Below are 60,948 nucleotides of genomic sequence, written 5' to 3' on the forward strand. Positions count from 1 at the left end.
ACATGACTGAGCAGCTAACACCCATGCAGTGTCGTTTTGAATTTTCAATGAGATAAGGTGAAGAAAGTGTGTAGCCAAGTGTCTGGCACAAAGCTAAGATTCATTGAGGAATTCATTTGTATCTTTCATAAAAAGAGTAAAAAGTTTTAAAGACAAAATTTCTTTTGAAAGAAACCCCCTTAACAAAAGCACTGGGGGTAGCGGTCAGACCCAGGACATGGTTCAGAACAACCATTACTCAAGTCTTCCCAGTATCTCACTAAGCTCTAAATGGTAATCAGTTGTGAGAAAAACACAGTGTCTCAATCCAAGTTAAGAAATGCCACCAGCTCCACACAATACCTACCAGGACGGGAACTGGAGTTCTAAACCAAAGATTCATGCTTCTCTTCACTTCCCTTTTCCTTTCTGCTGGTCTAGGCAGAGGGCATCCCTCCACGTGTAAATTCACTCCTCAATTCTGGCCATTTCCCCAGGCCCAGTCCCTGGGACTGAGGTTCTAATTGGCTCAACTCTAGTCAGGTGTCCAGCCATGGTCCAATCAAATCTGACCAAGGGGGCGGAGTCCAGTACAAACATGGTGGCTTTGGGTACCTGGTTTGGGGAAGAAGGATGGAGGGAACCTTGTAGGCTAAATGGACCACCCACCCCCAAATTGTCTGCAGCTGTCCTCTCTGCTCAAGCTTTTCTTCTTACTCAAGTTCTTCCTCCTCCATGATGTAGACTACTCAAGGCCACCCAGCCATGATAGGGGGAAACCTGCTGTGGTCAGTCATGGCCACCGTTCCCGGGAGTTCATTGTTGGCTGTGGGCTGAACTGCGCCTCACTTTGTCACTTAAACTCTCCTGGGTTTCCCTGGCACGTGCCACAGTTGGTAACAAATTGCCAGGCTGCTGGGCTAGAGTCTGACTGGGGTGGTCTCTTCGGGATTCCATGGTTTTTGCTAAAGAGAGGGGTCAGTTCTTCCAGGTAAATGGGTTCTCTGGCAAAACGTGGCCTTTGGCAGCACTTTAGTCGGAAAACACAAAGGTTGGTCTAAGAAAAGCATGATCTGCCACACACGCACACACACACATTCTTACCCCTCTCTCTGCAAAAATAAAGAAACAAAAGACTAATGTATAATTTTTTTTTAATTCTCCTCACTGCAGCCCCCACTCTCTGCCCCACCCCTCTGTCTGTGGACCGCTTCTGCAGGCTACAGGGGACTATTGGAACAAAGCTGGGGCCTGGCACCCCCACTACGCTGCCAGGCCCAGAGAACAAGTCACAATCACAAATTATCACAACAATTAGCAGCTACGCTTGGGAGATGGGTAAAGTGAGGCGGCCCAGCTCTGCATTGTCAGCTGGTCTATTTGGCGGTGACCTTGTTCTGGAGGCGATGATATTCCTTCAGCCTGTAAACCAGATTCAAAACAAAGAAAAATGTAAATTAACAATAACAACATGCACTCAGTTCAATTAATTCAGGCAGAGCTGGGGTGGCGGGGGGCAGATGTTTGTTAAGACGTGTGTGAAGTTGTCTTTTTATTCTCCCTCTCTCCTCTCCTGCCCTGGCCCCTCCTGCCCTCCAATCAGGATAATGTAATTAATTTATCTTAGGGGGAAAACATTGCTTGTCATTGTTGCAGACAAAGCATTTAACTGCGATGGGAGAAGTGAAGAGGCCATTATGAAAACCCAGTGTGTTTGGAGCCATTTAAAAGGGTTAGAGTCATAAAACACAGGGTGAAGGAGGCGGGGAGGTGGAGGTGACGGCCCGCCTGGATTCGATGTCTCTCCCAGTCTTGGCTCCAGGGACAGGAGGCTGGCTGTGGGAGAGAGTGGGTCTGTGCTGAGGGCACGTTATCCGGGAGAGGAGAGAGACTCATGCCTTCTTTTTGATCCCGTGCCCAGGAAAAGGAAGCTGGTGATTAAGAACCCAAAGCCTGATAGACCAGTTGCCAGGCACCGTGCCCTTCCTGGGCACCAGGGTCTGGGCAGAGTGCTCGATTTCCATGGCCTGGGCTCGAACTTCCACCATACCTGTGAGGCAGGTATGGTTAACACCCCTGCTAGTGATTTCCAGAGGTTCGGAAGGGGTCTGAACCCAAACTGCAGAGCCAGGACTTGAACCAAGGTCTGAGTGGCCTCATTTGGTGTGTATCACGCACCCTGGGCCATGGAGATCCGTGTCTCCAGTTAGACCTGCAGCTCCTGCATGGGGATGAGAAGGCAGGAGCTGGTGACCTTCTGTGGCTCCCTTTTACCTCTTGGCTACCTCCCTTGCTAAGCTGCTCAGGAAAGGGGCTCCTGGTGGGGCCCCTGTGGTTGGAGAGGGTGGGAGTGAGTGTCAGAGGCAACTCAGAAACCTGGAACTCAAGTGCCTGGGACTCTGTTGCCCTTGGCTGTCAACAAGTGTGCCTTCCGGTCCTGCAGAGGCTGGGTCCAGAGCAGGCACTGAGGATGCTGTGGTTGAGGGGCAGGAAGGTGGGGCTTTTTAGGGCACAGCAGTGGTCAGAACACGGAGGTCCCTTCAGAGGCGGCTCCCAACACCTGGAGGGTCTGAGGGCCCATCGGGGGCCAGGGCTTCTCACCTGAGGGAATTGATGTTGATGAAACCAGTGGCATCAACCGGCTCATAGTCTCCCTGCACGTTCATGCTGCAAAAGAGTGGGAGCTCGTCAGCATCCTGGGGGCCGTGGCGCTGGCATCCAGGGGACCCCAGGCTCACAGACACCCAGGTATTTCCCGTGTGGATCCAACCCTCCCTGCACTCTGGCTCTTCACTGTTTTCCTTCTGGTTTGGGGAGCCCTACCCTGTGCCGGGGCTGGAGAGCAGGGAGCCACAACTCTGCCATGCAGATGGGCAGGTTGGGTCCTGGCCCTGCCAGTGCCAGCCGGGCGAACTCCTGCCACCACCAGAGCGCTGCACCTGTAACCTCAGGACACGCACCGGAGCTACTTCTGCCCCCAGGGTGTCCGGGAAGAGCCGACGATGTCCAGCGGTTTGAAGGCCTGGGAGGCCGAAGTTACACACCAAACAGCCTTAGATGTACATGACGGTGTCCTGCAAGCTGTAGGGAGGCCCCAGCCTTCAAGATTTGTCCACGAAGGCTTTTTCACCTTGTCTGCCCAGCGAGTGAGACCGAGTCTAACCCATCTTCAAACCTGGGCACCCACCCCATGCCAGCTGGTCGTGAAAAAGGCACCGTCAACTCCTGTTGCCCTCAACAGAACAAATTTTTTTTTCTTCCCATATACAGTTTCCATCTTACAGATTCAACAGTCTTCCTCTTTTGATTGTACTCACTTAGCTGCCCTTCGGGACCCTTCCTAACCACAGTCATTCAGATCCGGTCACCTGGTTGGGTATCCTGGCTCCACCCCCAGCACAGACCTTAAGGCAAATATTTTTGCTCTTTGAGCTCCAGTCCTTCATTTGTGAAATGGGACCCTCATCGTTATCATTTGTCGTCGTTGTTTAGTCACTAAGTCGTGTCCGACTCTTTTCCGACCCCGTTGTAGCCCACCAGGCTCCTCGATCCATGGGATTTCCCAGGCAAGAATACTGGGGTGGGTTGCCATTTCTCCTCCAGGGGATCTTCCCAACCCAGGGATCGAACCCCACAAATCCAGCATTGCAGGCAGATTCCTTCCTGCTGAGGCAGCAGGGAAGCCCCTCTAGCATTGTCACTGGCTCCACATAAAATGATGTAACTGGCATCCGGTAAGCACTCAGTGCCACTAACATCATTCATTCACCTGTTCGTTTACTCAGGTATTTATTAAGCACCTACTGCCCGCCTGGACCGGGCCAGATGCTGAGGAAACAAGGACCAGGCAGGAGCAGCTCCCACGTGGAGGGGCGATGGGTGCAGACATAAGCAATCAATCACCCACCTGCCCTCGATAATTTACTGACTGTGATCTACTCTTTGAGGACAAGTTCAGGGTGTTGTGGCCTCAGATCTGACTCCACCAGGCCACCCTCCGAATCCCCCCGGGGGAAGGAGTCCCTCCCGTTTCTCACGGGGCCCCTGTTGCATCCTGCCCTGAATTAGCCCCTTGTCTTCATGTCTGCAGAACTCTAGCCTCAGGATAAAGCGGTCTCAAGGTTCTCACTGACAACGAGGTGGCCTGCCCCCTCAGGACCCTTCTCCAGAGAGGTAAGATGTGGGGTGGAGGAGCTAAGGGGATCTGCTGTTCTTTTCCCAGACCCCGAGGCTGTGCCTTTGACTGGCTCTTTGTGGACTGTGGGCTTGTACTGTGGGCTTGTAGACCGTCAGGGGAGGTTAAAAAAAAAAAATCATTATAAACTGGAGTCTCTGCGCCCGGCTGCCCTGTGGCTTGTTGGGACGCGAGATCTGGGCCTCCCCCACTATGCCCTCGCCCTGACCTTCACAGGACCTTGAAGCTGGCACATGGAACTCCCACGCTCCCTCCTTTTCACCTCCACCGGCTCCTCCAGGGCTCAGGTGGCCAAAGTCACCAGGAACCGATTAGTAGGCTCCTGGTAAGCAGAGAAGATGGCAGGCTTCTAGGGGGCTGCTGCTTGGGACCCTTCCCCGGCAGGGGAAAGGCTGGACGAAACTAAAGCATCGGCCTCCTCGCATGGCTTTTACAGATGTTGCTGGGGTGATAAAGCTTAACATGAGTCCTCCCTGAGTCGCCCACCCCCTGCCCCCACCAACCATTGAGCAGACTTCGGACACCTGGCCTCACTCCTGCTCTCCAAGTCCCCTTGTCCCCTTTGGAAGGGTCCCTGCATTCAGCCCAGGGAGGGCCGGATCCTGTTCCCCTCCTCCCTGGCCGGCCGGCCATCTCTCCTGAGTCAAAACAAACTCTCCCACCCTTTTCCCTTCAGACCACCCCAGCAGCCCCTGCCAAAGAGAAGCCCACCTCTGGGACAAACCTGTCCCACCAGACTGCCTAAGAGTCCCAGAGGTGTTTCTCGGGAACTGAAAAACCTCTCTTAAAAAACTGTAGTTTGGGTGGTGTGGTGGTGGGGGGGTGCGCTGTGGAAAAGGAGTTTACAATGATTTTTTTTTTTACCTCCCCTGACGGTCTACAGAAAACCTCTGTGCTTTTATTTTTGTTCATTCGAGTGGCTCTGACCTGCTCTGTAATTACGTTACTTTCTACCTACTGTGCCGCGGCATTTCCAGTTCTGCTGCCTCTAGGGGCTTCCTCGCCGGTCCCTGTGACGCTGCCACTCAAGGGCTTTCAAGTCAGCGATGTAGAAATCAGAAAGAAAAGGGAAATGGTCGGAGACGCAGTGAGAATAAATGCTCCTGCTTTTCTCTCTTTTTTTCCCCTTTCCCTTTTTACTTTATTCATTTAATCTCCCCGAGTGAGACTGTAAGGCTTAATGAAGGGTTGGACAGATTATTAGAGGCTGTAGATTTGGAGGGGGAGGGAAGAAAGAGCCAGAGAGAGAAAGAGAGAAGATAATTTGACATTTACCCCGACTGATCTAAACTGATTCGGTTATATTTATGGCTTATAAAGTGTTTAGAAAGATTGAAGGTGGGGGAGAGAAATGCAACATGGCAAAGAGAACAGAGAGAGAAAAATAATATTGACTGCCAAACAAAACTCGTACTTTAATTCCTGACTGCCTTCCGGGAGGGGAGAGCTGGCTTCAGCTGGGGCCACGCAGGGCCTGGGACTTGCGTCAGGTGGGGTTGCCTCTCCCCACCTCTTGTTTGACCAGGTGACCTCCAAAGGGGCCACTTGGCTCTGTGGTCAAGGCCAGTCTCTCATTCAAGATGCAAACACAGATACAGCTAATAGGCACCTGCTAAAGAATCTGCCTGCAATGTGGGAGACCCAGGTTCAATCCCCAGGTCAGGAAGATCCCCTGGAGAAGAGAATGGCAACCCACTCCAGTGTTCTGGCCTGGAGAACTCCATGGACAGAGGAGCCTATTTGGGGTCACAAAAGAGTCAGACTCAGCGACTAACCCTTTCATACTTTCACCTTTGACCCAGTGTGCCAGGGCTCCCCAGCGTCTCCCGCAGCCATTCAGCTTCCTCACCCTGACCCACCGGGGAGGCAGCTCTTCAAGGTTCCCTCCTGGCTCCCTCCCACCCAGCTCTGTCGCTGCCCTTGGCGGTTTCCTCTTGACCTTACCACCCAATGTCTTCAGCCTATGTTTCTCCTTAACTTTAGCCCTGTGTGTCCAGCCGCCAACTATAGCTCTCCTGGTCCGAATCTCAAAGAAAACTAACCCTCAAGATGTCCAAGTCCAAATGCATGATTTTTTCCCGTTCTCTCAACTCAGTCCTTGCCATCAAAGTCTACCCAGCGGCTCATGCTGGAAAGCCCGGGGTGGTTCTGAACTTTTCCATCTCTCTCCCCATCCAAGCCCTTTTAATTCCACCTCCTAAATATCTGCCAAATCCATCTGCTGATCTCTATTCCCACATACAGCAGACTGGTCCAAGCCTCCAGCATGTCCCACTGGGAGGCCTGGTGTCCACCCTTGCCAGCTCCCACCTCACTTAAATCCAGAGCAGCCAGAGAGGACCAAACCCACAGGTCTGATGTGTCTGTCCTTTACAATCTGGCTCCAGGGCCCTCCCACCCTGGAGTTCTTATTGTGCCAGGGATGTCTGGATTCTTCCACGACTTGGACTCTGCACAGGACAGTCTCTCTGGAAATGTTCCTGCCCTGCCTCTCCCCCTGGTACACTCCTTTCTTTCAGAGACCAGCTCAGAGATGACTTTCGCGGGGACGTGTCTCCAAACCCTTGTTATTATACTCAGCCTAAGTATCCTATATCTCTGAGTGGTCCAGCACCACCTTCCCTAATCCTACACTCGGGTGATCCTCTGAATGGGGCTTTCTCCCCATCTAGCCTGTAAGTTCCATGAGGACAGAGGTGGTGTGGATACTCTTTGGGACTGTCTCCTCCACGCCTTGCACATACTTGGGAGCATCCTTGCTAAGAAAGCCAGTGAGAGGAGATGCTGGACCTGAGGGTCTGTGCCCAGCTGGGGACAGGGGTGGGGCACACCTACCTCACGAGCTCCTCATTGTAAAGGGACAGTGGGGACTCCCGGCCGAGGATGTACACCTGGCCCTTGAAGACGGACACCTGCACTTTCCCTTCCACACGCTCCTGGGACTTGGCAATGCAGTGGCGGACAAATTCACACTCGGGGCTGTGCCAGAAACCTGTGGGGAGGAAGAAACAAGAGTGCTGGTGAGGCCCGCTGAGTTGTCTGCCCCAGGCCAGGATGTGGAGGGAACTGGGATCCACATGGGGCACCCTCCCACCTCGCCCTGTCATGGCAGACGTGAGCCTAGGAGGGAGGCAGTCCCGTGTCTATGTTGCTCAATGTGGAATCCTGGCTCAATGTGTACTTGTAAATGACCACACTGAGGAGCAAGCCCACCTGCCCAGTCCTGTGACCTTGTAGGGTTCTCCCCCAACCCCCACTACAATGCAGTCACCTCTCAAGGGTCAGGAGAAGGGGACCGACCTACTGCTTCATGCCACAGATACTTAGGGAGCTCCAGAGGTCAGGTGCTGGGGAGACAGTGGTGAAGGGACCCCCATCTTTTGCCCACAGGGGCTCAGTCTTACCAGGGCAGCAGACTGATAAATTAGGCAGAAGACCTCAAGTAGGACTCAGATGTATGTCACCGAGTGGCGGGGTTGCCCAGCTGGGTGGTGGGTTTGGGGTCAGCAAGACTAGGTGTGTGGGGCCTTCACCTCCCTGTGCCTCTCCATCTGCTAAGTGGGACTGACCCTACCTTCCTGCACCCCCAGGACCAGCAGGCTTATTGTGCGTGGAGGCCGTGGACTCGGGACTGCTGTGAACACTGGATCAAGAGCCAGGCAGAGCCCCACGCCTCAGGATGAGCAGACCCCTTTGAAAAAAGTGCCCTATCTTTAACCAGGGATCTAACCCATGCCCCCTGCTTTGGAAGCTTGGAGTCTCAACCACTGGACCACTAGGGAAGTTCCTGGACTAGCTCCTTGAATCCTCCCAAAGAGTCTTGGGACAAAAATTTCTCTTAGCCTCGCTCTTTTCCGTGCGAGGAAGTTAAGCTCAGGGAATTTGAGACTTTTCCCCGATCACACAGGCTGTAGTGGTGGGGGCTGGACCTGACCTCAGTGGGCCCAAGTTCTAACAACTCTGCTTTGTATGACTGTCTTGCAGCTTTGCCATCTGCATCTAAAACACCCCCGAGGTGCCTGAGAAATGCATTGCACCCCACCCCTCCTGCCCCGAATCCCTCAGGCCAGGGAGGGCTGTGTGTTCAGCCCGTCTTCCCAGGGTCTGGACAGTGGCTCCTCTCAGTCTCTGCAGAGGGCAGGGGGGCCGTGATCAGGGTTGGGGGAGGGACAGGGAGAGGGGTAGGATTTCTCTGAAACGGAGCTGGAAAGGTGAGCCCACCTGGGCAGCTGCGGGGCCAGATGGTGTGTGATCTCCTGCCCTGATAAAGGGTCAGGTCAGCCCCACGTCTGTGGCTATTGTTGGAGACTCAGGCCTCCAGGGCACCTGCTGAGGCTCTCCGTGGGAATGGGGAGCAGGCCCTCCCTGCGATGGGTCCAGGGGCTCGCAGACATGGGGGAGGGCTGGGCAGGGAGAGAAGGGGTTGGGTCCTCACTCTCCGAAGCTCACCTCCAGCTCCACCTTGACAGGCCACGTGGTCTCTGTGCCTTAGTTTCCCCGTTTGCACTCTCTAGGGGCTGTGTGGATTCAGCGAGCACTTCTGCTTTTGCGATCTGAATGTGGCCTCTGCCGGTCCTCACTATATCCAGGGCGACAGACACCCCGAGAAGGAGAGAACCTTTCCAAATGCACACAGCGAGATCCGGAGTGTTCCTGCCTCTAGCCCAGACTCCCCTGGGAGGGGACACTGAGGGACACACATCCCTCCCCACCCCATGCCCCAGTGGCTCGGCCATCTTTCTAAGTCAGGGTAATTAGCCCACTAGGTTCACAGGTTGGAAGAGAGGTGGCGATGTAGCCAGAGAAGGGGGCAGAGAACCCAGTAGGAGCTCCTGGGCTTTTATCTCAGTTTCTCCCACTGCCTCCACGGGGGCCTTGCACTCAGGTTTCTCTTCCCAGAAGAACCAACCCTGGGATTGGGGGACAGTGAGCCCTGAGCACTGCCCTGGGGAGAGCCTGAGTGTCCCAGGCTGGGGGTGCATGGTGGGTGGGGCTGAGCCAAACTCTGTATTAATTAGGATGACCACCCTCTGTGTATTATACCCATTTTACTGTTGAAGAAACTGAGGTGAGGGGAGAGGTGAGCTACACCCTCTAAATGAGAGGGGCCCTGAAGCTGGGGTCCTGCCAGGATGGCCCTGCGGGGTGATGCCCGCGTCTGGTCCTGGAGGGAGGTGTCTGTGCAAAGCTCATACAGCCACATTAGGGAACTTGAGAATGGCGTGAGAGGAGGGAGAGACCGTGGTCACAGAAGCCAGGGCAGCTGGGAGTGGGCCCGAGACAGAAGGGCTTTCTTGGGCCTCAGGCTTCCTGGGCCCCAAGACCACAGGGGCTCTGAGGAAGCCAAGGAATGATGGATCTGCAGGGTGGAGCTAGACAGAACAAGAAGGGATCTGGCCCAGTGCCCTTTATCTTACAGGAGGGGAAACCGAGGCTTAGGGAGGAGACAGACCTACTCAAGATCTACCCAAACCTACCCAGCCAGAGGCAAAGCCCTGTTCTCCTGTGTTCACACTCAGAGACCAGGTCGGGCACTCTCCTAGAGGCTTTGCAAATATCTAGGCATTGCATATGTGCTAAGTTACTTCAGTCGTGTCTGACTCTTTGCAACGCTATGGACTGTAGTCCACCAGGCTCCTCTGTCCATGCGATTCTCCAGGCAAGAATACTGGAGTGGGTTGCCATTTCCTTCTCCAGGGAATCTTCCCGACCCAGGGATCAAACCTGTGTCTCTGGCGTCTCTGGCATGGCAGGCAGGCTCTTTACCATTCATGTTACCTGGGAAGCCCATGTCTGTGTGTTGAGTCCTCATTGTAAGACAGACAGCCTCATCTCCACTCTTCAGAGGAAGAAACCGAGGCACAGGGGGCTTAAGGAACGTGCGGAAGCAAAACCCCACCCTCTAACATTTATGCATCCCTAACGTGAGAAATCCTATCACACAGCCCCTCGGAGCTGTTGAGGGAACAGGCTGCTGCCGGAGGCTGACCTTGACATCTATGGGGGCCTGGACATCAGAGGCACCTGTCTGAACTTAATAACAGCTACCTGGGAGGAGCCTCCACTCTGAGGTTTCATTTCCTTTGAAACCTAATCACTGTAACCTTTGGGGATTTAGGGGGCCCAGTGGGTGACAGCAAGGACTCAACACAGGCAGCCTGGTACAGAGGCACCAACCCCTCAGCTGGGGTCCAACCTGTGCCCCAGACACCCAGGGCCTGTACACGCCAGTGCCCCTTGGTCACCCCTCACAAATGGGCTCAGCCCACCTTCCCATCCCCCAGCAGCTACTGAAGAGCCCGAAAACTTGGCCTCTGAAGCCGGCTTGTCCTGGGCTCCAAGCCACGGCTCAGCAGCTCTGAAACCTTGGACAAGCATTTTCATCTCACCTCTGTGCAGCTAAGATTAGGTAATACCCGGCTCAGGGCTGGGCAGCAAGAGGCGGCAGCCGATCTAGTGTGGGGAGCCTGGCAGCCTGGTCCCCGCTCAGCCCCCAAGGACGCCCCGGGAGCAGCCTTGGCCAGGTGCTGTCCCCCATCACAGCCTGCCATGGCTTAATGACTCTCCCACTTTGTAACCAAAAGCCACCTTTCAGCATGGAGGCCCCACTGAGCACGAGAGTCTGCAGGAGACAGTGGTATTTAAACACCTGTCTGTACGGGGGAAGAGGGGGCCCTGGGGTTTCAGAGCTTTATGGGAACAATGGGAGTGAAAAATAATGCCAGCCAATAACCCCCACGTCGCCCTGAAACCCCGAGATGAGTTACAGCTATTCCAAGGTTTCAGAGGAAGCTAAACCTCCAAGTGGGGGACCACCGAAAGAGGTGAGACTTACATACCAGGCAGTTACTATGAATATTAACTTTCCTGGGGTCCCTCTGACATCCAGGCCCCCAGAGAATGGCAGGCCGTCCTCCCAACAGCTGAGAGGGGCTGTTACGACGTGACTTCTCAAATTAGGGAGATGTGACTGTTATAGAATAGGGTCAGCCCTTTCTAGAAAGGGCCAGACAGTAAATATTTTAGGCTCTATGGGCCATGTAGCTTCTCTAGCTACTAATCAGCTATGCCAGAGCAGCTCCAAAGCAGCTGCAGACAACAACATGGACACAAGCGAGTGAGGAGGTGCCAGAAACACTATCTGTTGTTGTTTAGTTGCAAAGTCATGTCTGACTCTTTTGTGATCCCATAGATCGTAGCCTGCCAGGCTCCTCTGTCCATGGGATTTTCAAGGTAAGTATACTGGAATGGGTGGGCCATTTCCTTCTCCAAAAAACTATTTATGGATGCCGAAATTTGAATTTCCTTTGATTTTCATATTACATGAAATAGCTATTATTTAAAAAAAAAATTTCCCCAACCATTGAAAAACGTAAAAACTGGTCTTAGCTCATGGGCTGAACCAAAACAGGCAACAGGTTGGATCTGCTCACTCCCGTTACAATGTCTGGGTTGAATCTGGAGTCAGGAGGCCTGGTCAGATGGCAGGTGAGGCATGGACACTCAGTCTCCTCGCCTGTGAAATGGGTACGTGTGGCCCTGGTGGCTTCCCAGTGGGGATCTGGCCCACGTGGTACTCAGGCCCTATTCTTGGGGAGGCTTTCTCTTGCTTGAGGCAGTTCATGGAGTGGCTCTGGGTTCTGCCTGGAGACAGGCTGACCTGAGGTCCAGCCCAGTTGGCTACTTCCAGTTGGGTAATTTTCTATAAGCTCCATTTTCCCAGAGCCTTGGTTTCTGGCCGCAGCTCTCTTAGGAACTTGGGGGAAGGGGGCCCCCTGGGATGGCTCATGTCTCCGTATGGTGCCAGGCACCTAGCACATGCTGGATGAAACTTGGCAGGATGCTGCCCTGGCCCCCTCTGCAGTCCCACGGGTTGCAGGTAGCAGAGCAGCGGGATGCCCCGGGGAACTGGCGCGCTTCCCTCAACACCTTGCGAACAAGACAGGTCCCACCGCCCTCTCCTCGCTGCTTGTCTCCTGCCCTCTCTCCAGCCCCTTAAGCCTGCATCTTCCAGGCTCTCGTGCAGGTGGCAGTGGGTGAGTTGGGACTGGAGGAGGGTGCCCATGGGTCACGGCGGGGACGGAGCCAGCTGCAGAGTCTACGCACCCGTGTAGACCAGCTCGGCGAATTTCAAGCCCAGGCCTTGCTTGATTTTGCGCACTTCCCGGTCCATGGTGAAGGCCTCGATGTCTAAATGAGCGTGGTAAAGGATCGTCCCCGCTGGGGTTTCGTAGATACCTAGCCATTTTTCCAGGCAGGGGGAAGAGAAGAAAAAAAGAGAGAAACGCATGAAACCCAAACTGTCAGCCAATGACAAAAAAAAAAAAATAATAATAATGACTCGTCTGACAGGAGACAAGCCGGTCGGACCCATTCACTCCCAGCTTGCTGCAAAATGCATCTGCCATTATGTTCACGCTGGGGCCACGACAGTCCACTCTACGGCTTGTGGAGAAAATGTCTAGATGCCCCCCTTCGCAGAGGCCCTCAGACGCTGGAAAATGACAGGGTTTCAGAGCCGCTCCCCCCTCCTCCCCAACTCATGCCCACCGGCCCGCAGCTGAAAACCTGTAATTAAACCGATTCTGCTGGAGCCCAGGGCCCTGTACGTCCCTTCCTGCCTTCCCCTAGGGAGCCAGGGGAGGGGACGGCTGTTCACACATATGCACACGTGTGGACACGTGTGTACACACAGGCCAGTTTTGGCTGGCGGCTCCCCTGCAGCCTCGTCTCTGCAGAGAAATCCTTACCACCTTGGTGAACCTGGGGCTGACCCCACTGTACCGATGGGGAAACTGAGCTTCCCAGGGGGAGGGACATAGCTGAAGTGGAGCTGGGAACGGAATCTGGGCCCCCAGGTCCCTGGGTGGTGCTGTCTGCTGCCCTGTGGACCAGCAGCTGATGAGACCAGACCCGGAAAGTCATGGAAAGACAGTCATGATCAGTGCCCTCCCCATCATCTCTGGCCGAATCCTCCATTCGCTAAACAACCTGCTTGGACCACACCGTCTCCAAGTGACAAGGGGGCGCCTGGCCCTGGGCTGAGTGTGGCCCTGGGAGGGAGATCTGATGAGTGGGCGCCATCCTAGGTTTGGGGACACTGAAGCACCAAGAGGCAGGATTGGCCCCGGCAGTCCTGGCAGTGTAGCCCCATGAGTCAAGTACGGGTGAGCACCTTGGATAAACCTGCCTTGTGTCTGCTGTCCTGATGGAGCAGTCATAACCCTCCCCAACAAATGCCACCCCCAAAAGTCCCTTTCTTCCCACCAAATAATGTTATGCTGTTAAAGGGGCAGATTTTTGGTTTTCCTCAAAATCTACGTGGTTATCTTTCCACAGAAAGGATTCATACACCCAGGTTCATGGCAGCATTATGCACAAGAGCCAAAAGGTGGAAGCAATCAGAATGTCCAACAATAGATGGATGGATAAACAGAAAGAGATATTTCCACAGTGAAATATTCAGCCTTAGGAAGTCCTGATATATGGGAGGACAGGATGTGCAGTGAAATCAACCAGAGACAAATCACCAAGAGACAAATACTGTGTCATCCTGCTTATGGGAGGTTCCTAAAAGAGTCCAGTTCATAGAAACCAAGTAGAATGCTGGGTGCCAGGGGCTGGGGACGGGGAGAGGGGAGTTGGTATTTAATGGGCCTTCACTTTGAGAAGATGAAAGAGTGCTGGAGATGCAAGCTGGTGCTTACACAACAACATGAATGTTGTCCTTAATGCTGCTGAACAGTACACTCAAAACAGTTCAAATGGTAAGCTTTATGTTTTGTATTTCTTGTTGTTCAGTTGCTAAGTCATTTTCAACCCTTTGCGAACCCATGGACTGCAGCACGCCAGACTTCCCTGTCCTCCACCATCTCCTGGAGTTTGCTCAAATTCATGTTCATTGAATCGGTGATGCTATCTAACCATCTCATCCTCTGCTGCCCCCTTCTTTTGCCTTCAGTCTTTCCCAGCATCAGGATTTTTTCCAGCGCTTTGTATTTTACCACAATTTAAAAATGCTTTTTTTAAAAAAAAACCCAAACCAGAAAGGAGTTTAAACTCTGAAGTCCATAGGGGACATGAACAAGTTGTGTCTGATGTAAGTAGCCAGAAATTTTCTCCTCTGAGAACTTCTCTAGTCTTTAATCTTTAAGTCTGGGAATCCACAGAAATGTCAGGGTCCTTAAGGATGGCCTGTATTTTCCTAACTCAGCTGCAAACCCAGCATTCAAACAGCCTTAGGTGGAAGCTCAACATATACAATCAAAGACGAGGTCCAGGTGTGGGGAGCAGAGGCCCCTCTGCAAACCCTGGACTCCACAGTTCAGTTCAGTTCAGTCGCTCAGTCGTGTCCGACTCTCCACGACCCCATGAATCACAGCACACCAGGCCTCCCTGTCCATCACCAACTCCCAGAGTACACTCAAACTCATGTCCACAGAGTCGGTGATGCCATCCAGCCATCTCATTCTCCGTTGTCCCCTTCTCCTCCCGCCCCCAACCTTTCCCAGCATCAGAGTCTTTTCCAGTGAGTCAACTCGTCGCATGAGGTGGCCAAAGTATTGTAGTTTCAGCTTTAGCATCAGTCCCTCCAATGAATATCCAGGATTGATCTCCTTTAGAATGGACTGGTTGGATCTCCTTGCAGTATAAGGGACTCTCAAGAGTCTTCTCCAACACCACAGTTCAAAAGCATCAATTTTTCAGCGATCAGCTTTCTTCACAGTCCAGCTCTCACATCCATACATGACCACGGGAAAAACCATTGCCTTGACTAGATGGACCTTTGTTGGCAAAGTAATGTCTCTGCTTTTTAATATACTATCAAGGTTGGTCATAACTTTCCTTCCAAGGAGCAAGCGTCTTTTAATTTCATGGCTGCAATCAGCGTCTGCAGTGATTTTGGAGCCCCAAAAAATAAAGTCTGACACTGTTTCCACTGTTTTTCCACCTATTTCCCATAAAGTGATGGGACCAGATGCCATGATCTTTGTTTTCTGAATGTTGAGCTTCAAGCCAACCTTTTCACTCTCCTCTTTCACTTTCATCAAGAGGCTTTTGAGTTCCTTTTCACTTTCTGCCATAAGGGTAGTGTCATCTGCATATCTGAGGTTATTGATATTTCTCCCAGCAATTTTGATTCCAGCTTGTGCTTCTTCCAGCCCAGCGTTCCTCATGATGTACTCTGCATATAAGTTAAATAAGCAAGGTGACAATATACAACCTTGACGTACACCTTTTTCTATTTGGAACCAGTCTGTTGTTCCATGTCCAGTTCTAACTATTGCTTCCTGACCTGCATACAGGTTTCTCAAGAGGCAGGTCAGGTGGTCTGGGATTCCCAACTCTTTCAGAATGTTCCACAGTTTATTGTGATCGACACAGTCAAAGGCTTTGGCATAGTCAATGAAGCAGAAATAGATGTTTTTCTGTAACTCTCTTGCTTTCTCCATGATCCAGCGGATGTTGGCAATTTGATCTCTGGTGCCTCTGCCTTTTCTAAAACCTGCTTGAACATCTGGGAGTTCACGGTTTACATACTGCTGAAGCCTGGCTTGGAGAATTTTGAGCATGACTTTACTAGCGTGTGAGATGAGTGCAATTGTGCGGTAGTTTGAGCATTCTTTCACATTGCCTTTCTTTGGGATTGGAATGAAGACCGACCGTTTCCAGTCCTGTGGCCACTGCTGAGTTTCCCAAATCTGCTGGCATATTGAGTGCAGCACTTTCACAGCATCATCTTTCAAGACTTGAAATAGCTCAACTGGAATTCCATCACTTCCACTAGCTTTGTTAGTAGTGATGCTTTCTAAGGCCCACTTGACTTCACATTCCAAGATGTCTGGCTCTAGGTCAGTGATCACGTTACCGTGACTATCTTGGTCGTGAAGATCTTTTTTGTACAGTTCTTCTGTGTATTCCTGCCACCTCTTCTTAATATCTTCTGCTTCTGTTAGGTCCATACTATTTCTGAACTCCACAAGCAGTCCTTAAAAATCCTGATTTGGCCCAACACACCCATTTCACAGATGGGGAGACTGAGACCTGCCTCTGAGTTTTCCATCTCTGCTCTTGGTTGCCTCTTAGGGCGTTTTGCAAAGTGATCCAGTGCTCACCAAGCATGAAGGAGACACCCAAGTGTGAGGTGCTGTGGCCAAGGAAGAGTGTTCCCAAGGCTCCGAGGCGCTCCAGAGCGGAAAAGAGCCTCTCTATGGGGAAGCGAGTCTCTCTTATCTGCAAACCCCCAACATCCTGGGGTTCGGGGACATGCACAGAGAGGCAAGGCATTGCTAGGACACGCCGGTACAGTTTCACTTGTCTGCCTGCAGCTCTTGGGCCACTTCTGCTGCCCTGAATCAGTTGTGGGGGTAAATGCCTCCCCGGTAGGAAAACACCACCAACCCCCAGTTCAGGCACCAGGCCCAAGCCCTCGACTCCCTGAGAAGTGCCTTGGGCCCCCACCACCCCTCATCATTATTCTCATAAACACAGTTCAAACCGGCTCTGTCATCCACGTGCACTAACTGCCTCAGAGACACAACCCCGAAGGAGCTTAGAAGGGCTGCCAACGTGGGAGACAGGTGGGTGGCTGCGAAAATGACAGCGTGAGACTGGGGACTCTGGACACAGAAGACCTGAGGAGGGCAGACAAGGCCTCGGCACCGGCTTTGGGGCTGGCTCCTTCTGCGGACAGCTGTTCAGTCGCTCAGTCGTGTCTGACTCTTGGCAACCCCATGGACTGCAGCACGCCAGGTTTCCCTGTCCTTCACCATCGCCTGGAGTTTGCTCAGACTCATGTCCATTCTCTGGTGGCTCAGAGGTTAAAGCGTCTGCCTCCAATGCGGGAGACCCAGGTTCGATTCCTGAGTTGGGAAGATCCCCTGGAGAAGGAAATGGTAACCCACTCCAGTATTCTTGCCTGGAGAATCCCATGGACGGAGAAGCCTGGTAGGCTACAGTCCACGGGGTCGCATAGAGTCGGACACGACTGAGCGACGGAACGGAACGGAACTAGGGTGCCACAAACAAGTGGCTTCCAGTGACACCAGGCCACTGAGAAAGGCCTGATGTTTACAGCAGTCTGTTTACAATGCTAGAGGTGTGCAGAGCTTTTGGAAACATCTGCCTCCAAACAAAAATGACAGAAATAACCACAAGGTAAAGGGGACAAGCTCGCAATTATTTTAGAAACTTTATCACCAAGAGCCAAGACAATGGCAAAGCCTTGCCTTCTCATTCTGGCAACTCGATATATATTTACTATATACTGGGCTTCCCGGGGGGCTCAGGGGTAAAGAATCTGCCTGACAATGCAGGAGACTTAAGAGACACAGGTTCGATCCCTGGGTGGGGCTGATCCCCTGGAGGAGGAAATGGCAACCCACTCCAGCATCCTTGCCTGGGAAAACCCATGGACAGAGGAGCCTGGTGGGCTACAGTCCGTGGGGTCGCAAAGAGTCAGACACGACTGAGCACCGAGCGCTACATACTAGGAACTCAGTATTTATTGGACTAGAAACGGGCCTTCTAATTCTTCCTAATTATTACTTTTGCCACATTTTGGAAAAACCCAGAAACTTTCAAAGCCCATTCGTACACACACAGTCACAATGGTAGGCCAAGGGCAGGAGCGGTCCTCATCTTTAGCCCGCGGGGAACCTAGCTGCCTCTGTGCTCTCCTGTCCACACCCGGCCAGCTGAGTCCAAGCTGTATTTGCAGGTTGGGAGTGCAGCCCAGAAGTCCCTTGCAACTTACTCCGTTACAGCTGTTCAGCGCAATTCACTTCTGCTGTGTGGCCTTGGGCTGCCTCAGCCCTCTCTGTGGCCCAGGCGACCTGCCTGGGAAAGGAGAAGGTAGCAAGTGCCGACTGCTTTTTGCCTGAGTCCCGCCGAGACCTGCCTGAAGGTGAGTACGCAGACGCCATGGCCCTGGTGCACATGTGGTTTCGTTTCTGGAACACTGTAGCCAGCTCCCTAGCATCACCTCCCCACAGTCCAGAGACGAAACAGGACCAGTCGCTGGCCGGGTGAGAGGACATCCATGCTTTCCATTGAGGAAGAGCTACGACTTGTCCTAGCCCCCACCCCTGCTGTTATTTAGTCATTCAGTCATGTCCGACTCTTTGTGATGCCATGGACTGTAGCCCGCCAGGCTCCTCTGTCCATGGGATTCTCCAGGCAAGAATACTGGAATGGGTTGCCATTTCCTTCTCCAGGGCGGTCTTCCCAGCCTGAGGATTGAACCCGCGTGTCCTGCATTGGCAGGCAAGTTCTTTACCACTGAATCACGTGGGAAGCCCCTGACCCCCACCACCACCCCCAAACTGCCCCATCATAGCTGTCCCCAGGAAAAGAGCAGAGAGTGTCTGGTGGACAGTCACCCATTCCTGAGCCCTCAGGACCAGCCACACGACCGTCAGCCCTCTGAGGGTGCTGCGGGAGGAATCGTAGGCAAGAGAAGCCCAGCCGTGAAACACACCAGCACAATTAATATCCCCGTTCCTTGCCTTAGAAGGTGTTAAAGTTAATTGTGACTGATCAAAAAGCTTGTTTTCAGGTTTCTGCTGTCGTGCGTGTGTGTGTGTGTGTGTGTGTGTGTGTGTGTGTGCATCTCAAAGCTTTCCCTCTCCTCTCCACAGGGGTAGGGGGTACAGATGATTTCTGTGTATTTCTTCTGGGGAAAAAAAAAATGACTTAAAAAACACCCCAGTGACAGAATCCTGATGCTTAAAGACTATGGATTTGGGGCTTTTGACAGTCGGCATACAAACCACTTCACAAAAAGGAGGAGATGACAGCTGAGTCTCGGTGTTGCTGGGGAAGAGACAACAGACATGTTCCGAGTGACACGCACAGCGGATTCAAGTGTCTATTTTCATCTCCCTGTGTTTACAGGAAAAAGACAGAGGTGTCAGCGGTTCTCTGTGGAGCGGCTTCAATCACACCATAATTACTGCCGAAGAGCGGGTGGGGACGAAGGGCGAGGAGCTGGGGGGCGGCCAGGGTGGGGGTAGAGTGGCCCGAGGAGGAAGAGGTGGGAACCCAAACAGCTGTGGCCGCTTAAATGTTTCTCATCTGTTTTCCCGAGGCGGCCAGGTTAGCCCAGAAATTGAGCAATTTGGCAGAATTGAGTGGGATCGGCCAACTCGGCCGGTGGGTGGGGTGGGGGGACAGAGGTGGAGGTTAAGGCACCTGGACCACTGCCTCTGATCCTTTGGGTAAGTGGTGTCCAGAGGAAGGGATTCGGAAAGGCCGGGGGAGGGGAGCTGGGCTGGAGCCCAAGAGCTCCCCGCTTAGGTCCCAGGCCAAGGAGAGAGGCAGTTGCCATGGTGATGGGGAGGCAAGTTCTGGTGGGTTGCTAGCCTTTCTCTATGCTCCAGGTGCCCCGCAGGCCCCACCCTGGGAATCAGGGTGAGCCTCTGATGCTGGCCACTCCGGGCTTCTGGGAATGCGAACACCTTTGCCTCACAGGTCTCCCTCCAATCTGGAATCTTCCATCTGAGCAGAGACTCTGGGAGGTCTGGAGAGGCGGGTTGCAACTCTTAAGTCTTTCTTCACCAGAAAGTGATGGAGTGAGGAGGAAGTGAGAGAGGAGGGAGGAGTGGAGGGGGACGAGGGAGGTGAGGAGGCGAGGGCGCCAGAGGGAGGCGCGGAGGTGAGCCCGCGGGGCAGGGCTGGGGGGAGAGGAGCCAGCCCAGGAGAAGGTGCGGGAAGGGCCAGCGCCAGCTCCTTCTCGGCTCCCCTCCTGCCTGCCTCGCCCCCCTCCTCCTCCCCACTGATTTCATTTACTTCATTTAATTAGCCCCCCTCCAGAGTTAAAAAGATAATGTGATAATGACGACGTGAACAGCCACAAAACAGCGAAAGCTACTCCATCTGCGGCTTCCCCAGCCCCCGGGCCGCTGACCCCATGGCCCCAAGTGCTGCTAACCCGGCCACCCCAGACCTGGTACATTAGCACCGCCAGCTTCCTACCCACCCACCCTCCCAACCCCGGCAAAAAAAAAAAAGCCCTTAACCAATTTCAACTCTAAGCTTTGTAAAATCAATACAAATGACATTTCCCCCTTGTACACCAACGTAGGAACAATAGCACCTTCCTGCTCTGACCTCCATATAATTGACAATTAACAGCTTTCCCCCTGACCGTAGACCTAATAAAAATCTCGTGGGCGAACCCACGACATCTTCATCTATCACCCCTCTTTCTTTCTCGCAGTGACTTATTGGGAGTGGAGAAATGAAAGACAAGACCTCCCCCGAAAATTAAGAAGCAGCTTTCTTTCTCACTCCCCAAGTCAGAAAATAGGCAAAGTAGAACTTGCAGAGAGAGAGAAGGTGAGATCCCCTAGTGTGCCTACCTTTGCCGGTAGGTGGTGCAGAGACGGAAGGCAACTTGCCTGTGGACGCACAGCGAGCAACTCTCAGGCTAAATTCTATGCTTTTAGGGAAAACCCCTCAAAGGTGCGCATGCAGTACTTGGGCAGAGTGAGGGCTCTGCTCCAGGAATCTTTTCCTCAGGTGAATGGTAAGAAGCCAAGGAAGTTGGAACTGAGTGCTAACCTCATGTCTCCAGTCTTCAAAGGTGATGACACCCCCAGTTCTGGAGAACAGGTAGGAAGCCTACTTCCAGGCATGGCACCCACTATAGGTCAACACAGAGGTGTTCGATCTGCCCAACAACCTATTTCATGGATGAAGCCTCTTAGGCTACGTTGCTTTCCGAAGGAGAGAGGCAGGCGGTCAAGTCTGGTACCCGAGCCTGGCCCCTGACACCAGCCCTTCAGTGCGCCTCTGCCAGGTCTCCAGGAGGCCGGCCAGCCTCACACCTAACCCGCCACCCAACTGGCCACTTGGGGCTGCTCCTGCCACTCACACTGGGAGGCTCCCACTCCTTTCTATTCCACCTTCTTCTACCAGTGAAAGTCTGTTCTCCTGCCACCTCTTTCAGGATGTCTTCCCGGGAGAGCCCAGCGCACTTGGGTGCCGTTTCACAGCGCGCTCTCAGGCCAGTGCGTATCTGTCCACTGTGAACGCTGCTGATCTGCACCCACAGTCGGCGACGCCTGCCTCGGACAGAGGAGGGACATGACCATGGTGCCGACTGGACAGTCCCCAGAGGGCAAGGGCTGCCTCGACACCTGCAGCATCCCTATGGGGCTGCTGCATTTAAGAAACTCTTCCACTGGGCCGGGTCCTGCTAATACACTCAGGCGAGAGCCTGGATCTGCCCCACTGCAGAGCTCAAGCTCTCAGCCCTCCACCGCGTGCCTCTCTGGGCCTCAACATTAGTCTTGAACACACCACCAACGTGCCTGTGACTTTGAGCCTTGGCTTCCCCGCCTGTAAAGCGAGGGTGCTGGGCTCTGGCTCGCCAAGGTCCCTCCGGGGTCTGCTTCAGATAATTTGCGTTGTGCTGCCTCCCAAGGGCAAAGTGAGACAAAGGGACATTTAATCAGATGTTGGCCGTAAGTAAGACACAAAGGTAAGAGAGGGCACAAGGGAGCAGCTAATTAGTGATATTGTTCTCCACAAGGTCTTCTCGAGACTTTCAATTAGGTTGTTTTTCACAATAATAGTCTTGTCGAGGAGGGAAAAAAACACACACAGGAGGCAAAGCCACTTTGCTTCCTTCCTCCCCTTTTGAGGTAAATTCAAACAGGTCAGAGCCAGAATGATCCAACTCCTGTCCCAACGCCTGCCACATTGTACCTGGAGAAACTGAGCTACCAAGTCCAAGGTCATCAGCCAGGAGCAGTGAACCTGCACTCCACGTGAGAGCCCTGGCATCCTGCCTCGAGGACCAATGCCCTGACCAGAAATTTGCCATCAGTTCTCTTTGGATTTTAGAGTCTCAGTGAAAACATCCCAAAGGACAAAGGGCCATGACCTTGGCCTGGTTTTATTTGGTTGTGTCATCTTTTTAAATTGACCTTAGCAAAGTGAGCTGAACACCTGCTCACACAAGGGACCTTAATCCCACCACCGGTACTGTCAATGGCTGGTTTGCCCCTCCCTCATGGAAGTCAGAAGCACGCAGCATTGCTTCATCACGGGGGACATGAGATCTCCTCGAACGGAATGGGGGTTGGGTGCAGTCGAGACGACCCGATGAGGGACTGAGAGGGAAGCATGGGCTCTGCACCTGCCTGGGGACCAGCCTCATCTCCTTTCAGGCCCAGACAGAGGTGGATATGGGCCAGGCAGCCACTCAGCACCAAGGCAGAGCCCCACCCCAGCATCATGCAAAAAGTCCAGTCCTAAAGAAAATCAACTCTGAATATACATTGGAAGGACTGATGATGAAGCTGAAACTTCAGTATTTTTGCCACCTGATGTGAAGAATCCACCCATTGGAAAAGACCCTGATGCTGGGAAAGACTGAAGGCAGGAGGAGAAGGCAGTGACAGAGGGTGAGATGGTTGGATGGCATCACCGACTCAACGGACGTGAGTTTGAGCAAGCTCTGGGAAATGGTGAAGGACAGAGAAACCTGGTGTGCTGCCGTCCGTGGGGCTGCAAAGAGTCAGACACGACTGAGCGACTGAACATGTCATGCCCGTGTCATGAGACAGGCCCTCAGGCCCTGGCTGGCTCATAGCACCCACCCCTGGCGAGAGTCCCACCCTGCCAGGCCAGCTGGCCTCCTCAATGTCGCCTTAATGACCACGAAATCGGCCCTATGTGGCCTGCCCCTAAGCCTGGCTGACCCGCCGCCCGGGGCATTGGAGTGCCTGACCTCAGGGCCCTGGGTCCGCCTCCTCTGCGCCTCTCCCTGCTCTTCTCCTGATGCCATCAGAAGGCAGTGGTCAAGGGTCCCTCATCCCCACTTCACAGAAGGGAAACTGTCTGGCAGGGTGAAAGGGCTTGCCCAAAGTCAGCCTGGGAGTAGCACGCTGGAACCTGACAGGGAGTGTCAGGGGCCTCTGGGAGCCAAGCCACGCCCCCAAGAGTGGCGAGCAGACTTACCCCGGGACTTCATCCCGATGAAGCGGTTTTCCACGATGTCGATGCGGCCCACGCCGTGCTTGCCACTGTGGGAAGAACTATCTGGTCACTGGGGGCCACGTGCAGGGTGTCAGAATTCAAGACTCAGAGGACATCTGAGCCGGGTGAACTTGTCCAGCCACCCATTGTACAGGTGGGGCAACTGAGGCCCAAGGAGGGAAAGGATTGCCTGGGACACACAGTGAGTTCAGTGTGCAACTTCCGTTACCGCCATCTGGGCCTGTTGTGGTACCCAGCCCTCTCCACTGCTCAGCTGTCCTTCCAGCCTGGCCTCACACCCAGGTGAGACCTGGGGAGGCTCAACTGTCCCATGCCCAGGGGTAGAAGATGCTCTGGGGTTGTTCCCTTCTAAGACCCAGGGCCACCGGGACTCTCGTACAGAACCAAAGGGCCCTACTCCTATGGGGCTGGTGCCAGGGCTGACTGCAGGACACGGGCCTGTCCTCCTTGGCCCCGAAGGCTGGGGCCGGGGCCACCAGCCACAGTGGTCCAGGCGGGGGCTGGCTGGTGGGTTCCCAGCAGGCACTCACGCGACTTCATTCAGGTACAGGAAAAGCTCCAAGGCTGTGCTGTGGGTGGTGCCATCCCCGACGTTGGTCACCTTCACGGGGACCCCTAGGGCAGGAGGAGAGGGTAGGGGGCCCATGGTTGGAGCTCAGCAGAGCGGTCTGTGGCTGCCACCCCGCCCTCCCCCTCCGCCCGCAACGCCTTAAATGGATGTGACAGATATGGACTCCAAATGACTCCTTGAGAAGCCCAGTGCAGGTTGAGGCCTGCTGGGGAGAGAGAATGGGCGAGAAAGCCCCCCAGAATGGAAGGGAAAATGCAATAAAAACGCTCTCCCCACCCGTCCCATTCTCTCTGCTCCTTTTGCATGTAGGGGCTGTGAAATTGGAACCAGGCCCTGAACTAATTGAATTTCACGCTCCGCCATTGTCTTACGAGGGAGAACCTTCTGTCCCACCAGTTACTGGGGGGCCCGCCTGGCCGAGGTGCGGCTGAACTCACTCACACACACACACACACACACACACACACACACACACACGGCCCCCTGCCATGTCTGTCAGGCAGACCCCCACGCCCTGACCCCGCACCCCAGATCGGGGCGGGAAGATGCCTGTTCCAGCCGGCGAGCTGTTGGAGGAGCCCGTGAATTCCGAGAATCTGGGTCTGGGGCGGCAGAAGGAAGGTGACCGCTCGGGAGGGAAGTCAAGGGGGGTGGCGGGAGGGGGGTGTGGTGGGTGGGTTCGGGGTTGACTTTGAATAGCAAGGGGCACTTTCTCGAGCGGTGTGAAATGAGCAATAAATGTATTAGCGGCCTAACAAGAGAGCTGTAACAGTGACAAAGAAAAGCTGTTCAAAGTTGGCGGCTAATCTCCCACCCATCTGCCCAGCTCATTACCATGGAGCCAGCGATCGGATGCCAATCAGGCCTCAATAGCGGCTTTCGAGTCTTTATTAGCCGGGCGCCGCTTGGAGGGGCTTCGCTCAGGGGCTGTCAGCCTGGCCATTCTTAACCCCCATTTCCAGGGGTTTTATAACTTGGTTGTAAATTGCTATTAAATGTAAGTCTGCCCAATAATGAACCTTAAGCCCCTCTGCCCACCGCCCCCACCCCCCACCCGCCTCTCCCCTCTCCCTTTCTCTCACTCCGGGTCCTATTGTCGTCCTTGCGGAGCCTTGGATGAGGCCTGCCCCCAGAGACGAGCAGACATTGTTGCTGCCGCCGCCGGAGAAAGCCTCTTAGCCTTTAAAATAGTTAATAATTAGATTAAAACTTCAAATAAATTAACTAGAGAGTGAATGGGGAGTCGTCGGGGAGGGTTCCTCCGTCTACTTTTTTTTTTTTTCCTAGACAGTCCCCCAGTCATTAAAATGGATCTTGTTTTTTCTCGGGCTCGGCCCTCGGGGCTGGCCTATCTATTCCTGGAGGGAAAGGGGGCCAGAGCTGGTGTCCAGCATGCAGGACTGTCTGTGGCCTCCCGCTCACCTCCTACCCTCACCGTTCTCCCTGGCTCCAGGCCTGGGTGCATCCCCATCTTCTCAGAGATGATGCTCAGAGGCCCCATATCCTCACGGCCCTGGATCACAGAGGGTGGGCATAAGATGGACTCAGTGCTCTAGTTGTCCTTAAGGGCCTTAGACTTTAAGGGCCTTTTGGTCCCCAGGGGGCATGACACTCAAGTGTCTGAACTGATGGCAGAGGTGGGGCCACAGCAACGAAAACGCCCATTAGCGCAGCCGCTCTTGCGCAAGCCCAGGAAGAGGCTGATGATTAAAGTACCACCATGCTCAGCACCTACAAGCATCATTTCTGTGCCCATTTTACAGGTGAAGGAGCCAAGACCCAAGGTCGCACTAGCAGTGGGGAGCTGGGATCTGTCTCCGAGTCCCTCTCCTTCGGCTCCCTCCCTGCCTATGGCTGGAAGGACCAGCCTCCCTGCCTGGAGTTGGGATGGCTTCACACCCCCTTCTTGGCTCCTCCAGCTCCTGCCCAGCGCCATCGCCTCCAGGAAGCCTCTCCGATTTCTGCAGCCTCCTGGAAAAGTCCCCTCTTTGGACATCCTGAGCCCCCACCCTGAAGCAGGTCCTGCTTCTTCCATTACCCAGCATGTCTTGCCTTCCCCTCTGTCTTCCGAGGCAAGGTTGGGGTGGGGAGGGTGTCCCTGATGCCAGGCTCAAGGCCGGGCACTCGGGCCAGGCCAGCAAACGCTTCATGTTGGTTGCAGAGAAGATGAGGAAATCAGAACACAAGCAAGTGTGGCAGCAGCTTGAACCCAGGGTGGGGAGGTAGGGAGACGCACCAGGCAGCTAACTTAGGGGTAGCTGTGGGGTCAGAGGGGGCCCCCAAGGTTGGCTCTCCTCCTGGGTGACCTCCATGGTGACCACTCCTGCACCAGATACACCCCATCCAGATCTCACTCTGTACCATGAAAACACGAGGCAGCAAGTGCTCTTTTATCCCCAGTTTACAGATGAGGAAACTGAGGCCCAGGAAAGTGGAGTGACTTCCCCAGAATGCTTCCTCCAACCTGGTGTCCACCGACCAGGGGACAGCCGCTGGGGTGCTTTCCTCCCAAACCTGAAGGCTTCCACGGATCATGCCATCTGGGGAGGGGGTAGCTGGGAACATTTGAAGACCCCATCTGAACCCTGGCTTCCGGGAAACACAGGAGGAATGCAGAGGGCTCATGCCCGGGGGCTCCCAGGCAAGGAGGGGCAAGGAGCCAGGGCCCCAGAAGTCCACCCCATGGAGTCCTGACTGGGCAGGCACCTACCTTTCTTGAACTCAATCTCAAGGGTGTCCGGACTGTTGGGGGCTTTGGCCGGGTCCTGGGTCTTTGTGTAGAGGCCTGGAGGCGCTTGGTTCTGACAAAACAGAAAGAGGTTGGAGGACAGTGTGTCTGAGCCGCGCTGTGCCAGGTCAGTCTCCTGCAGCCCTCTCCAGAGCCAGGGTCCTGCTGCCACTTGCCGTCGGCTGGTCAGTCGAGCCAGCAGGCCGGCCTCCCAGCCCCCCTACCTGGAGCCAGCCCCACTTGCCAGGGGCCTGGGAAACAAAGGGCTCGAGAAATCAGACAATTTTTCCCCTCAACTTGATCTCATCTTTTTCTTTGACGCCCCCACAGCTGGAGGTGGAATAGCAGGAGGAGCCAGTCAGGCAGGAAAAGCGTGACTTTGGGGGAGTGAGGCGCTAGGTGGGCTTCCCAGGAGCGGGCGTGGGCACACCCGCGCGCGTGCTCTCTCTCTCCCCAGCACACGGAATTGGGGTTTATTCTGCACTGACCGCAAAGCTAATGACTGCGCCTGACCCCAGCAGGTGCTCCGGCGAGGAGAGCCGTCCCTGGGGTCCCCGAGGTTAATACACACAGGGAGAAAAGGGAAGAGCGAAGCAAAAACCCATTTGAAAACACATCAACCTTTATGTATATTTTTTCTTGGGCGTGTTGGAAATTGGGCCTCTTTCTCGACTCAGTGTGGTGGTGGAGGGGCAGCTGGCTGCCTGGAACTCCCCAGGTCCCTCCCCAACCCCCCACCCCTTCAGGCTGCAGCTTGGACCCTTGCCATGATGAGGCCAGGGGGCTCTTGGGCCTGACTGCTCAAGTCCGTCCCGTGGGCATCCCAGGGCCCAGCTGCTGTCCACCTGCTAACGTCCTGGAAAGTGTAGTCCCTTCAATCCCTGGCTGTCAAAACCCTGCAAGCATTCCCATGTCACTTCGCATCTGCAGTTTCCTTTGCGTTTTCTGCAGCCCTGGTGGGTGAGGTCAAGAACTGTTCCCCCACCTACGGAGGAAGAACTAGAAGCAGACGGGGACTGCTGGTGCTGTGACGTAGGCTGTGTGGGGGTGGCAGAGGCCACATGGCCCAGGGCAGGAAACCCACGAGGCCTTGAACAGTGATGTGATAGGTTTCAGAGCAGTGGAAAACACCCCAAAGCTGGGGGTCACGGTGTCAGGCTGTGGCAAGTTGCTTCACCTCTTTGAGCCTCAGTTTTCTCATCTGTAAAATGGGTGGGGAGGGGGAATGATACCTGCTTTTGACTGCCTTGGGCTTCCCTGGTGGCTCAGACAATAAAGAATCTTCCTGCCGTGTGGGAGAACCAGGTTTGATCCCTCACCTGGGAAGATCCTCTGGAGAAGGGAATGGCTACCCACTCTAGTACTCTTGCCTGGAGAATCCCACAGAGGGAGGAGCCTGGCAGGCTACCAGACACAACTGAGTGACTAACACTTTCTGTTGACTGCCTTACAATTTAAATACATAGACAGCTTCTATATTTCTTACTGGACATGAAAGTCATCCAAGAAGGTGCCAACTAGGGCCTGGTGCTGTCACCTGCCCTGCAGGTGACAGGATGACTGGAACAGCCTCCTGGTGACACCTGCCTCGGAGAAGAGCTGCTTCGGGGGGGCAGAGAGGTGGGGCCTCCGGGACCCCTGAGGTCGCGCCCTGCGGTCACCTTACTTGTTGACTCTATGTTAGGATGACCAACCACCACGGTTTCAGACTCGGAGACCCTCCCCCCACCACACAGTCCTGGGCAAACAAGGACAGCGATCCTTAAAGCTTTACTCCTGGGCTCAGATGGGACTGGGAATAAAGCCCTTGCGCCTTCAAAGCGCCTTCGAGGCCAAGTGCCATCCCTTCCCCTGCTTCCCCTTAGGGGGCGGGAACAGGGGCCCAGAACGGACCTTCAAGACAGACCCAAGGAGGGGCGGGAGGGGCCTCCTTGAGGACCTCCAGCCTGATGGCTTCATGGACCAGGTGGAAAAACCAAGGCCGAAGAAGCCTCCTGTCCCCATCCCGCCACCCCGCCCCACCGGTGTGGGAGTCAGACTCTAGAGCCCCTGTCCGGTGCGCTTTCCCGCCCCCGCCCCCCCGCCACGCTGTTTCCCAGCTGCTTTGTTGAGAGACAGCATGAGGGATATGGTCAGAGGCATGCCCGGCTCCCCCAGGCCTAACCAACCACCACCTTCCCTGGGACCAGGGCTATCCTCGGCCAAAAGGCGAAGTGAGCTAACACTTGGGGCCTTTGGGTGACCAACAGGACTCCACAATTCCTTCCCCACCTGCTGGGGGCTCCTCACTGACCGTCCAGCCCGAGTTGAACTCCGAGCTGCCTGCCAGGGCTGAGACCCAGCCCCTCCATCCGAACTTGCCTGCCTCCCACCTCCACCTGCACCTGGGGCTTGTCACTTTCTCCTGCCGCGCTTAACCGGAGCCACGAACACACAGAGAATGGGACAGGACGAGAGTGCATTCGGGAGAGAGGAGGTGGGAAGACCCGGCGGCCGGCATCCCTGCTCTCTCTGCAGTGGGAAGCAGGACACCCGAATAGCACTGATTAAATAAAATAACTAAATAGAAATAAAGGGACATTTGCTTTGCATCCCGAGGTGGTGGCTCACGCCTGCCTTCTTTTTACTCTGCCTTCCTAAAAGCCCAGTTCAAATGACAAATAGTTTGTTGCTGAGTATCAATACCACCTATTTATCCATCCCAGCGGGAGGGCTCACTTCCAATGTCATCTCGGGGTGGGGGTGGGGGTGTTGGGGGAGGGAAGAGAGTGAAGAAAAAAAAAACGGGAGAGAGAGCTGGTGGGGAGGGAGGGGGGGTGGGGAGAGGGCGAAAGAAAGCATGAAACAGGGCTGAGAAGGAGAAATTGGAAGCAAATGGCCCATGAAGTAAACCATGATGTAGAGGCATGATCGATGCGGCAAATGGTTTATTCATCCATCAGATATGGCGGGCCGGCGGCTGAATGAACTCTTTCACTGTGGGCCGTATGAAGTTAAAGCAAGTAAATTTCTATCTTTCTTCGCGTTAGCTGCCTCATTGCCCTTCAATCAGCCCTCATGGAGGCAGAAAATGGCTCCACCATCTGCCTTCAAACCCTCCCCTCGGCAGGTCTCAGGCTTTTTTTGGAGTGGGGATTGGGGAGGGAGGGGGCCACCGGTTCCCTGAGCTCGGTCTCCCCAGCGCCTCCAGAGGGGGTCAGGGCTGCGCATGGTGCAGAGATCCTCCACTGCGCAGAGTAGCACCCACCTGGGCTCCTGGGACCTACTGGTGGAAAGGGGCTGTCCTGGCCCCCACCTGCAGCCGGGTGGCCTGGGAAAGCGGAGCTGGAGTGGGCCAGCCCCTGGGTCCCTCGGCTTGGCCCCACACTTCTCAGGGGGAGTGTGGTCTCCCCACTCCCCCTGGGGAGGGCAGAGCAGAGCACCCACTCCTGAGAGAACCTCATCTCCTTCCTCCTGCAAAAAATCTTAGCCAGCTGGAGGAGCAAGGGTGGGACCCCTGGACCCACAGCTGAGGCCTTGGACCCTCTGCCAGGACAGGCCAAGGGCTTTCACACCCCAGGAGGCAGGTGTTGCGATGTCCAGCTGTTTGCATAAGCCAGAGGCTCAGAGAGGTTGGGTAGCTTGCCCAAGGTTGCACAGCAATAGAAGCAAAGCCAGGATTCAGACTCAGGTCTCTGGGAACCAGGCACTCACCTTCCCGCTTGACTAGGGAGTAGAATCCTGAAAAATACACTGGCTAGCGCTTCCTTGTCCATGCACTGCCCTCATTAGAAAGGAGGTCTGAGAGGGGAAGGGACCTGCACTCCGGCAGTGGGGTGAGAGCCCCGTCACAGGCTGCTAGAGGAGCCACTGGGCTCCGCTCAGCCTCCCCCAGCCCCCTGGGCGCTGACTGACTGGCTAATTAGGGGTGGCTGGCCTGAGTGTCGTGGGGTCAGCCAAGCATGAACTGGAAAAGCCCGTGACCAGCAGGCAGCGGCCCCGTGGGGCCATCAGCCCCCAGGGGGCGAGGGTGTGGGCTCTGCTGAGTGACACTGCTGGACTGAGGTGGGGAGGGGAGGCGTGCGGGCCATTGGGGAACCAGAGGCTGCCGGGAGGGCGGGTCATTCCTCTGGGCCTCAGTTTCCTCCCCTAGGACACAAGGAGGCTCAGAGCCGAGGAGAATGCGGACCCCAGGCTTGGCTCCAGAAACAGCCCCTGGTATAGGTTCGATTATTGCCAACACAGATCCAGAGGGCCCGGTCCCCACGGGGAGCTCTCCCCAGGACCAGGCTCACTCCACCCTCGCCCAAACCATCCTCTCCAGCTGGCCTTCCTAGATCCTGTGCCCCCCACCCCGGCATCCCCACCCCTGCCCTGGCCCAGCTGCACAAGGGCCCCTGCCCACCCCCCAGCACACTTTCCCCCAACATCAGACAAGCAGCCCACCCCACCCCCAAATCAGCCAGGGAGTGGAGACAGTCCCTGGGGGGACAAAGAGATTTTTTTTTTCTTTCTTCCCAGGATAGATTTCATCCTGCCTCCCTCATCTCCCACAGTGGGCAGGGGGAGACACAAAGGAACCCCTCCACCCCCGCCAAAAAAGAGAAAAACCTTAACTTCAAATAGAGCCCCGAGGTCCAGCGGGAGCCAGCCGGGGAGGCTGGGGACCTGAGACCAAGGCGGGCGGGCTGGCGGGTGCAGAGCCCAGGCCCAGACAAATGGGTCCTGAGGCTCTGATCTGTGCCACCTCCCCCTATGGCAGCAGCCGAGGCGGCCCGAGAGCTGGTGGGCACAGACTGGGCCCTCCCACAAGTGTCTCATCTGCCTAATTGCTTCTTTATTGTCTCACAATCGCACTCTCCGTTCCCTGAAATATTTCCTTCCCCTATTCATCGTGGCAGCAATTAAGAAAAAAAAAGAGCGCCGGGGAGGGGGGAGGATCTGAAAAACGCAGTGAGGAGTGGGCAGGCGACAGGGGCCCTGGTGGGGAGGGTCGGGGAACACAGGCAGGGCTCAGCCCCAGCCCCACGCCCGGCCCCCGTGAAATTTCAAATTAGGCTACAAACACACCAGACCGCGTCGGCACAGAGCAGCCACCACCAAAAGACAGCGGGCTTAGGGGAAAGGGGGATTACCTTGGGGTTCTCCAGGATTCCAGCCTCGTAGCTGCAGGGGAAAAAGAAGGAAGACGGGGGGCAGTCAGTGCGGGAGGAGCAGAGGGACTCACCAACAAGAGGTGGTCTGCCCTCCCTGAGGCCGCCAGGCTCCGTCCACGAGGGCGGGGACCACAGGTCAATGGGTCACCACTCCATCATGACCCAGGCGGGTGGGTGCTCACTGAGGCCTGGCAGAGCAGTGGACAGGCAGATGACGTCTTACCTGATATGCATCAGGTTCTCGTCCATGCTCCACGGGTTCTTGGGGGTGACTGGGACGGGGATTCCATGTTGCTGCAGGTAAGAGGTTAAGACAGCGCAGGTAAGACAGTGTTGGCACGAGGCAGCTTGAAGGACACGAGGGTCAGGCCTGCTTGCCTCGGTTTCCTTTCAAAGTCAAAGACGCCCCCAAACTCTGGCTCCCAGGCCAACAAGACCCTGGACCGCCCTCCCCAGTCTCCTCCCCACATCAGGCTGGCCTGGGGAGTGATGGCCCCATTTCTAAACATGCCCAGGCAGACACTCTAAGACCCAGTGTCCGAGATGCTGTGGAGTACATGCTGACCTTGGAGGTTTCTTCCAGAAGATTCTGAGTCCACACTTCAGGTGCCGAGGGTCTCCCAGCACCGTCCGCGGACTGCCACCTTATGAGCTGGGAGGTGGAATGGACCCAGCTTTCACTGTGGATCTCAACCAAGGCATGTGCACCCACAGGGGTGCTTAACGCTCACCCAAGGGAGCAAGAGGCACCCACGAGAGCCTCTGGTTCAGGACACTTGTTCCCAGGGTGTGGCCAGGCACTTTCTGGGCCCACGTCTCCCCTGCTGCCTATGGTCACCACATACCCAACCCTGCCGCCCTGAAGAGGAGTAACCATCGATCTGATGACGCTTTGCTTCCCAAATGATCCAATTCTTTGTTTAGGGGGAGACCCCACGGACACCCTGGGCCTGAAAGGCTGTGGGTGACACGTTGAGGGTGTTTTGTATTAAAGACATATTTGCTCCCTGAGCGGTCCCTTGCCACCCAGGCTGACACCTGGTTGGATCCAGCACAGTATACCATCCTGCTCGCTTCTCCTGGGTTTACCGGGTACAGAAGACAGCTAAGCCAGCCTAGCCCAGCCCCTATAAATGAGCAATACTTCTGCTCTGCCTCCCAGGGCCCCCTTTTCAGCACCTCTCCCAAGAGGGTCCCACAAATCTCCACCAGCAATACCCCCATCTTTCCGGACAGCTCTCTGCCCTGGCTCAGCTCATACCCACAACTAAGATTCTAGAGGCTTCCTCCAGGGACCTGCTGTTTCCTTCATCACCGCCTTAAAATTTCAAAATAAATTAGGTTAAACCTTCTGGATAGTTTTTCCAGCTTTACCAAGACACTCCGTTTTTAAAGCAACAGCCCACATGCACTCTAAAATCTGCATGCTCTTCAGTGGAGACCACATGGGCAAATGGAACATTTCAGTTCAAGGCTGATCAATGTCAGGGGGCTCCTTGCCCCCCACGGAGGTGCCCAGAGTCAAATCCACGTGTTCGCCCTGTTCTGTCTCCAGGCAGAGATGGCCAGGTGTGGGGACCAGGACCCTGTCTGTGCCATCTGGGCTGAAATCCCCCCGCAGAGGAGACTCCCTGGGCTGGGGGCTGAGAAAGCCAGTGGGCAGGTTCCTTGGAGCCTTTCTTCTGGGGGGTAGTTTGGAAACACTCTTGCCTTTTCTCTCTCCCACTGGGGCTCTGCTGGAGCAAGGAGAGAAGAACAGGATGGCAGCCCTTCCTCAGCAGGGAGATACACACAAATGCCAAACACAGGCCCTCAACCAAAGAGGCTTGTTTCCCTTCCCTTCTCTGTCCTGAGCTCCCCAGCAACACACACACCCACACCCCGGAAATTCTGGATGCAACTGACAACAGAAAACAGAACCATCTTTCGCATGTACAGAAGACTGCTCTACTTTCCAGACCCCGACCTTGCATGTTGGCTTCAACAGAATTATGGTGACAATGATAAGGATGGGGTGGTTCTGAGTGGTTTTCCCATTGGATGATGGATTTGGTGGGGGAGATGGAAAGTGATACAAATGCATGTTTGTCATGAGTCTCCCTACAGCACCTTGCGGCCTGGCGACTTAACGGGTCTTGAAAGCGGGGGTTTTTCAAAGCCCCATTGATTTTAGTTTCAGCTGAAGCAGCTGCGTGGCTCTGAGTTTTGGACAGAGTCTGGCTGCTGCTCAGTTATTCCTGTCACTCCCGGGTGCAGAGACACTGCCATCATTCTAGAACGTGGTCAGATTTTTCAGAGCTCGATTCTGATACCAGCCTCTGAGGGAGGCTCAGTGGTGGCGACCCAGACTCTCTCACCGGGGCAAACTTTCCTGTTTAAAAGGTTATTTGAGACAGAAGCTGAGCCAAGAGCCTTGGGACAAACAATGACTTCAGAAATTCTGGCAAAACCCAGGAGCCGCTTCTGCTTGGGAGCTTCACAGAAACGAAGGACAGTGTTATGGGTCAGCCCTTTCACCAACCACGACTGCTGGCGTGAGAACGGGGATGGGCCGGGGCTCCAGATTCATTATTCTTCAAGATAAAACGTGCTTCAGATTCTGTATCCTCAAGGAGACCAAGGAGGGGAAGAAAGCCTCTAACCCCGTTCCCTTAATAGCTCTGCTATTTGAAAATTTGTTTGGCAACATATGGGCTTGCTCTTGTAAACTCCCCTTTTAATAATAAAACAACAGATGGTCGAGGAGATCTTTCCTCCGAGCTCTCCAGGTCTTAATGGGATGCTGGCGGTAGGGGCAGGGCTGAGTCCCCGCCGCGTCCCCCACCACGCGGCACCTTGGCTGCAGCGAGAGCTCACAGCCAGCCCCGGTGACTGCTATTTAAAAACCCGAGCAATTTTCTGGTGCGTGCACCAGGTTGCTTTCCCCTGTCTGATTGATTGAGGCTGTTTGTCAAGCGCTGCCATCGAGTCGCTAAAAAGAAAGGTACCCTGGGGAGTGGCTAAGGATCTTGATGCAAAACTTCTAATCTGTTTTATTGCAACTTGTACTTCAAAAAGGGCTGTGCTGCAGAAGTCTTTGTCTGCCTCTGGCCCTCGGAGGACCTACCTGTTCCTGCGAAAGCACCGGGGACAATTAGTCAGGTAATTAGGGGCAGAGAACAGCCTCGCTCACAGCCCCCGTCTGAGTGACATACACCGCAGAGATGGCAATCTGAACGGGAAGCGGAGGGAGCCCGGTGTCCTCCCGCTGGGTGGACTGGTGGAGGGGGTGGGGCGGGGTGACCTGAGAGATGCTCAGTCCTGGCGGGGACCACAGTTAGTTCTGTGGGGCCAGCCCAGGGAACAGGTGCTGGGGGAGGGCACCAGGGCTGAGGTTCGGTCCCCAGGCACGGGTATCAGCCCCAGCCTCGAGCCTCTGGAGGGACGTGCCTGGGGGGCGGGCAGCGGACGAGGGCTGGGGTGATGGCGGAGTCTGGCCTTACCTTCGCATACTCCATCAGATCGTTGCGGCCCTGGAAGCGGTTATAGAACTCAGGCATCCTCCAGGGAGCGATGACCTGGACATGAGACAAGGAGCCAGGGCTGCTGATACCTCTAGGACCTGAAGCTACAGAGTCGCCCTCTCTGATAAGGGGCCTGAGGGGCCACCAGTGGCCTGGGTGGGGGGGTCTGTGTAGCCCATGGGAAGGGCGGTGGGCAGGGGACCCCATTAGGCAGGAGAAGGACAAGGCCTGCCACCCCAGAGGGTGGTTTTGGAGAAAGCTTGAGTTCCATGGCAGAATGGCCGCGTATCCCCAGGCAGGTCCCTGTCCTTCTGGATCTCAGTCTCCCTAACTGGGACGTGAGGGTTTGAACCAGACAGGCCTCAAGTTTCTCGATGGCACCCCTGTCTAGAGGTGCAGGGCCCCCTCACCCCTGGTGACTAAAGCCACCTAGCCTGACCCTGCGGGGGCTCAAGCACATCCCCGACCCACCCTCCTGCCACCTTCCCACCCCCCACCCCCAGGGCTGCTCTGGGTGGGGAAAGGAGGGGAATTGGAGCCTGACTAGGGGCACAGAACTTATCCTACCAGCCTGGGGGTTGGGGGGAGGTGTCAGGGACAGGTCCCCCAAGAAAAGCCCCCACTCAGCCTTGGAGTCAGCCAGGCCTCTGCTCAACTGGGGGTGGGGAGGTGTCATCTAGATGGAGAAGATGGTTTGATTTCTAGGCTGGCAGTGCCGGTGGGGCTGCGGTGGCTGTGCGCGCGCCCCCCAGTCCTGAAATGAGCAGCACCTGGGTGGAGCACCCTCTGGCCTCATCCTGGTTCCCAGAGACCAGCTTGGGGCCCCATCAGCAAGCCCCATCCCACCCCTGGGCTTGGCTTCTGCAGACAAAGACCCAGAAACCAGACACCCTGGCCCCCCAAGTTGCTGTGGGAACAGAGAGTGGGGGTCAGGCCAGGGCCCAGGCCCACACGCCTGCAGCATCAACAGGCAGCTACTGTCTGGGGGGCTTCTCTGCCTCCTGGTGTTTGGGGTCAAAGCAGATCACTAGAGCTTATTACTGCTCACCTCCGGGCCACTCTCACCCCTTCAGCAGTTGCTAGCTGGTTGGTTCGGAGAAGGCAATGGCAAGCCACTCCAGTACTCTTGCCTAGAAAATCCCATGGATGGAGGAGCCTGGTAGGCTGCAGTCCGTGGGGTCGCTAGGGGTCGGACACAACTGAGCGACTTTACTTTCACTTTTCCCTTTCACACATTGGAGAAGGAAATGGCAACCCACTCCAGTGTTCTTGCCTGGAGAATCCCAGGGACGGGGGAGCCTGGTGGGCTTCCGTCTATGGGGTCACACAGAGTCGGACACGACTGAAGTGACTTAGTAGCAGCAGCAGCTGGTTGGTTAAAGGGACAGAGAAAGAGGTTCCACTTAAAAGAAAAAAAATGAAAGCTCTTAGGGCCCCTTGCAGACTTGGGAAGGGCACATCTTTTGTAGCTTTAGCCAGAAGTGGCTGCAAAGAAAATCGGGGCCACGCCCACCCACATTGTCCAAAATGGGAGCCAGGGGCCACACGTGGCCATGGAGGCCCGAAATGTGGCCGGTCCCAGCTCTAAGTGGAGAGCACACAGAGGGGCTTAAAGATTTATGATTGAAAGAATGTAAGATATTTCAACATTGATAACACGTTGAAAGATACCACTTTGGATATATAGGGCTCAATAAAACATGTCATTAAAATGATGTCACCGGTTGTTTTCCATCTTGGTTTTTTGACGGGGCCACTAGAAAAATCGAAACAATCACCCTGGGGCTTGCGTTTGCAGCGCGCAGGGTAGTTCTGTTGTGGACTCTGTTCACTAGCTGCCCGGAGGCCTGGGTCTGGTTTTCCCCATCCCAGGAAGGAATCCAAGAACCCGGGGTCAGGGTTCAGGCAGCCGGGGAGGAGGGGGCCTGAGCTGGGGGGCCCCCACTGGGGCGGAGGGTTGTGAGCAGCCCTGAAATCAGCCCAGAATGGTCCTAGTCCGCACATGGGAAGGCAGACCTGGACCCGCAAGGATGCTGCTGGAAGGGCAGCCTCGTCTTTCCATCCAGTGACTGACCCACCCAGGCGCCCGGGCAGCCTCTCCGAGAACGACAAATGGTCAGGGACAGAGTGCTGTCCCCTGCGGCTCGGGCAAGTGAAGGGAGTGCTCCGTGGAAGAAGGGCATCACCCGCCACAAGGCCCCTGTCTGGGGAACCTCCCAGGGAGCCCGGTGCCCTGCTCCCCCCACCCTGGGCCTCAGCCCCCAGCACCCACCCTTTCAGGGGAGAGAAGCAACATCCTACCTTGATCTGGGGGGCCAGCGAGTAGCAGGTGAGCTCAAACCGGATCTGGTCGTTCCCCTGAAACATTCAATGGGGGGTTTCAGGAGCCACAGAATGGGGACCGGTTGGGAGGGTTCAGGGCAGAGGCAGTGCCGGGCAACCCTCGATGATGCCCCCTGGGCACTTCTGTCTCCGCACAGGCTCTCCCCTCCTGAACTGGGTGCTACAAGCCCATCTAAAAGATGAACACTGGGCTTTCTTGGAGCGGGCTTTCTGCCCTGGACTCGAACCCGGGTCTCCCTGAGTGGAGAGCCGAGCTGTGCAGCCGCACGGGTGTGCAGGATGTGTATGCACAAGATGCCCATGTGACGGCGCATACTGAGTTGTGGCGGTCAGGACCTCTGTGTGCACTGGTGTGAGGGTGCATCCGTGGCAGGTGGGGGCTAAGGCCACGGCATGCACAGGCAGGGGTGGGTGTGTGTCTGGGAACGCAACAGGGCACGCACACGGGTCATCGTGTATGCCCACTCTCCAGGGGGGTGGCGCACACACCTGCGGGGCTGGAGGTCTGGCTCCGCTGAGACCTCAGGCAGCCTCCCCGGGGTTGCCCATGCCTCAGCCCCTTCCTGCCTGGCCTCACCGGCCCCAAGATCAGGCTCATTTCTGGCGGTTTCGTGGCATTGTGTTCACTGAACTGGGAGCCCCGTCTCCTCGCCATGGCTGGTTTGGGGAAGGGTGGATGCGGATGACCACCGAGGCCCTTTGCTTCTCTGCATAAACTGGTCCAGAGGTCGGAGGGGCTTGTCCAACGGCATAGAGCCCAGCCCAAGCCGGTGCATGGGAGCCCCACTGCCCCATCCCCCTCGGGTGAGTGATCTACATCCTTGTGGGGAGGAGGAGAGGGCGCAGCCCGCCAGCCCCGGAGACAATGGCTTCTAGCCACCCGCCTGCCCCCCATCAACTCGGCGGCCTGGAGGGAGGCTTAAGCGCTGTGGAAATAACAGAGGGACCTCTCGCCTACTGTGAAAACTGCACGGGCGCAGCCAGGCAGCGGCGGGAATAACATGTTATTTTCCAGAGTCTTGTCAGGCGACGCGGAAATACTGGTTTCAGCCCCTCTCCTTGGATCCAGGAGCTGAGGCTGCTCCTCTCTGATCGCTCCCCAGGCCCATGGGCTGGGCCAGACCAGCCGTCCCCATCGGCCTCCATCTGGTCCAGTGAGGGCCTACTGTGTCCTGGCTTTCCCACGGGAGAGCCACCTGGCACCAGTGGGGGGTTTCTAACCCTGTTTTACAGATGAGGCAATTCAGGTTCGGAGAGGTGGCGCCACTTGTCCAGGGACACACAGCCAGAAGGCACCAATCCCACCCTGACAGCTCACCGTCAGGTCATGGGGCTGAGCTCCAGACACAACTCCACGAATCCTTACATGGCAGCGCCCCGTTATTACCCCCATCTCAGAGAATGAGATGGTTGGATAGCATCACCAACTCAATGGATGTGAGTTTGAGCAAACTCAGGGAGACAGTGAAGGACAGGGAAGCCTGGCGTGCTGCAGTCCATGGGGTCACAAACAGCTGGACACGACTGAGCAAATGAACATCGAATAACAACATGGATGGGGAAACCAAGGCACAGGTGGTAATGCCCCCCAAGGGCCAGTGGGCTGCACAGTTCCTGGAGCAGCGGCGGTGGTACTTGATTAGAGGCAGGCTTGCTTTAGACTCTTAAAACATATGGTCTAGTGTTGCATATCGTGGCGATTATTCCTCCAGGGCTTCAGGTTTCCCCAGCACAATGGTGGTTTGTGCTTCCCTGGACTGGCATGTCGGGCAGGGGTCTGCCCAACAGGATCGCCGTGGGGACACCCATCTGTTCCCAAGCCAGGGGCCCTCGCAGGAGCCAGAGTTGAAAACTCTGTCCCAGACAGGCTCTGAGACCTGTCCAGTCCCCCTCCCTGACTCCAGGACCCCCAGCCCAGGGTGGCACTGGCGGGATCCAGGGGGCCGAGGGGGGAGGTACATCACGTCCTGCACACCCGCCGTGTGTCCGCGTGCAGACACATGTGTGCAAGTGCAGGTGCTGTGCCCTCGGGGACTGCACGGGGCCCTCCCATCTGCCCTGGATGAGCCACACAGATGGCGCCGTCTCCAAAACTGCTGCCCACGGCCCTCCGGCTCCTATTCCCAGGCCCCTCTTTCAAAACCAGGGGAGGGAGGGAGGAAGCTCGGGAAGGGCCACCCCAGCTCCTGTGCAGCCCTCTGGCGGGGAGGGATCAGAGTCCCCGAAGGGCTGTGAAGGGGCAAGCCCCAGCCCTCTCTGCACCAGGTGCCACCTGGGCTGGGCCCGGGCAGGGAAGCCATCTCGGGCCTCCGGGTCTTTGCACCAGCTGTTCCTGCAGCCTGGGGTGCCCTTCCTGCTTGACATCACTGCTGATTCCTGGTCCCTCTGACGTCTCAGGGCCACCATTACCCCTTGCTGGGTTAGTCCCTGATATGAGCTTCCCAGGCAGTGCTAGTGATAAAGAACCCGTCCGCCAATACAAGAGATGTGGGTTCGATCCCTGGGTTGGGAAGATCCCCTGGACGAGAGTATGGCAACCCACTCCAGTATTCTTGCCTGGAGAATTCCACGGACGGAGGAGCCTGGTGGGCTCCGGTCCATGGGGTCACAGAGTCAGACACGACTGAACTGGCTTTGTCCATGTGGATATCCCAGGGCATGGAGGAAACCAGTGCTGGGTAAGGGTTCAGTGGGTGGAGTCAGTGAGCCAGTGGATGAGAGAGGCTGGAATGAGGGCCCCGAGGCCCTGGGTCTCTCCACTGCCCAACTTGCAGAAAGTTCTGGCTCAAGTGTCCCGTGTGGATCTGACTCTGGGTTGCCAGCCTTCTGCAGGCTGGCAGGCATCGCTCACTCTGGATGCTCATCTCATGTGTTCAAGTCACTGATGCCGCCCCCTCCCAGGGGGGTGGGCAAATAGACCACCAGCCCCTGCAGGTGGGTGGCCTCTCTCTCCCTAGCAACCCCGTCTCACGCCTGGCATCCTCTGGAACCCTCCAGGCCTCCCTGCTCCTCCCCATTTTCTCCCCTCCTGTAGGCAGCTGTCTTCAAGGCTGCTGGGGGCTTTCCCAGGTCTTGTAAACAAGGGGAAACCAAGGCATGGGGGTAAGTCATGTTCATCAGTCCCCAGAAGATGGGAGACGTTGGGGTGGAGGGCAGACAGGGAACCCCCGTCCCCTGTGGCCTTCCTGCTGCTGGTCTTGGAGCCCCCCGGTGATGCTCCAAATCTATCTCTCTAATGGACACTGTGAACTGCAGGACCGTCCCCAGATCTCCAGAGGCCGCAAAACTACTGCAGACAGTGTTCTTCTCAGAACCCAAGCCCTGCAGGACCAGAGAGGGAAACAGAGGTTCCCTGCAGGGTCAGCCCAGGAAGGCCTCAAACCTGAGCCTCTGGTGCCCTCTTGTGTACAAATGGAGCAACGCACACACGTGCTGGCAGCTGTTTCCACCTGCAGGCTTACGTGCTTAGTCACGTCTGGCTCTTAGGAACCCCATCGACTGTAGCCCGCTAGGCTCCTCTGTCCATGCGATTTCTCAGGCAATGTTGGAGTGGGTTGCCATGTCTCCCTTCAGTAATGTCTGACTCTTTGTGACCCTATGGACTGTAGCCCGCCAGGCTCTTCTGTCCATGGGGATTCTCCAGGCAAGAACACTTAAGTGGATTGTCATTTCCTCCTCCAGGGGATCTTCCCCACCCAGGGATCAAACCCAGGCCTCCTGCACTGCAGGTGGATTCTTTAACACTAAGACACCAGGGAAGGCCATCAAAGCAGCTTAGGTTCATTATTTTTAAAATAAGGCCAATTTCATTTTAAGAGAGTCTGTGGTATTTCCAACTTTCCTAAGTTCAACGGTGCCATGGTGGCAGGGCCTGGAAGCGTCACGTGTTGGGGACGAGGTTGGTAGATGAACTCTTTACCACTGTGCCACCTGGGAAGCCATTCCCAGCTACCTGTGAGCTAGTCTGGCAGGGGTCTCTCCCTGGATCCTCAGAGCCTCCCCAACCAGGGCCAGACCCACCATACACACATTCACTCCATTGAAAGCCACGCACCCTTGGTCCTGATGGTGCTGTTGGGGGGATCTACTTCAGCAGGAGCCCTTCCATAATCCTCATTTCCTGGCCTGAGCTTGAATACCTCCTGGAACGGGGGGCTCACTGCCCAGCTTGTTTCATCATGTACAGGTGAGAGGCTGAGAGGTTCATTCTGTACCAGTACAGGTCTGGTGATTGTCTGAGCGGGGCACTTCCCTCTCACTGAGAGTTTATGATGTGCCAGGTCTGTGCTGAGCCCTTCACTGAAATTATCCTGGTTACTGCTCCCAGCTACCCCATGAGCCAGTTCTATTTTATTCCCATTTCACAGATGAGGAAACGGAGACTCATGGGATGAAGTCACACAGTGTATGCAGGGAAGCTGGGACCTGGACCCAGCTGTAAATCTGGGAGTCCGGAACCTCTGAGTTCTCCTGTACCCTCTCCTACCATCCAAGCAGAAGGCGGAACACAGCCTGGAACCTCTGAAGGTGGAAGGCGGAACTCAGGTCCCTGTCCAAACAGCCAGGTCCACACTCTGGATTTTCAAAGTCTGCCCCCAACTAGGGTGTTGGTGAAAGCTAGGGCCACACCCAGCAGCCTGCTTCTTCTACAGGAGCCACTGTTTCAGTCCAGAACAATCCCTTACATGCCATGGGGTGGGCAGGGGCAGGGGGTCACTGGCCACCTCCATCCAGCCAGGGGTCTTCCAGAGGAAGCCAACGGCTTTAGTGTGGCCCCGGCCCAGCCCTGCCCTGCCACTTCTCTCAGGCTGCAGCTCCCACTCCATTCAGGAGTCTCCCCTTGTCTCCAGGCCTTTGCCCACTGCCTGGCACACGTCCCAGGACTCCGTCCTCAGGGCCGAGCTCTGCAGGACAGACTTCCCTCGGGCCCCGCCTGCTGTCCCCATGGCCCCCCGGCACAGACGCTAAGCCACCCGTGCCCGCGTCCATTCCCTCCCACGCTGGGACACAGGCCCCTGAGGATGGGACAAGGGGCCTACTGCCAAGACAGTGCCCAGCGCACACTCCCCCCTCACAGACACCCGCACAAGCTTGCTGACTGAGCACCAGGCGAACGAGTGAGCGTCCAGACACACGAGCAGGCACTGCCTAGTGGCGTGGCTGCTCGGCAAGGCCACGCCCAGACGGCGCCTCATCCATCATAATCTGAGCGTGACTCACGCTCACCCTGAGCCAGGGCCTGCCTCGGGTCGGGGGCTGCGGCCAGTCAGGATGTGTGTGCTGGAGCACCCCACCCCTGCTGGCGGGGTGCCCACTGAGAGCTCAAGAGTCTCCAGTGTGTGTGTGTTATTCGCTCAGTCGACCCCATGGACTGTGGCCCGCCAGGCTCCTCTGTCCATGGGATTCTGCAGGCAGGAACACTGGAGTGGGTAGCCATTTCCTTCTCCAGGGGATCTTCCTGACCCCAGGGATCGAACCTGAGCCTCCTGCACTGCAAGCGGACGCTTTACCTCCTGAGCTAGTAGGGAAGCCCCAGAGTCTCCAGTAACACCGCCCAAAGGCCGCCGGCATTGTTAGGAATTTTGTTTCTTGAGTCTGCCACCTGCAGGACAGAGTGCTGAGGGCTTTTCCTGTTTTATACCCCCGGGGGTCACCCTTCTGTCTGCCCTCCCACACACAAGGGCCGGAAGGAGAAGCTGTGTCTCAGATTGAACTGTGTCCTCACAAAAGGTAGAAAGAAAGAAACAAAAAAGTATGGTGAAGCCCTAACCCCCCCAGCCCTTCAGAACGGGACCTTATTTGGGAATAGAGTCTTACGGACGTCATCCAGTTAAGATGAAGTCATTAGGGTGGGTATGACTGGGGTCCTGGGATAAAGGAGAAATTTGGACAGAGAGCCAGCCGTGCATGGTGAAGACAAATGTGAAGGCGCCCGAGGCGACGGCGCGCGGAGACGGAGGCCTGGGGTGATGCACCCACGAGCCAAGGACGCCAGGGGAGAGCCTGGAGCCCTTCCCATCACCTTCAGGCCGCCGACACCTTGGTTTTGGACTTCTGGCCTCCAGAGAGGCTCCGCTCCTGGTGTTTACACCGCACAGTCTGTAGTGCGGTTGCCCTGGAAACGAAGACAGGGCCTCCTCTCCACTTTGCAAGTGAAGAAACTGAGGCTCAAGAAAGGCAAGGGCCTTACTCAAGGTCACACAGCTGGGACTCAAGCCCTCTGGGAACGGGTGGCCTCCTGTCCACTGCGTTGCACAGCAACTCCTGCTGTGACCTTGGCCAGATGGCCACCTCAGAACACATCCCACTGTTCAGTGGAGTGTTGTGTGCTGAGCTCACACTGGAATCCTTCTTTCTTCTGTGTGATTACATCACAGACTGGACACACAGTAGGGTCATTTCTCCCCATCTGCTTTCAGTTTCTCGAGACAGATGGCTTAGTGAATTTTGTCTTTAAAATTCAATCTTGAAGTTTTCAAAACCAGATCTATGCCGTACGTTATTAAGAGGGATTTCCCTGGTGGTCCAGTGGTTAAGAATCCGCCTGGCAATGCAGGGGCCTTGGGTTCCCTCCCTGGTTGGGGAACTGAGATCCCATGTACCACAGACAACCAAGCCCTCGCTCTGCAATGAAGACCCAGCACAGTCAAAAAACAAACGCAATAGAGGCATCTATTCCGTTCCTGCCCCTTCCACTCACTGTGGAGAGTTTTCCTTGAACTTCCCAGTATTTCTTTCTTATGCAAAATGTAGTATATGACATCACACGATCGTGTGCCTTGCCTTTTTTCACTTACTGTATGCATTCTGGGTGATCACGCTCATTCCATGAGTACATTGCATACCATTGTGTTATTTATGCAGCCAATCCCATATTTATGGATATTTGATGTTTTTTCATCTTTCATAACAGTTTCGAAATAAATAATACTAGGCATGAAAAAAGAAAAAGATGAGCCTGAGCCTCAGAGGCAGATTTGCAAAACTGGGGTGACACGGCTTCCACCACACCGGGAACATGGGATACACACACTTGGGGCACAGAGTGGAGCTGTCCCTAACTCGCTACTAGAAATATTCCTCTCAGAGTGGACGGGCCAGTCATTCCACATATTCCTCTTAGTCATGCTGGGTGGGCCAGGCTGTCCACGGCACAGCAGACTGTTCTGGGGGAGAACCAACAACTGCTCAAGGACCGTGCATCAGGCTGGGCTGCCCAAGTGCCCCTGGCAGGCCCCTGCGTCCTCACCCTCCCCAGCCACACACCCTGGCCTCACCTTTCCTGTGGCGCCGTGAGACACATACTTGGCTCCTTCTCGCTGGGCGATCTCCACCTGCTTGCGGGCGATGCAGGGCCTGGCAAGAGAGGTGCCCAGGAGGTAACGGTCCTCGTACAGCGCGCTGGACTGGATGGCCGGCCAGATGAACTCCTCCACAAACTCCTTGCTGATGTCCTCAATGAACACCTATGGAAGAGCAGCCCATGGGAGGGAGCCTTGGCAAGCACCGGGCACTGTCATAAGACAGAGTCTCCAATGGCCTGCGTCTAAGGCAGACGCAGCTAACAGATGCTTAAGGGTGGTCTTGAAAATGCAGTAGAAAACGATTCACTTTTGATAAATCTCGACTCTTGAGTGCATACATGCATGCATGCTATGTCACTTCAGCTGTGTCCAATTTTCTGTGACCCTATAGACTACAGTCCACCAGGCTCCGCTGTCTATGCGATTTTCCAGGCAAGAATCCTAAAGTGGGTTGCCACGCCCTCCTCCAGGGAGTCTTCCTGACCCAGGGATCAAACCTGTGTCTCCTGCATCGCTGGTGGATTTTACCACTGAGCTACCGATGAAGCCCCAACTCTTGAATAAAAAATGTGATATACACACGAAGCATTTCTGCTGCATGCCCAAGTGAATTACTAGCTAAATTAGCCACTCTTCTCATAAACCATCATTCATACTTGAATGAAGGACTGACAGACAAAACAAGGTCAATTCAGACCTGGGTTTTTGGCCACGATTTGCATAAAAATGAAGTGATCCTGTCACTTCAAGGAAAACAGTATTTGTTGCCAGTGATAAAACTCAAGCTTTCCAGTAAAAAAACTAGAATTATGGAAAATTTGTATCTGATTCTATGAACCTGACAGCTTCCTAATACTTCTGATGTGAGTTTTATTGCGCTGCACAGATACTGTGTCTCCTTTGTACTGTGAGCTTATGTGAGCAGGGACCATGATGGCCATGTTCATCTTAAGGCCTGCTCACTGATACTGCTGAGTGGATGGAAGGATGTGTGGATGGACAGGCAGATGGATGAGGGGTGGGCAGGTGAATGGATGGATGAGGAAGAGGTAGACGGATGGGGATGGGGGATGGGGAGGTGACTGGGTGGAAGAGCGGCTAGGAGAAACCAGAAGATGGTTCACACACCAAGGTGAAAGTGAAAGTCGCTCAGTCATGTCCGACTCTTTGCGACCCCAGGCACTATATAGTCCGTGGAATTCTCCAGGCCAGAACACTGGAGTGGGTAGCCTTTCCCTTCTCCAGAGGATCTTTCCAACCCAGGAATTGAACCCAGATCTCCTGCATTACAGGCAGATTCTTTACCAGCTGAGCCATAACGGAAGCCCTCACATCAAAAGCGGAAGGAATTGACCTCATATTCTTGGAAGCAAGAGGACCAAATGGAAGGGGCGTTGGAGGCAAGGAGCTCTGGGACAGGGACCCCCACAGCTGACCCCAACATGTCAGATCCCATTTCCAGCCCCGGGACCCCCACAGCTGACCCCAACATGTCAGATCCCATTTCCAGCCCTGGGACCCCCACAGCTGACCCCAACATGTCAGATCCTATTTCCAGCCCCAAACCCGGCCCACACTTGGTACCTTTTTGGCCCCGAGCTTCAGCGCCTTCTTCCTGGCTTCCTCAAAGTCTTCCTTCTGGCCGATGTTGGCCTGACAAGCAGAAGCAGAGAGGACCCATCAGCCCAGGGGCAGAAAGAAGAGTTGAGAAGAATGTCACTCCTCCCCCGACCCCGCCAACAGCATGGTCTCCCCCTGAGGGTGAGTCCTGGGCAGGTGTCTTTCACACACAACCGTCTTCGGATGAAGGTGGCTTTCTCTGGATGGCTGAGGTCACAGGAGGAAGGAGAAAGGATAAGAACCAGGGTCTGGGGACGCTATGCTCCTTGGAGCTGCCCGAGGCTCTGGAAAGCAGTTTCAAGGAGTTGGACTGGACTGGACAGGCTGCATCTGGCCCTGTGCGCCTGGACTATGGGGTTGCTACATTCGCTGTCACTGCATTAAAGGTCTAAAGCTGCCTCATTTGAACCCATCAATCTTTTCCCGAAATTCCCCCAAAGCCAGTACAAAGGTTGGCTTGTCAGCAGCTGCCCGACTTCCTGCTCACTGCCCCAGCCAAGTGCAGCAACTTGACTGCCCTGGGCACCAGAGCCGGCGGGAAGCAGAGGCCCAGGCTAGGAGCGCCCAGCTGTCCCCTTGCTGGAGCCCGACCTCTGGTTCCGACAGCTCCGTCTAGACACAGGCATGTTTTCTGCTGGCTACACTCTGGCCTCCTGCCCAGACCTTGACCCTGGATTCTGCTCAGCAGATTCCAGAATGTTCCCAGAGTCCAGCTGCAGGTGCTTTTTATGAGGTCACTCAGCTTTAAATCTGCCTGGTGATAGTCTGGGATCTGGACAGACACAGGGATGGATGAAAGCAAATGTTTCCTGCTCACTATAGGGACAAGCCTCCAAGGGACAGCCATACTGACAAATGAGTGATGGGCAGGCACTTGGGCCAGTGAATGAGTGTTCCCTTGACCTTTCTATCAGAGCCTTTGGGGAAAGCTTTCCTTTCTCTCAGAAGACTAGGGGATGATGAGAGCCTTGCCTGCCCTGTGGAGAGGCCAAGAATGATGCCAAGCCGAGATGGATAAGCACCTGGATCCAGCCTTGCCCGAAGCCATCTTACCCTGACCTTCTTGGTTATATGAAAAACTGAATTATGTTGGTTTTCTTTTTTTTTATTTTTGGTTTTGTTTGGCTTAAGTTGGATTTCTAGAATTTGCCAGTCTTATGGAGAAAGACTCAGAGGTTATGTCCAGGTTTATCAGAAGTGAAGCTGGTTTGATTGGGGATATCTGCTATGGACCCTGGATGGGGGAGTGGCATCTTAGTTAATCTATTACCTATGGCCTGTGGCCTATTTGCTGTTCCAGAATTAGGTGATCTGACGCTTACTCCTTGGAAGGAAAGTTATGACCAACCTTGATAGTATATTAAAAAGCAGAGACATTACTTTGCCAACAAAGGTCTGTCAAGTCAAAGCTACGGTTTTTCCCGTGGTCGTGTATGGATGTGAGAGTTGGACTGTGAAGAAAGCTGATGGCCGAAGAATTGATGCTTTTGAACTGTGGTGTTGGAGAAGACTCTTGAGAGTCCCTTGGACTGCAAGGAGATCCAACCAGTCCATTCTAAAGGAGATCAATCTTGGGTGTTCATTGGAAGGACTGATGCTAAAGCTGAAACTGCAATACTTTGGCCACCCATGCGACGAGTTGACTCACTGGAAAAGACTCTGATGCTGGGAAAGGTTGGGGGCAGGAGAAGAAGGGGATGACAGAGAATGAAATGGCTGGATGGCATCACCGACTCTGTGGACATGAGTTTGAGTGAACTCCGGGAGTTGGTGATGGACAGGGAGGCCTGGTGTGCTGTGATTCATGGGGTCGCGGAGAGTCGGACGCGACTGAACTGAACTGAATCATCTAGCTTAGCCCATGTAGGAGCCTAGATCTTTGCTGAGTTACTGAGGGCTGCAGGAAAGGGAAAGTTTATGTGACTTTCCAAGGTCTTCAGCAGACCCAAGCCAAGCCCCTGGTCCCTCCCTGGGCAGGCTGGCTTAGCAGCTCCAGCACACTCACTCTTGGTGCCCCCAACCCCTACTTCAGTGAGTGCACGGAGAGCCAGCCTCCTTCATGTTCTGGGGAGCACATCTCAGACCTGGGGGACATCAAGGGAGCTCACCTAACAGATAGAAAGAGACAGTAAACAAGAGTTTCCCTAGTTTAAGACAGGCTTGGGGGAGGGGCAGGCTTGGATTAGTAACAGCGGGCAGGTAGGCAGCAGAGCCAACAGGTAGAAAGACAGACATGCTGGGCGCCCTCTCACCAGATAGGCAATGACATCATAGCCTTGCTCCTTCAGCCACACGAGGATGCAGGAGGTGTCCAGGCCCCCACTGTAGGCCAGAACCACAGAGCCTTTACCGGACATTGTGACTGGAAGGAGATAAGAAGGAATGTGAGTGACCCAGGGCCAGTCTCCCACACCCCTCCTGCCAGCCCCTCCCAGCAGCTCCCTCCTGGCCTTGGGCACCCTATCCCCCAGACAGGCTGCCGTGGGGCTTGGAACAGGATGTTCAGCTGTCATCAGGAGCCGCTGAAGAGCTGACCCTTTATGCAGCCACACCTCTTTCACACACCCCCATTCCCACCGGGGGACCCTGACCCTGCACACCCCCACAGACCAGGCTGGGGCCTGGCAGGGGGCGGCATGTAGCCAATCCCCTACCAGCTGGAGAAGACAAAAGACTAAGCTGTTGGGCCCGAGGTCAGGATGCCAAGATCGCGGCAGGGGAGGGGCCGTCTCCTGAGTCTCAGGCAGCCCACACATCTCCTTGCTAAGCTCCTTGCCAAGCTGGGCCAGGGGAAGGCATGGCCCTGGGAGCCTTATACAGATCACCCAGCACCCCGACTCTGACCCCAGGAAGTGGGTGTCATGCCCGCTGCTGGGGAGGCACAACTGAAGCTTGGAGAGGTCAATGGCTGGCTTGAGGTTGCAGAGCACACATCTGTGTCTGGCTCTAGAACCTCGGCTCTTCCCAGGAGGCAGGGTGCCCTCTCGGCTCTATGGGGGACAGGATGCTGGGGGCAGAGGCCTGCCCCGCAGACCTCTTCCACCTGGGCTCAGTGAACCTTCACACAAAGGGGTTTTTGGCTCTTTTCAAATGCAATTACCTCTGAGAGGGGAAACACAAGCCTTCCCCCGCCCCCCCACCAACACCTCAGAGAACTCAACTCCAGAGAGATTAGTTGGGAGGAGCTTGGAGACCAACTTATTCCCCCTGTGCAGAGGGGGATCCGAGGCCCAGAAGCTGTCTGTCCCTGTCCGTGCTCAGTTGCATCTGACTCTTTGTGACCCCGTGGACTGTTGCCCGCCAGGCTCCTTTGTCCATGAGATTCTCCAGGCAAGATTACTAGAGTGGGTTGCCATTTCCTATTCTAGGATATCTTCCCAACCCGGGGATTGGACCCACGTCTCTTGTGTCTCCTGCAATGGCAGGTGGGTTCTTTACCACTCGAGCCACCTGGGAAGCCCGTAACTCATAACTCGGAGGCCCAGAGGGAGAAGGCAACTGGGCGTACAGATGACGGATCTGTCCTTCCCAGCAGAACAGGTGTGTCCCCCCGTCGATCCCTCCCTCTCCTCAGCTAAACTGAAGTTTCCAGAAGGTACCAGGGCCTCCTCACTCCTTGCCTTTGCAGCCGCTGTTCCTTCGGCCCAGAAGGCCCTCCCGGAAGCCTCAGGCTACATTCAGGCTTGCCCTGCCTCCCTTGCACTCTCCATGTGGCCCTGAGCATAGATGTTGTTCTGTGCCTGCTTTGCTAAAGAGAAGTCAGAGGGTCAGAGAGGCGGGGTCACTTGCTTGAGGTCCTACGGGCAGCAGGTGGCAGAGTTAGATTTGTATCCAGGCCATCTGGTTCCAGCCTCTGTGGACACGGTCCCAGCTTCCTGCACTTACCGGGAGCGTGCTTGTTTCTGGTGGGAGTGTTTACACTAGAGACTGACCAAGGTCAGGGTCCTTAATAGATGATATTGGGAAAGGCTGTGGATATCTCTGCTTTGATCCACGTAAGCCCAGAAGGGGTGTCACCTTGCTGCATCCTGCATCCTGAAGGGGCCTGAAGGTTTGGCGGCAAAGCGGTCACCCAGCCCTTTGCGGCAGAACCCAGCCCAACCAAGGGGCAAGAGCATTCATCCTATGAACTGAAGCTGCTGCTGTTTAGTCACAAAGTCTTTGCAACCCCATGGACTGTAGCCTGCCAGGCTCCTCTGTCCTTTGGATTTCCCAGGCAAGAATACTGGAAGGGGTTGCTATTTCCTGATCCAGGGATCGAACTTGCCTCTCATGCGTTGGTAGGTGGATTCTTTACTGTCTGAGCCACCTGGGAAGCCCTATGCTATGTGCAGTCCCTGGCATCTCACCAGACCTCCCACCAGCCAGTCCCAGGGCTCACATGTCCTTCCTGCCCCTGGGACTAGGAAGGGGAAATATCTCACAAACAGTGAGGTTGGAGGCAGTTTTGATGGAAAAATGTCGAAGACTCCCCACTTCAGTGGGCATTCATTCAACCACCTGCCAGGCAGTCCCAGGCAGGGTGGGGTCAGCAGATGTGCCCCTGGCAACTGTAGCCTGGCAATGGGCCATCCAGGAGGGAGGGAGGCAAGAAGCACTCAAGGTAAGAAGTGCCTGAAGTTGAAAGAGTAGATTGCGGCTTCCAGAACCCGTCTTGACCCAGTGGCTGGGTGACATCAGAGGCCGTGAGCCCAGCCTACCCAACCCCTGGACTCCCCTTTGGGCAGCCTCGCTGAGGAGGGAGACTCAGGACCCCTAGATCCACCTGCCTAGCTCCTAGGTGTGTGCTGGCTGGGGTGAGGAGAATAATGTGGCATTATTTGTACAGCTCTATTGAGATATAATTAACCATAAACTGCATATAGCTAAAAGTGTGCAATTTAGTAAGTTTTGGTGTGTCTACACCCATGAAATCACCACCACAATCAAGATAATGGATGTGTCCGTTATAAGCGACGGCCTCCATTTGTGTCATCCCCATTTTAGAGTTAGGGAAACTGAGGCTTGGGTCAAAGAACTTGCTCAAGGCCTCATTTGACTGCTAAGTGGCAGAGCCCAGATTCAAACTCAGATCAGCTAGACTCAAAAGTACAAGGCTACCCTCTCTGGGATGGGGTGGGGGAGGGCATGGATCCCTGGGACAAGGTGTGGGGTCTGGGAAGCTGTCGGTGGCCCAGACAACCTGGAGTGACAGGGAGAGGTGATGTGAGCCCAAAACTCACCCAGCTTCTAGGGGTCACCCCCACTTTGCCAACCCCCAAAGGTCCTGGAGCCAGAGGATGGGCCCCGGAGAAGGGGAGGGGCGACTCCATGAGGGCAGACCACCTGGGCCCGCCTGGTTCTGCCTCGGTGACTGCCCCCCACCCCGTGTGGCCATCACAGCACAGTCACGATGTACTCTGCCCCCACCACCCACTGTGAGCTCTCTGGAGACAAGGACCATCTCTCAGTGCCTGGCAGGTGGCAAGCGCTCAGAACAAGGCTGCTGATTTTGCTGTCTGGAGGCCTGCTCCTCACCTATAAAAACAGAGGGTTAAAATCCCCTCCATGTCTGGAATTCCGTGCACGCGCTCATCTGGAAACTCTCATCCGGAAACTCGTGAGCCTCTTCTGCCAGCCAGGCCAGAGGCGGAGGGCCTCAGGCTCCGGGTCTGAACCTCGCGATGGAATGTGTGCACCCTGGAGCGTGTGCCTGCGTGAAGGGATGTGTGTGTGTATGTGTGCACACGTGTGCCTGCATTTCCCGGGGAGCATGTACCTGAGACTGCATGCGTGTACCTCTGTCTACATACACACACACGTGTGTGTGGCAAGTTTGGGCCTGCGTGTGTAGAGAGCTTAGCAGGGCAGGTGGGCTGAGAACATGATGCAATCTGACACTGGCCTTGCTCTTGCCTTCCTGCTGAAGCTCTCCCCTTCCCCCACCAGTGAGGTCCCGGCAGCCTGCTTGCTGCAGAAACTAAAGGAAGCCAAGCAAGCAAGGAGGCCTCGGTTTAGGGGAGAGGGAGTGGAAGAGACTAGCGCAGAGCGCAGTGGCTGGGTTCTCCAGACCTGGAGTCCAGGAGCTGAGAGCAAGAGCAGCCCATCCCCCCACGGAACAACTGTGGATTCGGTAAAATTCCAAGAGGAGCCCAGAGCCCAGAGCTGGGCACCACGCCTGTGCCCACCGAAGTCTCCTACCACTGTCGGGCAAGCCCCTCACTCTCCAAGCCTCAGTATCACCATCGGCACAACCACCTGAAAATCCTTCTGGTTCTGACAGCCCAGGTCACGGGGCTTCCTGCCTTAGGACTCAGCCATCCTCCCAGCTCTGGCCTCGCTGACGCCCCAACCTCCAGGGAGGGCACAGGTCAGGTGCCCGAGCTCCCAGGCACACGACCTCTGCTGAGAACATTCATGCCCCTGGTTCCCAGGGCCAGTCCGGCCAACTGGCTGCCAAAGGGGACACCTGGGAAGGGAAGAAGGGCCTCATTCCTAGACGCCTGCCAGCCTGACCTTAGCTGGCAAGGCAGGGGGCATTCTCCAGGGCTCCGGCCAGAACCCTCCTGCCAGCTCCCAGTGAACGTGCCCGGCCAGCCAGGGCAGTTGCTCAGCGCTAGGGAAATTCATGTGGCTCTACAGCGTCAGAGCTTGGATGACAAGAGCAGTTACTATGTTTAGTGCCACACGGGCATCATTTCAAGGTGGTGGCTATTATTACCACCTGTTTACAGATGATGAGCCCCGGCTTAGAAAAACTATAAGACTTGCCCAGGTCTCGAGCTAGCGGATGGCAGTGCTGGGGGGTCAAAACCTACGCCAACTGCAGACCACCTGCTCTTTGCTGCTCTCTGTCCTATACACTCTGGCCTCAAGGGGACCACAGACTGTCTCCCCTTCACTTTACGTGTCTGTTGTTTAGACACTCAGTCGCGTCTGACTCTTTTGAGACTCCATGGACTATAACCCACTAGGCTCCTCCGCCCATGGGATTCTCCAGGCAAGAATACTAGAGTGGCTTGCCATTTCCTTCTCCAGGGAATCTTCCCAACCCAGGGATCAAACCCATGTATCCTGCCTTGAGCCACCTGGGAAACCCATGAGTCATCTCCAATCACCAATTTTCTTTCTCTGGATGTCATGGCTACAGCGACCTGACTCTTCCTCAGGAACCCCTCCCTTACACTCTAACTCAGTCGAGCTGGGTTCATTAGTTTTTAAAAACGTTTTAAAAACATTTTTGGTTCTACCTAAGCCATAGAATTCTCTCTGACTTAGGGATTTGCTCATTTCAGGACTGCAACTTGAACCCTTTGGCTGCCCTCATTCATGTCCGATAGAGCCAGGCTGCAATTCCACACTTTGACCAGGAGGTGCCGCTATCAGGATTCAGCCTGAACGTTCGGTTGACACATTCAGCTCATTTCATCTACAGACTTGAGGCACTGAGGAACAATTTCTGTATCTGATGGATGAGTTGACGGCATTGAGGGTGCTCTAGGCTATGTACGGAGCTGGCTGTCAGGTGCAAATTCCTGGGGCCTGAGGATCGATTTAGGAATGCTGGGCTTTCTTGGGAATACCACCAGCGCTCCAGCAAACTTCTTCCGCCAGGGTAGAGGGGTCACCGGGGAATGCCTTGACTTGCTGCTGCTGCTGCTAAGTCACTTCAGTTGTATCCGACTCTGTGTGACCCCATAGACGGAAGCCCACCAGGCTCCCCCGTCCCTGGGATTCTCCAGGCAAGAACACTGGAGTGGGTTGCCATTTTCTTCTCCAATGTGTGAAAGTGAAGTTGCTCAGTTATGCCCGACCCCCAGCGACCCCATGGACTGCAGCCCACCAGGCTCCTCCATCCATGGGATTTTCTAGGCAATAGTACTGGAGTGGCCTGCCATTGCCTTCTCCGATGCCTTGACTTAGGAAGATTGAAACCCCAGTTTTGATAAGAATGTCTGGAGGTGGGAGGTAGGAAGATTAAGGAGACCTCACCAGGCCCTGGTGACAGGCACTCACTCAAACCCTCTCCAAAATGCCTTTGGGTACCTGGCCTATCTCAAGTCAGGGGAGGGCATCTGCCACACAAGAAGGAGCCAAAGTCTGGAAGATCACCTTTGCCCAAAGTGTTTCAGCAGAAAATCAGGGCCTTAGACCCTGAATTCCAGAGAGGTTATCTCCCTTCACGCGGATGCCCACAGGCAAGGCGCTCACTTCTGAGGCTGTGTGCTCAGCGTTCCTTTTGATGAAGGCATCTGGGAGTCTTGGCTTGCCTCCCAGGACTCACAGGACCAAGATGAGATGGGGTGCTGGGAAAGCGCTTGCATAGCAGGTGAGTCTGGGACTGCCCCCCACCCCAAGTTAGGTTCCTGGGGCCCTGGGCCCAAGTTACCATCCCAGTCAAGGGACCACACGAGCCCAGGGGAAGCAGGCAGCTGATGGGGGCACAGGTGGGTACTCAGGGGAGCTCAAGAGTGTGCTGAATGGGGGCCTCTCTCCTTTACCCACCCCAGGCCTGGCCTGGGATCTAGGTGCTCAGTGGACAGGATTCACCAACTAACCCTTGAGCACTCAACAGAGCCAGTATTACTTGGCATAACCGCGCAGCTGGCTCCACCTGGGGCAGCCCCCACCTCCACAGTCTCCCTTCCCCACCAGAACCTAAGATAGGAGGGCAGGGACCCCCACTCCTGAGCCCTCAGCGTGGCAGCACCGGGTGGGTCATTCCCCAGACAGTGAGCGAACGGACCCAGGCCCCGCTCTCAACAGTACACGTCGTCCTAATTTTTTTGGCTGCCCCGGGACATGTGGGTAGGCTTCCCAGGTGTCGCTAGTGGTAAAGAACCTGCCTGTCAATGTTGGAGACATAAGAGACATAAGAGGGTCAGGAAGATCCCCTGAAGGAGGGCATAGCAACCCACTTCAGTATACTTGCCTGGAGAATCCTGTGGACAGAGGAGCCTGGTGGACTGTAAGTCCGTAGTGTTCCAAAGAGTTGGACACGACAGAATCTACTTAGCAGGCACGCAGTGGAAGCAGGGAGTCTCAACCACTGGACTTCCAGGGAAGTCCCCCAACAGTACACATCCTGTTACTGTTCCCTGAGCCCTGAACCTGTGACAGCCGTGATGAATGGAGAAACTGAGGCTTGGGAAGCTGCGAGGCTGACCCAAAGCCTCAACCAGTCGTGGAGTTGTGTCTGCCTTTAGGGCTGGGGTCTGCGGGGGCCCAGAAACCTGCCCTCTCCTGTCCCTCGTCTGGGCTTGAGAGGAGGGATCAAAGCCCAAGACCTATTTGATCCATCCCTGGGGAAAGGACAGGTTTGTTCCTGCCCAGGAGGAGCAGCCAGACGGCGCTGTCGGGAGCAGTCGCCCCCACTTCGCAGAGAGGAACACTGAGGTGGCGGGGTCGGGGGTGGGGTGGGGGGCACTGAGGTCTCGGGACCTCCTCAGGAAGAGCCCTGGCGGGTTGAGAGAGGAGTTTCCTCCATTTCAGACTCTCCTTCCCTGGAGGGTGCAGCCGCCCAAGGGGCCAAAGGCAACAGCCACCCGGACGGCTGACATTTCCTGCGGAGCGGCCCCTCCCATAGTCCGGTGCCAGCCGGAAACCGGGCACCGCGGCCGGGCAAGGCGGCCGACCCCACCGGCCAGAGAACGCAAAGCCCGTTCAGAAGGCAGAGCCGGGCAACCGACCCCCTCCCCCAGCTGCAGAGGAAGGAGCCCAGCCACACCCGAGGCCCCCCGGGGCGGGCTGCCTGGCGCCCCCGAGCCCACCCGCTCGGGGAAACTGAGGCGAGGCTGTGGGAGGGGCCGAGATGCCCAAGCCCCCGGGGGTCGCACGAGGGGCCAGAGGTGAGGCTGGTACTCTGGTTCTACCGGAGACAGAGACGGGGGCAAACAAGATCGGGAACCGCCCCCCCAACACCCTCCGGGTTCTCGAGGTTCTCCATTTGTGGGGTTCGCGGCGTAAAGGAAATTGGATCAGAGAAGGAAGAAGATCCAGAAAGGATCTCGGCCTGCAAAGGCGACAAGTCACCCGACCTGCTCCCCAGCGCCCACGCGCCCCCCGGACTCGCGCCCGGGTCCCATCCCCGCGGCCCCAGGGAGCCAGGAATCCGGCCGCCCGGCGTTTGAGCAACAGGAGTCGGGGCGTCGGTCCCCTTTCCTCCGGTCCGGGTCCAAACCAGGGGCGGGGGGCGCACAGTCCCCTCCGCCTCGTCCGCTGGTCCTTGGCGGGAGCCGGGAAGAGGGCGACCTAGGCTGGGGAGTGCGAAGGCGGGGGGCCTCCTTACCGGGCGACCAGCGGCGGCAGCAGTCGGCGGAGCAGGGCGGGTTTCGGCGCGCATCCCAGGTTATAAACTCGGGGCCGGGGGGCAAGGCGGGGGACCCTGGGCGCAGGCCCCGCCCCCGGGCCCGGCCCCCTCGCCGAGCGGCTCGGCGTTCGCGGCACCTGCGGCCGGGGCGGGGCCAGGCGCTCCGCTCCTCGCCCCGCCCCCCCGCCCCGTCCCGCCCCCCGGCCCACTCCTCCGCCCCACGGGTCCCCCGCCCTAGCCGGAGGCGCGGACCGTCCCCGGCCCGCGGGCTGGCGGCTCCCCTGGGCGCGGCAGTGGCTGGAACCCGCGCAATGGACAGGGTGACAACCCCTCCTGCCAGACTTGCCGCCTGGTCAGTGGGGAACGCTCAAGAGCTTCGCCGTGGTTGTGGAATTAAAAAAAAAAAAAAAATCCCTAGGCTTGTAAGTTTCAGGCCCATTTTTGTCCCGTGGCGGCCTTGCTGAAAGTGAAAGTGAAGTCACTCAGTCGTGTCCGACTCTTTGCGACCCCATGGGCTGTAGCCTACGAGGTTCCTCCATCCATGGAATTTTCCAGGCAAGAGTACTGGAGTGGGTTGCCATTTCCTTCTCCAGGGGATCTTCCTGACCCAGGGATCAAACCTGGGTCTCCTGCATTGCAAACAGGTGTGGCCTTCCTACAGACCCCACAATTCCCTCCCTTCCTTCCACTCCAGCCCCCAGCGACCCCCGAGCCCATCGTATTGGTGAGAAAACTGAGGTTGAGGGGATGATCCCAGAAGGTCCGAGCTTCATCCTTCAGTCCAGGGCGGGTCCCTGGCTGTCTCCCCAGAGCCTGGCACCTGACCCAAGCGCACCCAGTAAATAGTGGATAAAAAAAGACTGGCTCGCTGCTAACCCATTGAGCAGAAGGGAAAATTGAGGTTCACAGAGGCGAAGCTTCTTGCTTGCAAAATAAACAGGGAGTTGTGACCCCAGTCTGGCCTTCAGAAGGTCTGTGTCGGGAGTTTCTCAGCCTGGTTTTATAGGCCCCAAAGCATCAATCACTGGAACCACAACCCAATAAAACAGCGGGTCCCAACCTGTCAAAGGCAACGCCTGGGTTAGGACTGACTCCCAGAGGGCAGCTTCTCAAGTCCTCCCTGCCTTGGAGCCTCCTAGGGGTGGGAACCCTGAGGCAGCTGTGCTGGGTTAGCCATTCAGCCATCTTGGAAAAGAGGTAGGGTGGGGAGGGGGAGGTCATGGCAAGGAGGTTGCCCTGTCCCAGGCCCCTTCCTGCAAATAAGAAGCAGCCAGACAAAGGGAGCCTTGGCAGAGAGGGGTGAAGGCTTAGTCACTCTCAGCTCCTCGGCTCGCCGGTCCCCTCCCCACTGCCCCACACTCTGGTCTGGTCACCCAGGCATGTCGGCCGGTTGAGTAGCTGTGAGCCCTTCAGGAGGGAGGAAGCATCAAACCAACTTACTAGCAGAGCTGCAGCTCTCTGTACACCCCCAGCCTCTGGCACCCAAATCCCCGTGATGGCCGGGGACCCCCGTGAGTTCTCTGGGGCTAGGCGACCCGGGTGACTTGAATCACTTCCTGCAGGAAGAGAGGTGGTGGCTGGGTCCCCTTAGCAGGGCCGCCTCCGGGCCTCACAGGGCCTCTGGCCACAAGACAACACACCCTCAGGGCTCAAGCAGCCTTGGGCAGCTTCCTACTCCCTGCGGCCTTGGTTCCTCATTTGTACTGTCTCCCTGACCAGGGATTGAACCCATGTCCCTGTAGTGGACGTGCAGAGCCCTAACCACTGGACCACCGGGGAACTCCCTCTGGCTTGTCTTTACGTCTCGTCCTCTGACTGTGTGCTCCATCCTTGTCTCTGCCTCTAAGATGTCACTGCCCCTCAAGAAAATTGGGGAGGGCGTGGATGGATGGGGGCCCCTCCTTGGAGCTATTACCGAGGAAGTGGAGGGGAAACTGAGGCAGCCAGGTCTAATATTCTCCCAAACTCTCCAGAGTCATGGTGGCTCCAGAGAGAAGCCCCATTACCCAGACCTTAGCAAGAGGGTGGGGTGGGAGCTGAGCCGCTCCAGTCTAGGATGGATGGGTTGGGGGACGGGTGGGGGTAGAAGAGAAAATAAGGTTAACAGTCCCGAAGATGTCTGGATGGACTTGGGCCATAACCACCACCCTCGTGGTTCTCACTAGACGCTTTTTAAAAAAATCTTTGATTTACTTTTGTATTTGGCCGAATACAACTAAGACCTTGGTTACAGCACACGGCATCCTCGTTGCAGTACACGGGCTTCTCTCGAGGTGTGCACACAGGCTTAGTTGCCTGGCACCGTGTGGGTTCTTAGTTCCCTGATCAGAGATCGAACCTGTGTCCCCTGCATTGCAAGCCTGACTCCTAACCACTGAACCTCCAGGGAAAGTGAAAAGTGAAAGTGAAAGTCGCTCAGTCCTGTCTGACTCTTTGCGGCCCCATGGACTATACAGTCCATGGAATTCTCCAGGCCAGAATACTGGAGTGGGTAGCCTTTCCCTCCTCCAGGGGATCTTCCCCACCAGGGGTTCGAACCCTGGTCTCCCGCATTGCAGTCCCCCTTTAAAAAAAAAATTAGCTAAGCACTTTTTTATGCTTACATTCACTTGGTTTTCACCCTATATGAAGTCGCTTTTATTGTTACCCTCATTTTACAGACAGGAACCTGCAGGTCCGAGTGTGCCATCTTCCCCAAGGGCACACAGCATGTGAGTGGCAGAGCAGAACTGGAATCTGGGGTCTGGAGCTCTGGCCCAAACCCTCTGCTCTAGCTCAGGCATAAGTTGAGTGGATAGAGGAGCCGGAGTTTTGGTCCCAGGGCTGTGGGGACCTTTACTCCTGCTGCAGAACCGGCTGCAGCCCAGGGCACTGTCCCTTCCTGATGCATAGGCACTGGTGCTGTGAGGAGTGGTTAGGTCACAGCCCTCTGCGAGGAAAAGAGAGGCCAGCCTGCTAGCAGGGGCCCTGCCCTCCGAGCATTGGGTGGGTGGCTGCGCAGAGGCACAGATCAAGGTGAGAATAGACTGACCTTGGACGGCTCATTTTTCCCTGTTGTTCTAGCAACATGAGTTGAAGAATTTCCTTTTCCTATCAAAGTGCGTTTAGCACCTTTGTTGAAAATTGACTGACTGTATAAGTGTTGCCCGATGTCTGGATTCCTTCCGTGCCACTCACCTATTTATTTACATCTGTGCCAAGACCACACCATCTTGATTGCTGTAAGTTTGCAGTAAGACTCCAAGTCAGATAATATAGATCCTCCAATTTTGTTTCAAAACTGTTTTGGCTGTTCCAGGTCCTTTGCGTTTCCATTCAAATAGTAGAAACAGTGTCTGTTTATGTAAAAAGCCTGCTTGGATTATGATTGGGGATTGCAATAAATCTGTATATCAGCTAGGGGAGAATGGACATTTTAACAATATAGAGTTTTTCAATCCATGATCATGGTATAGCTCTCCATTTATTTATATCTTTGTACATTCTCCAACAGTAAAAAAAAAAAACTTAAAAAATTGTTTATTCAGAAACATTCGTGGTTGTTTATACAAGCAAAGAAAAAGAAACTCAGGTCAGTCTACAATTTGAGATGATATTCGTTTGTGGTGAAGTTAGTTTTTGTTTTAAACCAGAAGTGTATCTCTGAGATAATGTTGAAATACATCGTGTCACAAAACAGTTCCTTTATTTGATGTGAAATCTCAGATGAGAATCGTTTAAGGATACAGACCACCCAGAGCTAGAAGACTTGAAGTTTCCCTGCTGAACGTCTTTTCGTGTGTTTGTTGACTATATGGATATCTTCCTTGCAGAAATGTCTGTTTAGATCTTCCACCCATTTTTTGATTAGGTTGTTTGTGTTTTTGTTATTGAGCAGCATGAGCTATTTGCATTAGTCCCTTGTCAGTTACTTTGTTGGCAAGTATTTTCTCCTGTTGTTCTGAGGCCTGTCTTTCCATCTTATTATGGTTTCCTTTGCTGTGCAAAAGCTTTTAAGTTTAATTAGGTCCCATTTGTTTATTTTTGCTTTTATTTTCATGACTCTAGGCAGTGCATCAAAAAAGATATCGTTGTGACTTACGCTATTATGTATTCCTCCAAGAGTTTCATGGTATCTGGCCTTACATTTAGGTCTTTAATCCATTTTGAGTTCACTTTTGTGTGTGGTGTTAGGAAATGTTCTGATTTCATTCTTTTACATGTAGCTGTCCAGTTTTCCCAGCACCACTTATTGAAGAGACTGTATTTTCTCCATTGTGTATTCTTGCCTCCTT

At 55.3% G+C, this 60,948-nt stretch overlaps 1 protein-coding gene across 1 annotated transcript; it reads right to left on the reverse strand.

Annotated features, from left to right (window-relative positions):
• Positions 1 to 1,144: 1,144 nt before the first annotated feature.
• Positions 1,145 to 56,806, reverse strand: ASS1 (argininosuccinate synthase 1). Its single transcript, XM_055399303.2, has 15 exons — positions 56,654 to 56,806; positions 48,639 to 48,748; positions 46,351 to 46,419; positions 44,740 to 44,928; positions 37,421 to 37,477; positions 35,099 to 35,173; positions 31,840 to 31,910; positions 31,596 to 31,626; positions 26,464 to 26,554; positions 23,713 to 23,797; positions 23,144 to 23,208; positions 12,281 to 12,412; positions 7,010 to 7,166; positions 2,581 to 2,646; positions 1,145 to 1,401 (listed from the first exon to the last, which is right to left on the reverse strand). Exons 2-15 carry the CDS (start codon positions 48,741 to 48,743, stop codon positions 1,356 to 1,358), a joined length of 1,239 nt encoding a protein of 412 aa, XP_055255278.1. The 5' UTR covers positions 48,744 to 48,748; positions 56,654 to 56,806; the 3' UTR covers positions 1,145 to 1,355.
• Between the last annotated feature and the right edge of the window lie 4,142 nt (positions 56,807 to 60,948).

The sequence above is a fragment of the Moschus berezovskii genome, chromosome 11 (genome assembly GCF_049115385.1).
Source record: "Moschus berezovskii isolate FMDL1 chromosome 11, NW_MosBer_1.0, whole genome shotgun sequence".
NCBI classification, from domain to species: Eukaryota; Metazoa; Chordata; class Mammalia; order Artiodactyla; family Moschidae; genus Moschus; species Moschus berezovskii.

What these genes read in the sequence shown, in the direction of transcription:
- ASS1 (XM_055399303.2), bottom strand. Translation starts at nt 48,743, where the DNA reads ATGTCCGGTAAAGGCTCTGTGGTTCTGGCCTACAGTGGGGGCCTGGAC. An exon ending in TGAAGCTCGGGGCCAAAAAG is followed by an intron (nt 44,929 to 46,350) that starts GTACCAAGTGTG and finishes GCTCTTCCATAG; the next exon opens with GTGTTCATTGAGGACATCAG. An exon ending in CTGTACCTGAATGAAGTCGC is followed by an intron (nt 23,209 to 23,712) that starts GTGAGTGCCTGC and finishes TTCTTCCCACAG; the next exon opens with TGGCAAGCACGGCGTGGGCC.